The sequence below is a fragment of the Meriones unguiculatus genome, chromosome 3 (genome assembly GCF_030254825.1).
Source record: "Meriones unguiculatus strain TT.TT164.6M chromosome 3, Bangor_MerUng_6.1, whole genome shotgun sequence".
NCBI classification, from domain to species: Eukaryota; Metazoa; Chordata; class Mammalia; order Rodentia; family Muridae; genus Meriones; species Meriones unguiculatus.
The window spans coordinates 141363217-141434618 of NC_083351.1; the positions used below are offsets into that span (position 1 = coordinate 141363217).

General features: G+C 45.1%; 1 protein-coding gene and 1 long non-coding RNA gene across 6 annotated transcripts; one reads left to right on the plus strand and one right to left on the minus strand.

The window, feature by feature from the left end:
• Positions 1-1659: 1659 nt before the first annotated feature.
• Bend4 (BEN domain containing 4) lies at positions 1660-34002 on the minus strand. 2 transcript variants are annotated; one of them, XM_021635496.2, is made up of 5 exons: positions 33364-34002; positions 24279-24845; positions 15339-15427; positions 9257-9497; positions 1660-7632 (listed from the first exon to the last, which is right to left on the minus strand). In XM_021635496.2, exons 1-5 carry the CDS (start codon positions 33875-33877, stop codon positions 7415-7417), a joined length of 1629 nt encoding a protein of 542 aa, XP_021491171.1. In that variant the 5' UTR covers positions 33878-34002; the 3' UTR covers positions 1660-7414. The 2 variants fall into 2 exon arrangements, with proteins under 2 accessions (XP_021491171.1, XP_021491172.1); XM_021635497.2 differs by having other exon boundaries at positions 7491-7632; positions 9328-9497.
• On the plus strand, positions 33946-45961 carry LOC132653163 (uncharacterized). Of its 4 annotated transcripts, XR_009590902.1 has the most exons (6): positions 33946-34113; positions 34940-35079; positions 35661-35814; positions 40435-40582; positions 41046-41159; positions 41379-45961. It is a non-coding gene; the product is annotated as an uncharacterized LOC132653163 (long non-coding RNA). The 4 variants fall into 4 exon arrangements; XR_009590900.1 differs by lacking the exon at positions 40435-40582; XR_009590899.1 differs by lacking the exons at positions 40435-40582; positions 41046-41159; positions 41379-45961 and having other exon boundaries at positions 35661-40423.
• Positions 45962-71402: the final 25441 nt, after the last annotated feature.

Consider the following 71402-nt stretch of genomic DNA (forward strand, 5'->3'; position numbering starts at 1 on the left):
CTTACAGTTTACTATTTCATAGTTTGCAGTACGTGAACTTGAAATTTATTTAATTATTTTAATTAATTTATTTATTTTCAAGTACACTATTCTTCTGATACTATCAGGGGAATTTATTTCCTTCTTAGATTGCTTATTGCTAGCACACAGAAACAACTTCTAATTCTCCCCGCAATCACCTCCAGTGGATTGTGAGCCCTGTACCCTAGATCTGTGTTTTGAATCAGGCTTGTGTAGAATGAGCCCTGTTATACTTAATCCCTTCAGTACTAGAGACTGACTTTCATTCAACTTTAATGGATATTCTAATTCTAACCAAAATTGCTTGGGCTGTAGCACTTTTCAAAAAATTTAATTTTTACTTTATGTCCACTAGTGTTTTGACTGCATGTTTGTCTGTATGAGGGTCAGATCCCCTGGGACAGGAGTTGCAGGCGGCTGTGAGCTGCCATGTGAGTGCTGGGAATTGAACTCTGGTCCTCTAGCAGAGCAGCCAGTGCTCCTAACTATTAAGCTATTTCTACGGCTCCTGAAGCACTGCTTTTCAGGCAAAATTATTGGCTAAAAGCTTGAATCTTGAGGGCCAAAATAAAACACTTTTGTATTTCTTGGAAAATGAAACTTTTAGCTTTGATTTAATTTGCCTCATGAAATGCCTGTTCAATTTTGTGCTTCTGGAAGGGTCATGGCAGACACATTTTCTGCAGTATCTGAAAGCGGAAAGCCACAACCATGTCCTCACTTAACCACAGCCAGTTTGCTTCTGCGCTCAGCACGCTGAGCCAGTATCTGTGCATCTTGAGTTGTGAGTCACAGCTTTAAGGACTTCCTAACAGCCCGTGTTCCTTCAAGGCACACATCACTCCTAGACCTGACAGGCCCTCAGACTTACTATGTCAGAATGATTTCTGGTCACTTCCCAGGGATAACAGACTGGAATACTTTTTTAATCATTATTGTTTGTTGATGGGTGTGTATTCTCACTTATGTGGATTGGCATGTGCTGTGGCATGCATGGAGTCAGTGGATACCTTACGGGAATTAGCTCTCCTTTACTCACGGAGCAAACTTGGTTGTTTTTAGGACTGGTGGCCTCTACCCACCAAGCCATCTTACTAGCTTTTATTTGGGTGTTTACCACAGAACAGTTCCTTGCATTTGCAGACAACCAGGAAAGCTTTAGCTTTAGGATGAAAGGACTCCTGACAAGAAACCAGACAAACCTTTAAAAACAACAAAACCCCCAAAACAATTGGCAGAAAAGTCAAAAAGCAAGTTAGAGGCCAGGAAGATGGCTTGGTGGCTAAAACACTTGCCTCGCAAACAAAAGAACCTGAGTTTAGACACCCAGAACTCAACACAAATGCTGTGTAGGTGGTGGCTTGCCTGTCACTCCAGGTCTGGAAGGCAGGGACAGGAGCTCCGCTCTATAAGCTGGCCAGCATGACCAGCCTCATCGATGTACTCTGGGATCGACTGGGAGAGCCTGCCTCAAAAATAACATGGCACAAACACAGAGGAAGGTTCTTGCTATCAATCCCGGGCCTCCACAATGTATACAGTGTGGACACATGCTCACACACACGTGAACACGCATACGCACACATACACCACACACACACACACACACACACACACACACGAAAAGAAAAATAAAGCAAGTTAAACATCTAACAGATAAGTTGACATTTATTGTGCAATTTTACCCCCAACAGAACATGTGGCATTCTAGAGGTATATGAGGTAAGAAAATCAATATTCCAATTAGAACACCCGAAATAATCAGCTCTAGTAACAAATGTCTCTTATAATTAAAAATATTGAATGCTTAAAAAACTCTTATAACATTTTAGGTTCCTAAAAGAAATGGCCTAACACTTAAAAAACAACTTACTCTTCTATATAAATTGTTCACAAAAAATTTTTGCTAGTCTATATTATACTATGCATTTTAGCTTTATTAACATATCCCTAGTGTGTATGACTTCTACACAGTACAATGAAATAGAAATTATTCAGGGAAGCCACAGACTCCAACAATAAAAATATTAGGATCAATGGATTTGTCACAGTTTCTCCACAAGTGTTCATCATAGAAAATGGAGTAAAGGCAACTGGCCCCAGTGGCAGCTGCTACACGCCAGTCTGCAGAGGAAGGCGAGGCCTAGCCCGGGCAGGGTCAGGCCGGACAGTGACTGAGTTCCCTGTCTGCCTCTGGCAGGCCTTGCTCCCGAGGCACGAACTAGGGCCCTCGTGGCCTTGACATGCTCTCGAAAGATGATAAAGCTTAAACTACAGGGGCAAAAAACAACAGGTCACTATACTCTTTACACAGTCTCCTCTACAGGTCTCACAGTGACATTGTCAATGAAAACCTCCTGTTCCACCAAACTGGAAGTGTCACCAGGAGGCTGCAAAACACAGAGATAGGAACACTGGCCAATACCCAGTGCTGTCACCAGATGATCTAGTCACAAAATACCGTTTTCTTTTACCTACCTGCATCTTTGTACAGGGAACCTAGAACACCAGTTGGGGAGAACTAGACTTCCTTTAAATAGTTTCTGGTCTCCTTTACAGTGTCACACAGGCCAAGCCTCCTGCCAGCTTTTTGAGAACTCCTGGAGGCCTGGGCTTCACAGGCTTGTTATTTAAGCACCTGCGTATTTCCAGAGCAGATTAATGACATAAATGCCAACTTGCCCTTGATAACACCACAAAAACAAAAATGGAAACAAAAAGGTCCACTCCTAAGTGTTGGCAGACTTTGAGAACCATGCTTGACGGGGCGAACAGAAGTGGCCATCCTGCTTACTGAGCTGAAGTGAGCTCAGGGGAGCACCCTGGAGGCAGCAGCCCTTAGGGCAGCTGTGAGAAAAAGGCTGTGTTAAAGTGCTTATCAAAGCAACGGGCACACAGGAATCAAGGGCCACACTAAGGTAGCCAAAGTTAACTATTGCTGTGGGAGTGATGTCCACCTGGACCAAACCATTCTGCAACATGCTGAGGCACATCTGGCCACTTGTACTGGTGCCACCGTTCGGAGTGACCCAGGTTTTTGAATGGGTCTTGCTAGCAGATGTACTTTCATTGTTGGGGAACTGTGATTCAATGAGAGCCCAGGCCTTACAGGCAGCTATGGAAGCTTAGAAGAGAAGTTTTTGGTAACTCACTGCCTTCAACAGTTGGACCGACAAAGCCAGTGATTAGGTGTGAGAATTCCAGTTCTCCCAGTATTTCCCAAAATCAACATACTACGGGGAGTGCAAGTGGCCTCTAGTGTGTGAATGTAACAGCTGAAGTTTTAAACTGTACTGTTAAAAGGTAAGTGGTGATGGGGGTATTATTTTTGCCCTCCACATTGCTGATGTCAACTCTCTCCTTTACTCTAAACACACACACACACACACACACACACACACACTAATGCCCCTGGCTGATAATGCAAGTAGCTTTCGATCAGCTGTGTGACATTTTCCTCCAGTGTTTCAAGTGGTTATTTTTATCCAGCACTTACATGACTGAAAGAAGCCATCACTGTGTTTACAAAAATACCTCATAATGACACACACTGCTGTTTCGACACATTTGCATTAGAGTTGTGACTCAAGCATCCCTTTTGACGTGTTTGCCAAGCAGCTTTGGCAAGTGTCGCCGCCACATTAAACACACACCAGCAAGACTCACACCGTATGTGCAAAACCGTTTTCTATTACGTTTCTACAGATCCATATGTGAAAGCTGTCACAAATTAACACAGACCTGCACTGTGAGATGATTCAGCATTGACTGAGGAAATCATACATTTAAAATCTTTTCTAAAACTCACCAAAATAATAATAATAATAATAAAGTTACCTTTAAACCAAAAGAGATAACTGGTCTATATGTAAACTAAGGAGGTAGTCAGTGGGCGTTAGAATTAGTCTAGAGCACATATTGAATGTCTGATCCCTTGTACCGAAAAACACAGACCTCAAACAAGGACGATGTGTGTTTGAGTTCTGGACAGAGTTCACATCTTCCCATGGTGCTCCATCCACTTTCTCAAGAATTGCAGAAAGAGGCACAAGTCACAAAATGGCGGCGATATGTAGCAATCACACACCTGCAGATTCCCGAAGTCAAGTTATTGTTTAGATTTTTGTGTAAACATCTGCTATTTCAAGAATCATTATAGGACTGAATGGAAAAAACAACCAACAATCCTATTGCCACCAGTGGCTGTGACCTGATGCCACATAGAGTACCTGCATCAAGTAAGACTGTAATGATGTGTCTCCTTACCATCCTGATGAAGGGTAAAGGACTATCGACACGAACCACCGACTGACTACAGCCATGAGTTGTGAAACGGATCCCTCAATACCTGAACAAGAGATGACAGCACTCTTGCACCCCTCTGTTCTCTGCTCCCTTCCTCGGGAAGCCTTATGAAACACATGGTGACAGGTCCCTAAATGCTGTGATGGATGAGGAACAGGGTTAAAGCCTGGTAGAAACAGCTACAAACTGACATGCTTCAGGGTTCTTGATACCACGAGAGGCTGAATACCCACAGATGGGCTGGTGAGAAATGTGACCAAATCAAATGTAGAACTCTGCTCCTTTCCACAGGTTTCTGGTCCCAGTGCCCTTACAGGTTATTCCAAGGTCATCTTCCTCTTGGCAAGATTTGTGCTTGGGGAGTCAGATCACTGTGAGAAACAGCCATTTGAGTTTGGAAAATAAAGGACATGCCATGGCAATGTCACTGTTGATTATGGAGCCTCTGATAGCTGGGACACCGGACCCACCTAATCACTGACAAAATGCCACATTTAGTGTTCTCACCAATGGGACGGCACAGCTGCACTCTTGAGTTGTTTTAACTCAAGTCTACTTTGAACCAACACAAAATGACTCAGGGTAATTCTAAAAGTTGGCAGAGGACTAAGTTTTGCATTGTGAGAGCAATGTGTCTGACTGTCAGAATGCTATGAAAAAAAAAAATCAAACCAACACGGTGGCTACATAGATAGCCAACATCCTGAGACTTCCAAACATGAAATCAAAGTCATGTGGAAAAATCAGGGCAGCCATTTTAATGGTGAATTGAGTCCTTGCCAGAGGCGGCACCATTTGTAGGCCAATTTAATACTCAGCTGACCACACAGCAAACCTCCATGACCTAAGTAGCACTCCAGCTTTAAGTAGATACCCGCTAAGGGAAAGAGCCAGCAGAGGACTTAGACAAATTGTTGACTGCTGCTACCAGGCAGACAACCAAGCTAAGGAAAATGGCAATCACATAAACAGAGGCAGGAAAAATGGACACTGGGCAGGGCTGAGGACTACTGGCTGTGGATAATGAGGAAGGCAGCTCCCTGGGCCTTAGTTTCCTCATGTGCTCAACGGCCAGTATCACTTCCACTGTTTCAGAAATGGTCACTCATGGGAAACTGCTGACAGAGCGGACCCTCATCTGGAGAGGCAAGGAGCAGGTGGCTTAGGAGCAGAGGCAGTGGCTAGCCTGACACAGGCTCCCTTTCAAAGGGTAGAAATAGCAGCCTGGAGGTTCCTGCCCCCACGCCATAGCTGTGGGAAGCCAAAGGACTGGAGAGTTCGTGCCCCAAATGCATGTTATCCATTGCAAAGACCTGCACCACAGAAGATCCAAGATGGTGCACAGAAGGTGTGTGCTGCACCCCCAAGCCTACAGCAAAGCGGTGCAGCCTGCAGGTCCACATTCCTTAAAAGCAGCTGCTAAACATCAGCCGTGACAACATACCCACAGATGATGGAAATGCAGATGAAAAGATGGCCTGCTCTACCCAAGGAATTTAGAGAATTCCTAGGATAGACTTCCAGACCTTTGATCATGTTAAAATGCTTTCTCTTGGATAGCCAAAGACACTGGCATCGGCCATGTAAAGGACACCTCATTTACTCATTTCCTTTCCTTCTAAACTGGTCATCTGATTTGTCCAAAGTCTGATGGTAAATACTGAAGGATGTGTGATATATTCTAACAAAACTGCCCTCCGCAAAAGTCCTTTTCTATGTGGATACTCAGTCTGAATTTCTATCCCATGTCCAAAGCTCTTCACTATGTTCGAAGATGACACTCATAACCCTAAATAAACACTGCCTACTCAGCTCTTGGTTCCACAAGAACAGTCATCTTGAGTGTTTAATAACGCCAGTCTCTCATGTCCAAAGTTGAACCCTCAACAGCAATGACTATTGCAGCTCTGTAGCCTTTGCTAGGAAATAAATGGTTCCCAGGGCACCACTAACCTCACATATGGATTCCACAAATTAACCAGGGAAGCAGGACAGTAACTCAGAGCTTAGACTGAGAGTGGCTGTGGGGAAAGGAGGCACAGCTGGATGAGGTGTTTTTCCCCATGACAATGGGAGACAGAAGTGTTATACTTTCTAGACCTCCACTCAGCCCAGAAAGGTCAAGTTTCAGGGAAATCACCAACAAGCAATTGCATAGTTGTCAGAATGGCCTAGAGGCTGTGTGTCTACAATGCTAGGCCCCTGATCAACAACAGATGCTGTCAGTCATCAACCGTGCTTGATCTTACTCAACAGCTAGCTAGGGGGAATCCTCACTGAAACCACCACCAATGTGTTGGCAGAGTATGAGTTAAGGATATGGAAGCTGCACATCTAGGAACTTATGAAATGAGGAATTTGAAAATGGCTTTGAATCTTTGGACGTTTCCTAAAGATATAGCGAGAATCTCCTGCTTGTAAACCACAAAGATGAGTCTGCCTTTCTGATCGACACAGTGAATTCTGACTGTAAGATAACAGAGAAGCAGCTGGCTTCCACTTAGCCACTCTACACACATGGCCTCTGTTCCTGGCTTTGCATCAATAAGCTTATAATATACAGAAGCTTCCAGTGTCGTCTATACTGTGTCACTGCTGAGAACCCTGAATGCAAGCCTTTGGAAAATCGAAAGACAACTTACTTGAATCGAATAAGAAAATGCTTGTTGCTTTGTACCTCGAAACAGCTGTGTGTCTTTCCTTCTCCTACGTGCAGGACACTAACTGAACCTTCCCTGGAGACCAGCTCTGCTCAGGAGGCCAGGCTTACCCGAAGATCTGGGACAGGAGACACCCTCAGTGTCTAGTTAGTAATGACCTCATGCCAACTGTGCCTTTTCCCCTGTGATACCATACACCCAAAGTCTACTGCAGGTGCCAAAGACTTCCCCCCAAAAACCCTAAAGTGGATTTCTATTTGGGGACTGTGGCAGTGGGTCAAGAGTTTTAAATTTGAGAATGTGTAAAGTATTGACAGAATAACATGCTTCGAACTCTAAGGTGACAAGGAAATGGACATTCACAATTGGAGCTCTTAAACAAAACAGAAAACAAAAACACCACTGCCAGGGTGGGAACAGCCTGTCTGCTAGTCCCCAGCTCCATCCTGTGAACTCTTGTTGAAGACCTCGTCTTGGGAAGCCTGGTGATCCATGCCTTCGTAGAACGAGCCACCGTTGTGCAGGAAGGTCCCCACTGCCCGGCCCTGACGGGCATGACCCACAGCATCACTGAACACCTTGTTGATCTGCTCCTCCGAGGGCATCCACCAATCAGGGTTCGAGGTACAGTGCATCCTAATGAATTCTGTGGGAATACAAACAACAGCAAAAAAAGAGAGAAATCAGCCAGTATTTTGACAGGTGATGACAGGAGGCAGCGTAATCTACAGCAGAAGCACTATCAGAAGAGTGACATGGAGGTCCAGTGCAATGCCATGACAGTGTCACTCACTACCTCCAATCTAGCCCACACCAGTGTTCTCATGTGCAAGAGCAAAAGCCACCTGAAACCTCTAGGTAATATTTGCTGCTGAAAAACAAAGCTAAGTGTCTTCCTCTATTGCCCTTTGCCCGGCTTTTCATATGGGTCATCTGAACTCACACCCAGTTGTGTGCAGCAGATGTTCTACCTACTGAAAACCTTTTCTCTAGCAGGGACAGAGCTGGTTTAGTTTTTATTACTTCATAAACAACAAGCCCAAGGCTCTTCCTCTTGGTGAGCACCTCCACCACCTTTGATGATGTTGGAGATTAAGGGCCATTATGATCAATTAGCTAAATAAGATATGTTCTAGAAATTTCCATCAGCCTGGTCACCCTGAGTTAAGGGGAATTTTGGACTGGTCCACAAGATTGCTTTACAGCACTGACACTAGCTAATGCCGGCTTGTAGCAGAGGCTTCAGCAGGCATGGGTCACTTGCATAAGAATCATCTAGGATGGTTGACAGCGGTACACGCACCAAGCCTTCAATCCCAGCTGAACACGTATCTGTGGGGGGAGCCAAGGAAGCCTCACTGAGAGCCAACAGGACATGTGCACTTGGGGCAGCAGGGGTTGCAGAGTTCAAATGTCTAGAGGGAAGGCCACATCCTGGGGGGAGTACACAGACAAGCCCTCCAATTGTCAAAGCTGTGCTTTCTCACTAGGAAAAAGTTGGATTCCCATCTGGACTAAATCAACATGTTTCCCAAGCCAATAAAATGGGTACTGAACAGTAAGGGGCCTTCCTCTGTGCTTTCTGCTTTACATCCCAGGACAGTGCTCTGGTGGCCCCATCACGCCTCTGCTTGTTCACGTTTGTTGGAACCTGCCCATTGTCTGCCAGATCCCCAATCCTGCCTACCCTGCAACTGGAGATCAAAGCAATTACCAAAATACCGATGCAACTGTGTTATCTAAGCAGATAAGATGCTCAGATAGAAGCTTTGAACACAGCAGCTTTTTATTTCATTTATTTATTTTAACCTAAAAAGGTTTTCTGGGTAAAGTCTACTTCTGGTATGCTTTGCAAGTATTCCTAAAAGAAGCAAGCCAGATGGAGGGCCGTGGAAGCAAGATACCTTTTTACCAATTACAAAAGCACATCTTCTCCCCCTGTGTGTTCCTCCCTATGCTCCAGTTTTGCTGAACGTGGCCTTCTCTGGCAGCAAAGAAAATCTGAACTGAAAGCGTGAAACATGAGGTGCTATGCGATGCCTTTGTACCATTACGTGAGAACAAGGCTAAAGCAAAAAACTGTTTACAGAGCTTCTCAACACCAAGTAAGTAGATGGCCACATGAAGCTTGGAAGGTCTTGGTGCAAAGATTAAAAAGAAAAAAAAAAAAATCAAAATACAGTAACGGCTGAACACTTGTGTGGGGAGCCACAGCCAATGCAGTGAAATGGGATCACGGATGGTGGACACTGAGGGGAAGGATGCGGTACCTCGGAGGCACGTGACTTTAACTGGATCCAGAGGGCGTCTTTCAGGACCTGTCTCTCCTGACTGCACTGACCTTTTCCTTTTCCCAAGGCCGCATGAGTACTTAAGCTCATCGGTTGTGAAAACAAATCTGATGAGGTATCGAAGGAGCCGTCTCCCATCTTTCTTGGAAGAATTTACAGCCTCATCCCACTGTTTGCTCGTTATGTAGACAGGATAGTTGTTCAACAGCTGCTTGCTTCCCTGGAAAAGGAAAATATTTTCTCATTACCTACTGAGTCAGCCAGCCAGAAGCCAAAGCGATCTCCATTTCAAAGGCAAACATGCTTTTTTAACCAAGTGGCTATGCTGACAATGAACCGGGCATTGAAGAGCACAAGTAATTGCTCAGACTCAGAACGGGCACTTTTCAAATTACATTTGCATTTTCCATAACAAGAGCCAATGAGGTATAATGAACACCTTTGAAAGAGGAGCTATTTATAACTCGGATTTTAACAGGTAGGTTAAAATGTGTCAAGATCCAATGACAGGGAACACTATTTAAATATAACCTGTAACTTTCCCTTTCAATCTATTAAATATGCAAAAATGACTTTGAAGAGTGTGATCAAACAGGTCCCTTCATCCTCCGGCTGGCAGTTAAGTTCTTAGAGAAATGGCACCGGCAGTCTATTTTAATAGGCACTACTTGTGTTTAAGGCACCTAACACATGACTGTCATTGTGTTACAGTGAAAACATAAAAAGAGTGGGTTTAAAAGGAGAAAACAAAAAAAAAAATGCAAAACAGCTTTTCACAAATTGTAGCTTCTGCAAACGCGAATGTGTCAACTCAAAGATTTTCTTACTTTTCTCCTTCATAATTTATATCTGCTGTAAAATTCCCAAGCTAAATAGCTGCAGTGGGACTAATTACGGGACTTCTGTAACATTTATAAGCCATGTTTAGTCAACTGCACCCACGCAACCATTACTTTAGTTCTGGATGTCCATAAAATTCTACAGTCCAGGACAAATTAATTAACCCATGATCTCAGTTTTAATGTACTTCTTCCCCAGTAATTAAGGTGTACAAAATAAAAAAAAAAAAAAGAAAAGGAAACTCTGTTCATTTTTACAACTCTGAAATTTTACTATAGGTCATAAATCTGGCACTGTTTGGGTCTGACAAGGTTTTATTTCAAAAAGCCTTTGCTTATTTAACCAAGAGGAAGTATTGGTCTGAAAGCCAGCAGGAGAGGGACTGGATTTGACTGGCAAACAGTCACTGAGGAGCACACACAGAAACTCATCACTCCAGCACGAACACCTTCCTAAAGGTGACAATGTGACTTGGTTTTCTTTAAGGAAGGCAGTAGAGGTCCTGGCTTGTGCACTGAATTTAGACGGGCTAGCTTTAAAATGAGCTGGGTTCCATGTCTTATTAACTTGAGAAAGCTACGTGCACTTGGGTTAAGTTAACACGTAGGGAGCCGCAGCGCACTGGCCTTGGGGAGGCAACAGGTGGTAGAAACCCTTATGCACACATGATGAGACATCAACAGGAGCCCAGGGTCCACAAGTTCCTTCAGCCCCACTGCCCTTGAGAGGAGGTGCTGAGAGGGCAGCATGAATACAGCCTCCGTCAGAGCACGGAGGAAGGAATGAGGAAGCCAGGCCAGGAATACGGTTAGCCAGGCTGTAGAACACGTGATTCCTAAGTGACATGGCGGTGCATTGCATGGCTGATGCAGAAGGGAAAATAATCCACTGCTTTTCATGGACAAAGAAGGGGGTTAGTGGATTGATTGCCAGTGAACAACCTCTTAACCCAGGTAGTGGGTGGAGCCTGCGGTAGGTGGACTCCAAACTGACTCAGAACTACTCCTTCTAAAGCACTTTTTCCAGAAGCCCGTTAATAACAGCTGTACTATTTACTGAACAATTAATGGGTAGTCTGCGGCATTTGCCCCAGGTAACTACAATTATAAAGCCTGGGGCAAAGGAACAGGGAGGACTGGGGCTGGAGAGATGGTTCAAATGTTAAGGGCACTGATTGCTCTTCCAGAAGGCCTGGGTTAAATTCACAGATCACAACCATTGTAATTCTAGACCCAGGGCCTGAGGGAACCAGGTAAACACATGGTCCACATACATACAGAGAAGCAAACAAAACACCCATTAACAAAAACAAAACAAAATGAAAACTGCAATTATAAATTTGGGCCATGGGTTCAGCCTGGGGAGGGGGCTATCTCCACTTCAGCTCTTTCCTGTCAAAACAGGAGCAAGATACCATATTCATCAAACATGATCTGAAACCCCAGCACTCCAGAGTCTGAGGCAGGGGATCTGCTCTGAGTTCAAAGCTAGTTTCAGCTATACTGTGAGATCCAGGACAGTTCTGGGTAGAGTGAGATCCTGCCTCAAAGAGTTGACAAAACAAAGCAGTAATTACAGATTACAGTTTCAGTCAAGGTGTTTGTCCCTCTCCCACCAAAGTGGTCTCGGGTGGGTCGGGGGGCAGGATTTGTATGTTCCATGCTCCCAGCGCTGATGACAGGGCCCAGCACACAGCAAGCAGTAAAATGCACTGGTTGAGTGACTGATGCAGTACAAGACACAAAGGAGATGCTCAGCAGTGTTTTGTAGTTAAGAATTTAAAACCAGGGGCAGAGAGATGGCTCAGTGATTAAGACCACTGCCTGCTCTTCCAGAGGATCTGGGTTCAATTCTCTGAACCTACATGCTGAACCATTTGTCACTCCAGTCCCAGGAAATCCGACACTCTCTTCTGGCCTCTGTGGGCATTGCATGCACATAGTGCATGGACATATATATGCAGGCAAAACAGCCACACATGAGACATAAAAATGAAGGTTAAAAAAAAAAAAATCCCTCCTCTGACAGCCCTATGAATACACTCATTATCACCCTTAGAAGAAAACTGCAGTCATTTCCTGAACTGCTTATTTTCTCAATACTAGATGATGATAATACTTTTCCCTGGGGTTGGGGTGCTTACTTACAAGGAAAGGTCATGGCTCTACTTTATTGAGGTTGTACCCTTTTTCAATGAGTCACAAGTGGGGAGGGATGGGGTAAAGGCTGTGTTTTTCACTCATCTCTAAATACTGAGTTGGGCCCCTCATCTTGAAATGGATGAGGGTCTTAGTGACCAGAGAACTGACGATCCAAGACAGGTACTTTTTTCAAATCTTTGAGAAAATGAAAGGAAAGTCCTGTGCAATTCCAAAATACAGCAGCTCAACATAAAACATGGGCCTCATAAAATGAAGAATTACCATTTGGAGGAGGTAATTTTCATCAAGTAACAGAAGAAAGAGAACCAGTAAGTTATAGCTCCAAACACAACTCAAAATGCCCTATGGATTGATGGATGAGAGTTATAATCCTGTTTTAGCATAGTTAAAAGAAATAAAATGTGATAAATAGTAAAAATGAGAAAATTTTCAGGTGCCTGAAATGACAATAAAAATAGTAAGTAATAATAATGATGACAGGCAATAAAGTTTAAACAGCCCCATCCAAGGAAAAACAGGCAGTCTCCTGTCCTCTTCTATTTATGTGTGTGTGTGTGTGTTGGGAGGGGTGAGTGTACTATTACGCCTATACATGTGGAGGGCAGGGGTCCACATTGGGGTATTCTTTAAATGACTCTCCACTTTAATATATATATATTTTGGAGACAGGGTCTCACTTTGTAGCCCTTGTTGTCCTGGAACTCACTATGTAGACCAGGCTATCCTTTAACTCAAAGAGATTATCCTGCCTCTGCCTCCTGAGTGCTGGGCTTAAAGGGGTACACCACCATACCTGGTCTTTCCACCTTGTCTGTCCTCCATCCCTCTCCCTGAGACGGGGCTTCTCTGTGTTGCCTTGTCTGTCCTGAACTCACTTTGTAGACAAGGCTGGCCTCGAACTCACAGAAGCACCTGCGTCTGCAATTACAGGCATGTGTCACCATGCCTGGCTCCACCATAAGTTCTGAGACAGAGTCTTTCACTGAACCTGTAGCTCTCAAACTGGACAGACTGACTGGTTAGCAAGCCTGTTCCTCCTCCCCAATGCTGGGATTACAGCTGCATGGCACCACCAACCACTCCTGGCTTCCCATGTGGGTGTTCTGTCATCCAAGCAAGTCCTCCTGGCTCCCAGGGTAAGCACCTGACTGTATCAGCTGAGCCATCTTCCCAGTCCCTCTTTCTATTTTTTGGGGGACTCATCATGACTTCGGTTAGCCACCAACAGCCCTAACCTATTGCTGAGTCACACTGAAAACAGGTCTTACTGTCTTCAAAGACTTGTTGCCCAACAGAAGTCACAGGTATAGATTAATGAGTTGGCCAGTTCTCTTTTCGACTTACGAGGTGCTGTATTAGTAGAGGCAGAGAGGGGTAATCGGAGTCACTTCCTGGAGGAAGTGTGCGTTTCACTTGCGCATAAACTACAAAATGTCAAGTTCACAAATGTGGCCTTCAATTATGGATTTTAATTTAGGCTTGATCTTTAATTTAGAAAGACAACTTTGTATTGTGCAACATGCTATGGTAAAAAGTGACCAGAAAGGAGAAAATTAACACGGAATGTTGGGAATAAGAAGAAACCCAGGGGGAGGGCAGGAGCGTCTGCCTGGGTTTGGTGAAGCCTTTGCAGAAAGAAAATTGGGTGTTTTCCAGTTAAGTTCAGAATAGGAATAGGGAGCCAGAAGACACCCCATCTTACCTCACCTGGAGTTGTGACTCTTTGGAGAAGAATACAACCTTGGTAAAATAAGAGCCATAATCTTTCCTTGCAAGTAAGCACCCCAACCAGGGAAAAAGGTATGATGATGATGATGACGATGATGTACTGAGACAGCGGAAGGACAGGACAGGGTGGGTGTCTCACATGCACAATGAGGAAGGTGTAGGCATCCCACTGGCATTCCAAACAACAAACGGTGAGGTGGGACTGAGCTGTAGGGACCTGTGGCAGAGAGGGAAAGGGAGGGAGGAGTAGGAAGAAAAGCAAGAGGGGAGGAGGGAAAGGAGGAAGAGGAGGAAGGAAGGAAGAGAAAGAGGAGGAGGAAGAGGGAGGAATGGAAAGAAGAGGAGCAGCATAAACTGCCTGAGACAGCAGAGGGAAAAAGTATGAGCATTAAGGACAGAGAGCCAGAAGACATCACTGACACAAAGACTACAGTGGGAGCTTGAGGGATCAGGCTAGAAAAGGGCCCCTGGACCAGATCCCAGGAAAGGCATGGGGTAGGGATGGGGCTCCTGCAGATCTCTTGGGAGTGATGAGAGTAGTGAGATTATAGGCTGGAAAGGTAATGAAAACAGAGAGTGAAGACTGTACAAACAGCCCAGTCTTATTAGACACGTTTGATCATTTAAAAGTGAATCATCTCTTGGAAAGCAGAAACTGACAGCTTCCTCCAAAGGCCCTCGGGTGTTACTGGAGCTGAGCAGAGTTCAGGAGATGTGTGGTAGTGTGACAGGGCGTGCCGGCAGAGGGTGCTTTGGGAGCATGCTGGGATGGAATAAGGAAGGAGGCACAATAATTGAGGGAATTGAGGAAGGGAGACTCTAAAACATGTTCAAGACTGAGCTTTGGAATTTTGTAAAAATGTAGTATGCTAAAAACACCCTCAGCATCAAGAGACAACTGTCCTATATGATGGGAAGCTGGTTGCTTCTACTGTGGCTCAGAGAAAGAGAACAGCTGTGCAGCGTCTCGGATAGACTGCTGAAACCCCAGAGAATGTTGGTGCCAGACACCCCAGAGTGAGGCACAGTGCTCTCTACCAGAGGGATGTTATCTTCATTTCCGCCTTCCCTGCACCAAAGGAAAGATCTGTCTAGGCAAATGAAGTTGCAGTTTCCCCTTCCTTTCGAGCGCAGATGAATCTTTGGAAATTAAATTCGCACACGATCCTTCTCCCTAGAACTGGTGCCCACAGTAACCATCATTTCCCACAGTTAGCAGAGGACTTGGCCAGCCAATCTGTTCCACAGAGACTGGAAGCTGCTAGTAGGCTGCGCCCAAGGCGAATTCCACCTATAAGCCCAAGCCCCTCTTCCCACAGGCACACTCCTACCTCGGTGGGCTGGTCGGTGGGCTGTGGCAGGAGCTGGTTGTGGTGCAGCAGCACTGTCTTTAGGTAATCTAGGACGGTCTGGCAGGGCACTGTGGGGAGGAACAGAATCGGCACGTTAGCTAGCTTTCAACACGAGGGCGAAAACCGGTAAGTGATTTGCCACTTGATACCTGCTGGGAAAGGGAAAATCAGTTTCTCCCATGGAGTGACCGGGTACACCGACCACAAACCAGGGCAGACCCCATGTCCAGGAACAGCTGCCTACAGGAAACAAACTCCATTTTTTGTTTTGTTTTTTTTAATAAGCTTTCTGTCTCATTTTGTTTATGTCTTATTGTTTTACTTGTTTATTCTGATTTTTATTTTTATTTTTTCCTGAGCGAGAAAGAGACTGAAAGCACAAAACTGAGGTGGGAGCTGTTGGGGGAAGGGAAAAAGATTAAAATAAAGTGTATGAAAAATTTTTAAAAAATAAAAAATTCACCAGGTGATGGTAGTGGACACCTTTATCACAGTACCTGGGAAGCAAAAGCAGGCGAATTCTCTGAGTTTGAGGCTAATCTGGTCCACAGATGTAGTTATAAGATGGCCAAGCCTAGCTTGAAAAAACAAAAAGGTATTTGGGGGAAAATGTCAGGTGCCCCTAATTTCACCAACCAACTAAAAGTTTAACCCACTTTGTTGATGCCGTGCTGGGACTATGCCTCTGGTTGGAGTATTAATTGGTGGAAGAGCAGAAGGTCATGGTGTCACACACCAGCTCTGGGGAGACTGAGGCTCAAGTACGGTGAGGTCCAGGCCGGCCTGGGCTACATGCTAAGTCTTTTTTTTTTTTTTTGGTAGCAAAGTTGAGAAAGGAATAGACGCGTCCTGTGATATGTGCATGTACCCTGGGTTTAGCATGGGGGTTGCAGTGAAATGTAGACATTTTCACTGACATATTAGGATTTGAATGAACCTCCCTCGACCCATATTTTGCTTTGAGATTATGAAATTTTAAATTTAAGCACAAAAATGTTTACAAGGCATCTTATAAAACAGGAAATTCAGTATAACTTCAATGATGTTAAAAGGGATGGGAACTGGATGCAGTGGTACACGCCTGTAATCCAGCACTCAGGAAGGCAGAGGCAGGTGGAGCTCTGTGAGTTAGAGGCCAGCCTGGTTTACAAACAGAATCCAGGACAGCCAAGGCTACTCAGAAAGACCCTGTGTTGGGGGAAAAAGAAAAGAAAAGGAAGAAAGAAAAGAAACGGGAAAGAGGTCAGTGTTATTAACAATGATTTATCTCAGCTGTAGGATTATGGTATTATCAATTTTACTGTTGTTCTCATGAAAAGTCAAACACAGTGAGTATCCTTTATCTCAAGCTGTCCTCAAATCTGAAATTATCAAGAGTCAACATCAAGTCACAAGTAGAAAATTCCACATCTGACCTCATGTGACGATTGCAATTAAAACACAAGCACATTAAAGGTTTTTGTAAAAGTAAACCTAATTGAATTATAGTATATACATAATGTATATATGAAACATGAATATATGGCATGTTTAGACTTAGGCCTCACCCCCAAGATATCTCATTATGCATATGTAAATATTCTTCCATCCGAAGGGGTGGGGAAATGATAAAACAGTTCTGGTTCCAAGCATTCTGGGTAAGAGATATACTTATGTGTGTTTTAAATCTTTCTATAAAGGGCACAACTTAACAGCCTCTATGACATGCCATGTTGGTTACATAGCCATGGTGGGCTAGAAGCTCACTTTCCCTGTCTTCCATTCCACAGACATTCAGGCCACATGTGGAGCAAGCCCTAACCAGGCCAGCTGCTGGGAGAAGCAGAAGCAAGGCCTCCTGGGAGTTCCCAGGGTTTAATAGTAGCCGTCTGGTGAACTTCTCAGAGGCCTCATGACCTGACTACCACCCCAGGGCTGTACTGTGAGCGGCTCCCATCTGAGCCTCTTCCAAAGACACTGCTACAGTTTCCCCATGTTAAGGCCAGGTGGCTCTCCAGCTAATAATTTTCAGTGTACAGATATTATTTATTGGCCGTGTAGGGGTCTGGAGCATGCCATCCCCTTGCCTCTTCTTCCGGAATGACCGGATTACAGGCTCAGGCTGCCACACCAGTTCATCTCCTTTCCTCAAGCACTTTATTTTATCTGCCTCGCTAGTCAAAAGACTTCAAGCTCCTCAAATAGTACTCAGTAGTTGTATAGGAATGTTGTTTTTTAAAATTTCGGGCAATCGCAGTTATCTGTTGTGTCTAATAATCTTCAAGCAGCCCAATCAGATTGTCTCTGTAACATCAAATAAATTCCTGAACAGAAACATCCCAAATCAGATGATCAGCATTAATTATTGGTCTCCTACAGTTGCATGGCTGGAGCCTTGTTTCAACAGGAACTGGGGCATCAAGATGACAGGCTTCACCTGTGCCCTCAAGCACCATATATGGCCCTTTGCCTTATCAGGACATCAGGAGATAATGACATGCTTAGGGTAAACACTGGCTGGAAAGCAACTTTAACAGAAGTATGCCCGGTGTGTACAAGGACATTGGGAAGGATATCTCTTGAAGAGTACCTTGTCTGAACTGGCCACCGAAGAATGCACAAAAGTTTCTCAAGACAGGACACATATTTTTTTTGGGGTGGTGGTGGAAAGAATAGGGGTGAAGACAAGTGTCTGGTCACCCAAAAGTCACAACTGTCCAATGATGTTGGACACTTGGTACACTGAGTCTCCTAAAATGTTTGGGAAGAAAGCCAAACACAGCTGCACATGCCCTGTAATCTCAGCTCTTGTGAAAAGCAGGCAGGAGGATCAGGAGTTTAAGGCTGTCTTCAGCTACACAGATAGTCATGCGATCTTATCTCCCAAAACAGGACCCCTGAGAAGCGAAGCCTGGAACTGCAAGAAGGGAACACAAATCTGAGGCTGTGGCCCCTTTCTGCAGGTAGACACTGCTTATCATGTGAGAAACCCTTCAAGTCTCTACATTGCTAGGCTCTTTCTGTTCTTTCTTGGTCAAGATGGGGTCTCCCAGGATGGTGGGGACTCTCTTCCTTCCTCAGCCTTCTTTGTACTTGGATTACAAACATGCTCTACCAGCTAGAAACAATTTTCTTTCTTCTTTTAAGGGTAGTACTGATGTTTACCTGTTAGCCTTAGATGACGGGGGGGGGGGGGGGGGGGGTGTTTAGCTCCCATATCTGCCGCTTAGTGAGTCACAGCTCCCTCTTGGATTCTGCATTTGCAAGTTTGCATGCCTGCTGAGGTATGCTTGGAACTCCCCAAACCGGAACTTTTGCAAGCCATTTGCAGACTCAGAGCAGTTTGGAATTTGAGTCGCCTGACAAACGTTCCTGCTGTGACCGCCTTTCAGTTCCTATGCTGAAAACAAGTGTCCTCGCCACTGTTTAGTTAGGATTGTTCCTTACATTTATTTCTGTTTGATATTTCACTACTAAAATGGCCCTCCACTCTAATGTGAAGTGCCAACACTCAAAGCACAAAAAACAAACAAACAAACAAACAAACAAACAAAAAACAAGGTTACATACTTCTCACCTGAGGTACTTTTCAGGAGGCTCTCAGAGTGCCTATGCTTTGTCTTTCTGTGAGAAGTAATGCCACAGTGTTCACTAATTCACTGGCTAATTCAGGATCATACAGTGACACAATACAACTACCCCAACAATGAGAACCGACTTCAGAGTGCAGGGTTACAAACTGGACACCAAGTCAGAAGGCCTGCACTACATAACTCTCCACCTTCCGCTGCTCTCCCATCTACGAGGTCCCAGCTTTCTTGTCCGTAAACTGAGAGAGATGGCGAGTGGGCAAGAGCACAAGTGTTCTTAACCTCTGGGCCATCTTCTCTCCAGCCCCTAAAACTGCTCACATGGACAAAAAAAAAAAAAAAAAAAAAGAAGATTGAAAACTTATATCATACACAAAAATCAACCACTAATTCATTGACTATAAATAATAAAAACTATAGAGAAGTCCTAAATACAAGACCAGAAACTATAAAAATCCTACCAGAGAAAGCTGGCCCAGTCAATAAAATGTTTTCCTTACAAACATGAAGACCTGGCTCCAGCTCGAGCACCTGTGTAAGAGGCTGGGTGTGGTGGTGAAAGGAGGTCCCCTGGGGCTTGCGGACTAGCCAGCCTCACCTAAATGTGAGCTACAGGCCAGCAAGAGACGCGCCCTGATTCCACCACCTGCACACAACACAGGCAAGAGCCAGGCTGTGTTCACAGTGCACGCTGGTGCACACGCTCAGCAGTCCTTCACGAGGGAAACAAAACTCAAACCTACTGCCATGCCACCTCATAACCCTTGGAAGGGATACCGTAAGGTCAAACGATGATGATGGGAATGAAGACTTGTGTTCTCAGCGTGCAAAGATTATAAAGGTTTCCTAAAAAAATTAAGCATAGTGCTACCATACAACCTAGAATCTCCCTTCTTGGAGTACATTCAAAGGAAATAAAATTAGCACCTTGTGAAGACATCAATCCACACTCTGTGTTTACTGCGGAAATGACATGACTCTCCCCGCAACAGAGAAATAGGAAGAGGAAAGTATTCGCCAGAGTATTATTCACTTCTAAGAATGAGTGAACTGGGCAGATAGGACAGAACTATCTGGTCTAGGTTCTTTTTTAATTTTTACTTTGTGTTTGCCTTCATGTATGTGTATCACACGTGTTCCTGGTGCTCAGGGAGGCAGTAGGCAGAATAGGGCCTGGAACAGCCATTACATTTGGTTGTGGACTGCCCTGTGGGTGCTGGGAACCAAATCTCGGTCCTCAGCAAGAGCAGCAGTTGCTTTTCACTGCAGAGCCTTCTCTCCAGGCCCTGTCTGATCTAGTCTATGTGTATTTTCTTTAAAAAACTAAATATTCAGAGAACAAAAAAATATCAGGCCAGGCATGGTGGCATATACCTCTAATCCCAGTATTCCTCAGAGAATCAGGCAGATCTCTATGAGTTCAAGGCCAGCCTCGGCAAGTTCCAGACCAGCTAGGGCTACACAATAAAACCCTATTCTCAGTAAGTACATGAATTAAAAAAAAAAAAAAAATGTTTGGTATATTTGGTGCTCACAAACTTAAAGGTATTCCAACTGGCACACTTTGCGGTCTTAGAACAGGTTTTTAAGCTCAGTGGGTACTGGGCTTGCCTAGCATGCATGAAGGGTTTATTCTCCAGCACCACATACAAGTGGGTGGAGGAGCAAACAACGCTGTAACCACTCCCCAGCACTCCAGGAGTTCAGTGCTATCACTGGCTACACAGTGAACTGGTAGGCAGTCGGAAAACCAGGAGACCCTGTCTTGAAAAAATAAAACCCAAACAACCAACTCCCCAGATGTTTTCCTATTTTAGTATCGATGTACTTTGTATTAAAAAATAAAAACAAATGCACCAGACCACTGTGACTGATGGTGTTACTTCTGCTCAGAGGGGCATAAAGATGGGTATGGTTTACACTTTTGGGCAGATTAATATGGGATTTTGATATTTGTCCTCTGTGAGCACTCTAAGTACTGTGATTGTGAGCTCACCACAAGATACCTTGCCTGACACCCTCTCTATCGAGAAACTCCAACCAGCCCTGTTTCTAATTACCTCCCAGCACTTCATATTCCAGATCTGAAAAGCTTTATCTATTTATTGTTTCTTCTTCTTTTTAACCCATTTTCATCTATTATAAACAAAATCGGACAAACTTCTAGATGTCTAGCATGATGATCTGATACAAAAGGAAAACTGCCAATGTCACTTCCCTGGGGTGAATTGCTGACACCTGAAAGGACCTCTGAGAGAAAAAGCACCCCAACTTCTGGCTGGCAGACACTTCAGCAGCAAAACACAACATGGTGGAAGGCCCTTCTCAGCCTGTTCCGGGTTAGATCCAACACCTTTTCTTCCCCTTGTGACCACTGCAGTGAGCCACTTTTCCTTGTGGGCTGATGGGCTCCCCCCGCCCCTTTAATTCACTTCCCTTCCAGGTACAAAAGCTTTACTTCAGGGAGGGAAATGGAGCAGGAGCCTCCATGTTCCCAGCAGTACCTTCAGGAGAACCTGAAGACACTTGAGTTTTGACAGCTAGGCTGTCTGCAGTGCTCAGTTAAGCTCACCCTTCCTTGTTCTCTCTGCTGACTTCTGGATGCTGCCTTCTCCTTTGTGCCTATCTGTCCTGGTGTCTAGCTTCCACAAACTGTCAAATAGGGTAGGTTCTACAAGACAACTCTAGGTCTTCCTGTGGGAATGTTCCGTCTCTAGGATGGTGGGGTCCCCTGGACAATTAAGAGCAGGGACAAATACAGAGTTAATGTCTGACAGTGCACATGTAACCAGCTCATTGTACTTTTCTTTAAGTGCAGGTCTAGGGGCATAGTCTTCCTAAAAAATGCAGTTATTAAGAGTCAAGAATGGATTGTTGAATGATTCCTCAATTTGCTGTTCATCCAAAGGAGGCTAGGGGGAAGGCAGGGGCCACTGCTTCCCTTTCCCTCTGGTCAAGTTTCTACTCTCAGCCTCAAACCTGAAGACAGCCTAGAATGCCTGATCCCGCTGCTTCTGCCTCAGTGCTGGGATTGATGTGTGCCACCATGCCTAGCTCTCCATCCTATTTAACATAATCACAGTTCTAGATGAAATGGCCATTGGTTCTAGGTTTATGGAAATTTCCTCAACCAGGCTTAGGAATCCACAGGAACTCTGACAACTGTTAGACTCCTTTCAACCAATGTCATTCAATATCTGATCAAGAGTGTTCAAGAAATTATATCATTTTTCACCTTTCTGGGGAGTCCAGACAGTGCCTAGTGGCAGGCCACCAATGAGTTATCCCTGACATCAACACCTGGCCTGGCTGAGCCCTAAACTTATGATAGTCAAGAACACTGCAATAGTTAGGACTAGGAATTAGTAATATTCTGGGCATCTGTGTTGCCTCTTCCTACACTCAGGAATGTCTAACCAGGATGCGGCCAGCAGAAGCTGCTGGCTGCGGCTGACTACCTGGTGTTGGTCTCTGCAGCTGCCTGTCTCTTTGATTCTATTTTCTCCCCTCAGAGAAAAAAGAGAAATGGGAATAAGATAATTGCTGGAGGCAAACTTATAGTGACTGGGCCGTATCTGCCGGGCTGGCAGTGCGTCAGCTGAGACCACTTCTCCCTGACTTGGGGAGTCAAGTGACAGCGTGGTTCCGCGTAGCTTCCAGGTTCTCCCAGGATGTCTCCTGAACGCATGACAGCCTGGCTTGGAAGAACATCATGACTCCCCTGACCCAAGATTTTCTTCTCCTGTCTCTCCTGCCGAGACAAACACTGAGTCAGATTCCGCCATGTTATGAGCCATTTGGAGAAGTCCTTTAATGAGAGATGGCAAGCAGAGTAACTTTTAATTTGCCAACTCTATGTAAGTGTATGTGTGTGTTCTTCTTCTGAGACATATTTCATGTAGCTCATGCTGGCATCAAGTTCCTGTAGCCAAGGGTAACCTTGAACTCCTGATCCTCTTGTCTCTACCTTCCAATTCTGGTACTACAGATATGGACTACCAAACCTGGCTCTGGTTGGGCAATCATAACATGTTTCCGGTTTTCTGTCCAATGTGTCCCTACAAATAGATGGGGGCTTTCTGCACTACTTCCTTAATTCTAAATGAGCTACCAATTATATGGCTGGTGCATGCAAACACACAAACACACACACACACACACACACACACACACACACACACACAGGATTAAACAGAAGATATAAGCTTCTATTTGTTGTATTTTATCAGTCTTAAAATTCTATTATTTTGAATATATGAATATAGCTATGGTATATAGTGAACCATAAACGTGTAGATTAGTGGAGATGTGGCCCTGACTTTATCATCTTTGAAGGGGTCACATGATTAAACAAAACCAGAGACCTGCTGGCCAATAATCTTGGTGTCGATGCAAATCCCTCCCCCACAAGGATGAATTCAAACATATAAGTAAAATCAGTACTTTTGGGTTTTTTTCAAACATTTAAAAAATGATTCATTTATTTTTATTTCATGTGCATTGTTTATTTGTATGAGGGTGCTAGATCCCCCGGAACTGGAGTTACAAACAATTGTAAGCTGCCATGGGGGTGCTGGGAATTGAACCCAGGTCCTCCAGAAGAGGAGCCAATGCTCTTAACCACTGAGCCATCTTTCCAACCCATATGTACTTTTATTAATGGCAGAGAAAAAAGCATTAATAACAAAAACTCAGAGGTCTGTTCATAACAAAACTACAACTCTAATACTCTGAAAATAGAGGATGTTTAAGAAGAATGCCTCACACCAGGGGCACAAATAGTTTAGGGGCAGTTTAATTAATGGTTACCTTTGACTATTAGTTTGCAGTTTCTAAGTTAACTTTGGGGGGAGGGGGTTGCATGCTGAAGAGATTGCCTGCTGAAACTTAGTCAGGGAGGCCAGGGAAACCCATGGACAGAACAGACCATGTTCTTCACTCAGTGCCGAATCCTGCTAGTGCGAAGATGGTTTTGTTTGCATTTGTACCAGGGGACACAAAGGCCATATTTAAGTACAGGCCACCATTAAAGACTCCCAGTCTCCTAACAGTTGATGCACGTCAATATCAAGGCATCCCATACAGGAATTACTTATATACCAACAGACACATCTTTCACGAGGACCGTGGGCTTCAGGGCTTAACCGAAGAACTTGAAGCTAATATAGACAGGACAGGTTAGCACTTGTCCTGGAATTCCTGCCCAGACTGGGCAAGCCAAGGACATCTTACACATCCTGGCCCTACCTATTCCCATCACTAACGCTGCACACACGTACACACACAGAGACAGAGTTGAGACAATCACAGATTCAAGTTGCCACTGCCTGCACACAGTGTAAACATGTACCTGGGATGCTCTCTAATTTCCTTCTGAGCTCTTCATTTTCTTGTTGCAGTGAGATAACCTCCTGCTCCAGCTCCTGGCAACGAGGACAGTAGCCTTCCTCTTCCTCCTCCTCTTCCTCCTCTGGCAGTGTGGACGACGATGGGTGACCATGGGACTCGGATGTTGCTGGAGAGGTCCAGCCACCTAATGTGTGCACTGGGGAGGTTGACAGAGGGTCCACATCAGCCAGGTGGCCATACTCACTGACTGACGAGGTGTTCGGTGTCGGGAAGCTCCCCGAGAGCAGGTAATTTTGGAGAGAGTCAGTGAACACTCTCAAAAAGGCAGAAGTTTGTTGTTTTCTTTGCATATATTGCATTTCTATGTCTATGTTGTCGGAGGTCTGACTCTGGACCCCTTTTGCAATGTGACACTGGTCCTGTCTTTCATTATAACTAGAGCCTTCCTGCTTGACGCAAGAAATCATGGATTGAGAATGGTTGGAGTCCAGAAGTTTTCCTCCACAATTTAAGAGACTAAGAACACGGCTGCACTGCTGGGCAAAGGCATCCAAGATCATCCGGCTCTCTGGAATGAAATGAGAGAGACATCAGTGACCAACAGCCAGGCTTGGAAGAAGCAAGGTCCTCCATTTCTGGCCTAACCTTCCAACACAAAAGGCCAGAGAACCCACCACGGAAACGACACACAGCTCCCCGCTGTTCTGTGACCAGTGGGTGCCCCAACCCCCACCTCTGAGAAGAGGCTGGGAACCATATGAAGACGCCCCTCTCTGGCCTGAACAGGTCTGAACTCATACCTTTGGCTTCATTAATATCCTTAACTCTAATGAATCGGACCAGCTGCTGCAGACTCAATTCCTCATTGATAAGAGGCCTTACTGCAATCATTACTGCTATTTCTGGAGTGCCCTCTTGCCCTTGCTATTCATCAGCAGATACAATCCCTGCCTGCCACAACCACTCAGATCACATATGCAGACTGGTGCAGAGAGGTAAGTCCTCGAGAAGAGCTCACTAGAAATCTAACATAACACAGAGGGCTCTACAGCCAGAGGATAAGCGCGAAACAGAACTGTCACCAACACCTGTGCTTGCCAGTCTTCCTAATCTGGAATTCTTATCAAGGACAGTGGTTAGAGACACGCAGCAGAGCTCTCTGAAAATGGGTTATTTCTTTTCTCAGGGCCATTTGCAGTGGACTGCCAACTGTCCAAGAAGGGCAAAAAGTGTGTGTGCCACAAAGCTCACATACTTGAACTCTTAACCACACTGTCAAGCAGTGGAAAGCAAAAAGAAAAGAGGAACCAATCAACCTGCTATAGAGACAAAGGAAAAATCTCTCCCGAATCCCGATAGCATTATTTACTGTTGTCCCACGGCATCTCAGGTGTGACTGAAACAGGCTGCCTCTCTTCGCATGTAGAAATCGATCTCAGTAGTACAGTGTGACACATTTCAGGGCCTGTTCAGCAGAAGGATGCTGTCTCCGATTTCTTCTTCCCTTGCTCAGACTAATAGTAACAGGCAAGGTGCCAGAGAACTCAGGTACCAGAAACTTATTTGACAAAAATGTAGCTAGCTCCTGGCTTTCTATGAAAACACAGGCTAGATATATTTCTGTTTTGCTTGGTCTGGGAAAGAAAAAGAGGATTCTTATAAGTAAAAAAAAATAGTAAGATGCTTGAGGTCTTCTTTGGGGTAGGGAAGACAGCTGGAGTAAAAACCCTCCAGAAAACTCAGCATGTATGATGAATGAAGCTACGGTTCTAGCGGAGTCTGTGTTTTCCATGAGCTGTGGTACAGATGTAGCACCCCAGCTAATCTGGAGGCCAAACAGGAGAGTCATTTAAACCCACGAGCTGGAGATCAGCCTGGGCAGCACAGTGAGGCCCCTTTTTATGAGAAATGGGGGTGGGGGGCAGAGCAGGGCAGAGACAGACACTGAGACTTCTGTCCAATGCTCAATAACTATCATGTTTTTTTTTTCTTAGTACATTTTCATGAAGTAAGCAGGTATTAAATGTCCTGTTTCAACTACTTGACAGGAAGACATAAAGAAATCCCGGTAGTGACCCCAATCCTCAGAGGCCAATTTCCCAAGCCTGTACAATGCTACCATTTTGGGGAATTCTAAGCCAAAACTCTTCTGTCCAGGAAGAGTAGTAGTCTACAGATTACACTGGGCTGGGAGAGTCAGGTTATTACAGTGCTTCAAATATACCCACCGAGGGCTGGGGAGACAGATCGATTTGTAAAGTGGTTTTCACTCAAACACAAGGACCCAAGCTTCATCTTCAGGGGCTGTATAAAGAGATGGATGTGGGGACATGTTTCTAATCCTGGCACTGAGAGCCTGAAACAGAGGGTTATCCTGGGGCTCTCTGGCTGCCAGGCAGCCCAGCCCAACGTCCAATCAGTGAGGCCTTATCTAAAAACAGGGTAAAGGCTGGGGGGATAGTTTCTGAGCTCACGGCACAGGCATGAGGATCTGAGTGCCATTTCCAGCACCTATATAGAAAGACAGCAGTAGAGGGTTGGGAGTGGGCAGCAAATGCCTGTAATCCCAGCTTCAGGGAAGCAGAGGTGGAAAGCTATCTGGAGCTTGCTGGCTAGGCAGCATAGCCAATTGGTAAGCTCCAGAGAGACCCCGTCTCAAGAAAACGGGGCGTTCTCTATGTAAGAACTGCCTGACTCAAAAGGCCCCATCCTTAACTGAAACGCTACTGGCAGTTGATAGCTAATGGAGAATGAATTTTTTTTCGGGAGTGGGGGGTTGGCCACTAGTATGTTGTCCATGCTCAAGGGAATTGCCACAACTCCATGCACACATGGACAGTGCTAACTGGGCTTGGTGGGTTATCACAAAGAAAGACATTAAGCTGGGAGACGTACAAGTGGTTCAGGATACGGGGAACAGCTGGGAGGGGGATAGATGTGGTCACATTTTGTTGTGTATGTGTATGAATTCTCAAAAAATAAAGAATAGGATGGAGCAACTGAGGAAGACACCTAATGCAATGCCTCCATCCCCCGCCCAACTGAACAGTTGTTGGTAACTCTTATAAACACAGAGCCTTTTGTTTTTATAGTGTTTTCAGATTAACTCAACCAGGGCTGGGGGTAGGCTCTTTTGGTTTCTCCTCGGTACATTTCCTTACTTTCTCCTCTGGGGGAGGGGAGGACCTGTGTGTGGAGGGGTGTGTGCCACATCCCCTGTAAAGGTCAGAGGGTAAGTGTCAGCACCTTCTACCTCATTTGAACTTTGTCATTGCTCCATACAGCAGCCTTGCCCAACTGCACCCAGAGATGCTCCATTTCCATCTCCTGTGTTGCTCTACAGGATGGCTGGGATTGCAGGCTTGTGCTGCAGCATTTGGCTTTACCTAGGTTCCAGGGATCTGCACTGAGGCCCTCACACTTGCAAGGCAAGGATTTAACTCATGAACCTTCTCTCCAGTCCACCTCCTCATCTGAAGAGCAATTCTACCCTACCCTTCCTAAGACTCTTCTATGACAAGGTCAAAACCTAGGAATCCTTCCACAAACCTCTCTGAAGGCCTATGCTGGGGCCCCCCTCATCTGAGGTATCTAGCTAAAATCATACAGCATGGTGTGAGAGCTCAGGAGTGTGGCCCATCTTAGTGAAGATAAAACAGAGTTGGCAGAGAACAGCATGGCTCATGTGGTGGTTTGAATAGGTTTGACTCACGTTTCAATGCTTGGCCTATAGGGAGTGGCACTATTAGGAGCTGTGGCCTTGTTGGCAGAAGTGTGTCACTTTGGGGGTGGGCTTTGAGGTGTCCTATGCTCATGCTCCTGCCTGTGTGGAAACAGAGCCTCCTCCTGGTTGCCTGTGGAAGCTAGTCTCCTTCTGGCTGCCTTCAGATCAAGATACAGAACTCTCAGCTCCTTCTCCAGCACCATGTCTGCCTGCAGGCTGCCATGCTTCCTGCCACGATAATGGACTGAATCCGAAACTGTAAGCCAGCCCCAATTAAATGGAGTTGCTTTGATCATCTTTTATCATCTCTTCACAGCAATAAAACCCAAAGTTAAGACAGCAGGCTCGGCTCAAAACCCTGAACTCAAACCTGCTCACTGATGAAGATGAAGAGTTCCACTCTGTACCTCTGTCCTAAGTCCTACAGAACCTTGGGTACCATTTTCTTTACTGACCTAAACCAAAGAAGGAAGCAAACAGTTGAACCATACAAGTGGTGTTCCACTCTTGTTGTTTTACTTCCCTGTTTTTGTTCTTTTATTAGTAAAATCAAAGGATGGTATTGATCGGTGATGCTCAAGTCTAGCACAAGAGCAGTTTCATTCATTTTAATCCTATAATCCCACACAAGACCTTAAGTTGTATTTACTGTTTGCATTTTAATCATCACAGTCCCAATTGATTTACAGCCCATACACCTTTAACATAACCTTGACAAAAGGGACGAATACAAAAGAATAGGCTAAAATAGAACTGTCTAGAAAGAGCTGCTCAAATATATCTGTTCAGTGTCCTACAAAACACTGAGTAGTTTTAATCATATTGATGAATCACATTTCAGCAGAGATTTTAAGGGAAAAAAATTTGACTTAGGGACAAGCGTGATTTGTTTTCTTAATTGAAGGATAAACTCATAACATGCTGAGAAAAAATCATTATGCAATATACTACATTATGAAGATAATCTATTAAAGTGCACTCAGAAAACCAGAGAATAGCTATGATCACAAAAATAGTTTTAGTCTGCAGATTTGAAAGGCATCATTCTGAATTTGTTCTCAAAACTGATCTACAGAAAAACAGCAATTGTAAACCTTTAAGGTTGAATTTTCCCTCTTTTCAAAACCTTGAAATATCTGGGCAGTATATTTTAACATCACCAAACAAAAGAGTGTGATAAAAATATTACCACTGCACTCAGGGGAAGGGGACTCTTCCATTTCCTATGTACCACAGTCAGCAACACTTCAGCTTCTGGGCTGACTGACTGCAGTCAGAGACTGCAGGAACTGGGTGAGCCCCTTACCACCAAGAAACGTAGAAAAGTTCTGTTCCATATGAATACAACTGGATGACTGCTGACCCTGAAGTCTTAACTGACCAAAGCATGAACATGGGTTTTCATTTTCTTACCTGTGTGTGTGTGTGTGTGTGTGTGTTTTAATCTCTTATCATAGAAAGCCTCACACTCAGGGAAGTACAAACTCAACAGTCTACAAACACACTTTTAAAACCTGTCTGTCCATAACTTCCCCGCAATGTTAAGAAATCACAACCCCAAAGCCCTCTGGATGACCACTATCTTAATACGCTTTATTGTGTGGCCTACTGGGAGATGGCCCTGTGCTGTGAATTGTGCCCACTCGGGTTCTAAAGTCTAAACTCATGATTATTATTTTTTTAATTAAGATTTTCATTTCTAGAAATTCTTCTGCACTTGTGGTTTTAATCCATCCTAAATCTGATAAGTGACTGACAGGAGGGAATGATAAGTAGGCAATCAAACACCGCCTCTTCTCCACTTTAACGGCCTTCTTTGTAGGGAAAGCTGTGCACAGAATGTGCCCATCACAGCTGATCCCTCAGAGAATTCTGTCTCTGGGAGGAAGATCACAGTAGTGAAGATTAGCAGTAACCTTTTGATTTTAGCTCAGCCAAGGGTAAAATATGTTAATATTAAAAACGCAGAAGCAGAAAAATTTCAGTGACCTATTACGTATCCACACATTACATCTTCCAAAGGACTTCCAACTAGTTCAAAATAGACAGTTCCCTTAAAACACTTCTTTTTATGAGGACTTCATGGTATGGTATAGGAGAGAGAAGTGAGAAAATCAGAGTGTCTTGGAAAACAGCACCATCGTCTTAAATCAATGAAGTATGTCTTTAAAAAAAATGCTAGCAATTTTTTTTTCATAATGGCAAACATCAACACAGCAAAACAGGATGCAATTTTTCTAAATAAATAAATCAATGGTGTGTCAAAATTAACAGATGAGTTAATATACTCGGTGCTATCAAAAGCAGGTGGTGCTTCCTAATATCCATCCTGCTCAGTCAATCCCTGAATATTTTCTGGACCATCAGTATATAAAATAGGATGCTGCTATTTGTGATGGCAAACAAAAGCAATCATGCCTGCCAAGCACATACTATAACAGGCAGCATTTCAGCTCTGCTAGACAGAAAGTAATTAGAATGCTTTTAATGTCCAAAAGAATGATGCTGATAGGCTGCCACAGATGTGTAGATTTATGAATATTTATATGGTGGTTTATGGCTGACACTTTTATCAGTTGAAGAAGATAAAATATCTGCCTGACTCAAAAGCTTGACAGTCAGGTTAATAAAATCTCATTAAAGAGAATGACCTATGCAATTATATAGGATTTATTGTAATTCATTTTTGATTGTACTCTGCTTAAAGATGCAATTTCCCATTTCCTGATGCCAAATTTAGGCTGCATATCAAGATCTACGTGGGTTTTAACTCTAAGCCTCCCACAGAGGAAAAATACATGCTTTTTAAAACCAGAGTGTATTACCCCTTTTAAGGAAAATTATACTCTTCATGAGATTTTTAAGAATGTTTTTTTAAAAACCTGTTTTTAATCATGTATTTCTTTTCTCAATGGCCGGTGGCATTTAATGGCAAATCAGATTCACTTCAACCCTTCCATCTTGTCACCACCTTTACGCTGGGCAGTCAGTCACATCTCTTCTGTCCCGAGCTCCCGTACCACATTGCTGTTTGACTACATTCAGCTGACAAGGTGGCCTGAACACTCACCACAATCACCCTGCTGAGAGAACGCAACAGGCACAGCCCCACCTGCCCCGCCCCACGCGTTTAAAAGGCCCTGGTGAACACACAAGCTCATTGGCTCAAAGTGGCACCATTAGTTCCTTAAAGAACCAATCAGCTCTCCATGTGACTGTCCCTCTGATGGCCACTCACATCACTGTGCCTGTTGAGATATGGTCTGTCCATAAGTGATTAATATTCCCTTAATTTGGTGGGCCCCCAGCCAGAACATTTTCTGTGCCACATAGAAGAAACCTACTATCCAATTCCCATCTTTTCAGCACCTCTAGGTGGGCCCAGCCCCACACTCCCATCTGATCCACCTTGCCCCAGAGACCTCACTAACAAACAAAAACCAACACCCGCTCCCCACAACAAGAAAAACCCCAACCAGAACAGCCTTGAGAAAACTGATAATATGGGAAATTGAAGGCTATATAAAAGTCTCTTTAGATTCAGTGACAATGGCCTCTAACTTGTGACAGAGACAAAACAAAAAAGGGCAGTAGAAAAAAATACTGAGGGGAGAAAAAAAAAAAAACTAAACTAAAACACACACAAAAGCAAAAACCAAACAAACAAAAACTTCAAATGAAGGAAAGATGACAGAGAAATTTCTGGAACAAGAGCAGCTTTGGAAAGAATGGTAAGAAACTGAGGCTGAAAAGCAGTAGATGGAAATGGTAAGGAGGGAAGGACTATAGTGTTCTGGAGGAAGTAAAAGCCTCAAACACAACGGCCTGAAAGAAATGCACGTTCAAGGACTGAACCAGGCAGACAAGGGGCTCCTTCCCAAAGGTGTGGCTGGAACCAACATTATACAAGAGTGCAAAATATGGGAAATGGGAAAAAGGACCCCACACTGCTGAAAAAAAAAAAACAAACAAAAAACATAAAAAAGAAAATGCTGAGCTGGGCAATGGGCACAAGAGCCCCAGATAATGAGTTCCAAGCCAGTCTGAGATATAGCAAGAAACTGTTTCAAACATAAAACCCAAACAAACATGAGCAGGGGAGAACCTAACAGTGAATATAAAACCACAATGGGATATTAGGGCAAAGGAAATGAGAAAAGAAAAAAACAAAAACAAACAAACAAACAAAAAAACACCTCAGAAACAGCAAAAAAGCCCATGTAAGAACCCCAACTTGGAATCTCTAACATCTCCAAATCATTGGGGATATGACAGAAACAAGTCACTATAACCTGTAATTACATTTTCTTTCTCCAAACCAATCCCTCACATGTCAAAATATTGACAAACAGCAGAGCTTTTAGCATAGGCATCTATAACTCCTTCAGAGCCAATGCCCATCTATTGCCACTAGGAAAAAAAAAAAAAAACAACAAAACACAAAACACAAAGTATAGATTCACTGACAGTCGGAATCTGGGAAGCTCCTTAAGTGCCCTGAAACCCTGAGCAGGGACTTTATGAGCATGAGCCCATAAACGTGGCTGTGTGTCCTCCTGGGGGATGCAGGCCTCGCTCAGGGCTGTCTCACACTCCCCGGAGGAGATAACAATCTCAACCTCTCCCCTGGAGACTGGAGACTGGAGACACAGCGACTTACAGACGCGGGTCTCAGGGACAGACAGGGTAGGTGGGGACTGTAACTGCTCTGTGAAGGCCCGCAAATCCCGGGCTGGAGGAGTGACCCCTCACCAAAACCACCCCACCCTCCGCTCCCCCGAGCACCAGGTCCACTCTGACTGCTCTGGAGGACCTACGTGTCTTTGCCATCCAAACTGGAGCGCACAGAGTAAAAGAGACCCAGAGACGTCAGGAGGGGCCCAAGCGGCCCGGGACTGCCCGAGGGGGCGGAGACCTCCAAGGGGCGAAGGACAGGCCTCCCCCGGGGCCGAGAACCATCTCAGCTGGGCGAGCACGCAGCGGGTGGGAATGGGAAGCTTGGCGTGAGGAAAAAGTGAAGCGGCGGGGAAGGAAATGGGCGTCTCCGCGGAGTCGCCTGGGCCCGCTGTCCCGGGGCCTGTCCCCTCCCCAGGACCCCGCCCAGGGCCTGCGATCCCCGCGTCCCCCCGCACGCCCAGCTCCCCGCCCGGAGCCCGAGCCCCGGAGCCACCTGTTAGGCGCGCGCGCCCCGTCGAAAGCCCGGGCCGCAGCGGCGCCGGGCTGCTGCTTCCAGAAGTTACCACCGCCCGAGCGCAGCCCGCTCCCGAGGCCCACGGGGCCCCGGACGGACGCCGCCTCCACCCCGACCCCGTGCCCGCGGCCACCCCGGCAGCTCCGCAAAGTTGCGGCCCGGGGTCCGTACCTGCACTGAGCTCCAGGCCCGCGCCGTCGCTACCCGCGCTGCTGCTGCCCGCGCCGCTCGCCGGGCCCGGGCCGTACCTGACGACGGCGGCGAAGGACGACGACGACGACGCGGCGGCGGCCGTGAGCGGCGGCGGCGGCGGCGCCGGAGTCCTCGGGTGGCTCGGGGGCGCGGCAGGCGTGCACGACGGCGACGACGACGAGGCGGCGGCGGCGGCTGGGGCCCGGCCTGAGCCGGCCGGGTAGGAAGGCTGCGTCGGGAACGCCGGCGGCGGCGGCGGCTCGCTGCTGCTGATGGGCACGGCGGCGAGCGGCGCGAAGGGCGGCGGCGGCGGCGGCGGCGGCAGCGGGGACGGCCGCGCGGGCGGCAGCTCCAGCAGCGTGGGTCTGTCGTAGCGCTTGGCCAGCGCCGGCCGCCGGCTGGGGAACGTCTTGAGGACGCTGTAGGGGCCGCGCTGCTTGTAGATGCGGGGCGCGCTGGGCCCCTCCTCCGCCGCTTGCATCTCGGGCTCCATGCCGAGCCTCAGGCCCGGCCCGCCCCGCGCGCGGCTCCGGGGGAGGCTCGGCCGCCCGGCCGCCCGCTCTGCCCCGGCGCGCGCCGGCGGGAAGGCGTGTGTCTGCGCCGTGGCCGCCGCCGCCGCCGCCGCTGCCGCCTGTCGCTGAGCCTGGCATCTCCGAGCCCCCGCGCGGGGGGCTGCCGCCCAGCGCTGATTGACAGCCCGCCTCGCCAATGCCTGGAGGGAGAAAGGAGGTAAGGAGCAAGTGTTTAGGGTAATATCTGCTAATGATGATGGGGGCGGGGCGGGGCCTGGCGCCCGGGCGGCCCGCGCGCTCGGCGCCTCGGACGGGGTCGTGGGGGCCGGGGAGGGGAGCAGGCCGCGGCCTGTGGGGACCCAGGTAGGGGGGGGAACAGAACCTGGAGGGCGTCCCGGTGGGGACAGGTGGAAGAGGTGGGGTCCCGGGTCTCTCGGCTGGTGGACTTGTGACGCCCGCGGCTGCCGGCCGGGTCCGAGCTTTGGAAACCAGTTCCCGGCGCCCTGCTACGTGACCTCCCAACTCTCGGGAGTGCACGGAGGGGGTGGTACCTAGAAGTTAGGGCGGGGTCGCCGGAGTGCAAGGGTGGGACAGGACAGTAAGTTCTTCTAGAAGGAAACTGCAACACCCCCCCCTCCCGAGGAGAAACGTCTTGAAGGACTTGGCGCAGGCTGATGGGAGATTTGTCCTGCCTTAGGGTCTTGCTGTCCCACGTCTGGCGGCTGAACATGAAAGCGCCCTAGGCCTTGTGCATGCAATACTATTTCACTTAGTCTCCGTAGTGGGCTAGGGCGGAGCAGAGGGACGCCATCGTTTCTCTCCATTCTACAGATTTGAAAACTGAGGTTCTGCAGGGTTAAAGGAAATTATCCAAATTCACACAGAGGAACTTGTGAGTGAGTTGCAGGGGTGCGTGCAGGTCTTAAGAATTTAAAATAGCTGGTAGACGGTGCAATTAAACGGAACAAAATGTCCTCACGCTTTTTCCTCTGGAATGGTGACCGCTTTGAACATTATTACTCTGTATGCTTATACTTTGCAAGACCAAGGTGGCCTGGAATCTCACTTCCTGCGTTGCTCATACTAACTGGCATACCACCAGGCCAGGATTCTGTGGAGCCCTGGATCTCAGTACTTGTTTGAATGACGAAGACCTCAGCAGTTAGTCGGGAAGCTCCGTCAGGTACTTCAAATACAAGGTTTTGGCCTCTGCCAGTCACTCCTTCCTATCTCAAAGGAATCATCCTTCATTTAGGCCTACACCAGTCCCAGCATCCCCTCCTCCCAAGCTTGGATTCCAGCCTCATTCATCATTATCCAGGTCCTTGATGGATGATCCTCATCTCTCTCCAGTCTGGAGTTACTTTCTTATTCAGAGCTATCCTTCAGTCTTGGGAAAGTGACCCATTTTCTTCTGGGGTCCAGGTCTTTGACCTCTAATTTTCCAGATTTCCCTTCCTTTGGAAGAGTTCCTCTTCCTTGCTGTTTCCAGAGTCTGGTCCCCCCTACCCCCTTCCTCTCCTCTGCAGGCTCCTCAGATGGCGCTGTGCCCCTCCTCCATTTATTAGAGATGAAATAAATAATGCCATAAATAAAAGTATTTGGGAGTCCAGGAACTGTCAGGGCTGATTAGGGCATAGAGGACATTTTCTTTCTCATTATGCAAAAGCATTTCATGGGGAAATAAAAGAGGTTTCATTGTAACTCATGCATGTCATATTTCAAGGAATTCAAGATATTAATCATATTTAACATTATTTGCAGCGTTTCTTCTCCCTGGCTTCTGAAAACTGCTAAATGAGGACACGTGGATCACCAGGAAGAAAAGGAGATGAGCATGAGAGGGACAGTTAAGAAATAATGAAATGCTGGTGAAAGACAGAGAGAATGAGATGCCAAGGAGATGTTTCTTAGGCACGTAAGTGAGAAGTGGGGGAGCGGCTTCTGAGACAGGAGACAGCTGAAACTGAATGATATACAGAGGAAATAAATGATAACAAGCCTCCCCTCACTTTCCTGCCTAGGGAGCAGTTCTGAATTTTGCATTGAAATCTTTCCCTCCCACTTTACTCCCTGATAATTTGCCAGTAACTCCCGGCTTGTGAAAAGAAATTACGGTGGTCGTGGTGGTGGTGATGGGGCTTACTAGAAGTAAAGAAGTGATTTCCTGGACCTGGGGTTGGTGCTTTTTCTTCTACATAGATTTATTTATTTAGATTTATTAATTTTATTTGTAGGTGTGTTTTGCCTTCATGTGAGTATGTGCACTGCATGGATGCCTGGTGTCGGAGGATCTGGAATTGGTAGCACAGATGGTTTTGAGCTGCCTCGTGGGTGCTGGGAACTGAGCCTGAGTCCTCTGCAAGAGCAAGTGCTCTTAACCACTCCACCATCTCTCTAGCCCTTCATGTATATACTCTAAATTTATGTTGTCCTTGCCACTCAAAAACCCTGAGAGACTGGGAACGATACTTCCTTTACGTTTTACTGACTAAAGGGACCATCTATTATTTATATCCCAAAGTGGCTATTTCTATAAAAGCAAGTACGAAAAAAGAAAAAAAGAGTGGTCACGATAGCCGGGGTCTTCTGTAGTAATACATGTTGCAAACTTAGTCCTCAGCGTTGGAAGGTGTGGCCCAAGGGTAGACATTTAGTGTGTGGGAGCTGTGTCATCAAGCTTCGATTGAGGCCTGCTACAGAGGAGCTTGCATTTGTGATTGTGAGTTCTGAGTGCTCATGTGGGAGATGCCACTGCCATTTTATGGTACATGTAACAAGAAGAAGGCCCTAAGCAGGTGTTGCTGCCCATCAACCCTGGATGTCTCAGCCTCCGGAATGGGTGAAAAACACACACACACACACACACACACACAAAAACAAAATGCAAAAGAAACCCCAACCTCCTCCCCCCGTAAGCCACCTAATTCCCATTGTTTATAAATTGCCTAGCTTATGGTATTTTGATATAGCAGCACAAAACATGCCTTGTGCAGGTAATGAGAAGGGGATTGTGGAAACAACTACCTCTTTACAATGTGGAAATGGCTAGGTAGTATAGTATGGAGGAATTTGGGAGAATAAACATGAAAAAGCCTAGGCTGCTATCAATGGAATATTAATGGTGACTCTAGTGAAGACTCAGAACTACAGGAAATGTGTGGAACTTGCTTTTTATGGTTAGTTAAGCAGTTTTGATCAGTGGTAGAAAAGCAGAGTTTGGTGGTTCACACATGTAATCCCAACACTATTCTCCTAATCTGGCACTCACTTGGGAGGCAGAATCAAGAGGCCTGACTTGTAATATATACCCAAACCCTATTTAAAAAAAGAAAAAAAAAAAAAACAAAAAAAAAATAAACCGGTTGTGGTAATGCACGCCTATAATACTAGCACCTCAGGGAGGCAGAGGCTGACAGATCCCTGTTGAGTTCAAGGCCAGCCCAGTCTACAAAGTGAGTCCAAGACAGCCAAGGCTACACAGAGGAATCCCTGTCTGGAAAAACACCCCCCCACACACACACACAAAACAAACAAGAAACAAAACAAAAAGAGGAAGGAGAGAAGGACCAAAGGCTGATAGTAAAGCGTCTCTGATGGCAACGAGGCTGAAAGCTTTAGAACCTATACAAGTGTGGCTGAGGAGTATTTATTTGGAAGTCAAGAGTTCTGCATCAAGAACAGTGAGGCAAGATGGCTGGCAGAATGAATACCTAAGCAGTTGCAAAACCTTCAGAGGACTGCACAGCTTCTTCTGGCTGAGAGACTAGAGAAATGATTTGAAGATGCTATTTATAATTAAAGGGGATGCAGAACAGAAAGATGGGGAGATTTGTAGCCTGGCATGGTGAAAGTGGAAAAGCATGCCCGGGAAAAAACACTACAGCCAGCAATCCTTTGCTTGAGATTACGTGGGTTCCATTGCTCAGGATCTAGTCATCAGGATAAGGAGACAGTGGCCTTAACCTTGTTTCTGAGATGTTTGAGACAAGCCAGGACTTTGCAGGCAAGGTTTCCATAAAGATGTGTGCTACCCAGAGCCACTTTGGAAGCCACATTGGTGCAGCACTCCTGTGCTGGTCCAGGTGTGCCTCAGTCTGGACTAAGTTAGCTTTGGAAGTATCTGTGTGTGCTGACTCAGTGCACAAGCTATGGAACCAATATCAAAGACATGTTGGGCACCCCAACCAGGCAGTGCCTAGTAAAGGCATGTCCCCCAAACTGTAGAGCCACTAGTGTCCGGCCCCATCCTGGGAAAGATCAATAAGGTGATCCTAGCAAAGGCTGAAGAGTGGGTACCTGATAGTTTTTGGGGCCGGAACCCTTTAGGACAGTGGTTCCCAACCTTCCTAATACTGTAACCCTTTAACACAGTTCCCTGTGTTGTGGTGACCCCAAACAATTCTTCACAACTGTAATTTTGCTACTGTGAGGAATCATAATGTAAAATGATATGCGGAACCACCCCTCCCTCCCCCCCCATGAAAGGATCAGCCAACACCCACCCAAAGGTATCCCAACCCACAGGAGGAGAACCAGTGCTTTAGGGTAACCAGGAGGCGTCTAGATAGTTATTCTAGAGTCTTAAGATTTAAGTGTCATCCTGTTGGGTTTGGACTTAACCAAATGCCCGTCTCATCCTCATGTTTGCGGTTTTGAGATAGGGTCTCACTGTATCCTAGAGTGGATCTAGAAGTAACTGTGTAGCAGAGTCCAGAGGAGAATTTGAAGTGATATTCCTGCCTCAGCCTCCCAAGCACTGGGATTACTGATTACTGCGTGCTGGGGTTACAGACATTAGCCACAGTTTCTGGCCCATATTTGTATTTTGGAAGTCCATAATGTGCTTGAGTTCACTAACTCCCTACTGGAGAGGAATTAGCCTCAGGATGAATCAGAGTACCTGATTTAGATGCCACTTGGGCTTTGGACTTATAACTTGGCCCTGGAATAAATTTGGACTTTGGGGCGATTTTGAGAAGGATAGTTGTAATTTGTGAAATGACGTGTTTTGGAGGGCAGGAGCAGAATACTAATTATTTGAATGTGTTTCCCAATATCACGTAGTGCGAACAATCCCCAGGGTGAAGTGTCGGGAGGTCGGGCCCAGGGGGAGGGGGTTAGGTCCTGGGGCCTGCTCCCTGTGAATGGTTGGAGGTGGAGTACTCAGGCTTGATGCTTCAAGGACATCTATTGCTCTCATCTACACGACACTGTCTGCGTGTTATAACATAGGAGGGGAGTTCTAACCAAGACTTCCCACTCTCCAGAACTATAAGGTTAACAAACTTCTAGTGTTTATAAACAACCCCCTCTCTGGAATTCTGTAATAGCATCACAGAAATGAATTAAGGCAGTGGCTTAGCTCTGCCTTCTATAAATGGTCTTCCAGAAGAAAAATGTTAGAAATGTAAAGCAGGGGGCTGGAGAGATGGCTCAGAGGTTAAGAGCACTGCTTGCTTTTCCAGAGGTCCTGAGTCAATTCCCAGCAACCACATGGTGGCTTACAACCATCTGTAATGAGATCTGGTGCCCTGTTCAGGTGTACATGCAGGCGGAACATTGTATACATAATAAAATAAATAAATCTTAAAAAAAAAAAAGAAATGTACAACAGTCACCTTTCATAGCCTCACACAGGCAGCTCCCTAGCCTGCGTCACAGAGAGTGGTTTTCTTAGCTGAAAGCAAGCACCTGTGGTCCAAATGCTTAGGACACAGAGATATGAGAATCCCAACTTTGAGGCCAGTCTGGACAGCTTAGCAAGACCCTGTCTCAAGATAGACTAAAAGGTTGCCAGGAGCATAGCTCATTGGTGACATACTTACCCAGCATGCTCAGGTCCTCCTGAGGTCAGTCTTCAGTATTCAAAAAGAAAAAGGGGGAAAGAAAAAAAAAAAAGAGTTCTTAATAACTATTCCTCAGAACATGACATGGGCACTCACTCCCAAGCGTGGAGCAGTATAAAACTGTGACTACCACTTCTCCCACACCTCAGAACTGTGTGTGAATGTATGGAGCACAACTTCCTGAGGAGGCAGCATCTATTGTATTAAAGATCCCATGGACTGCTTGACCTTGGCTGACTAGAACACTGATTGTGAGTTGATGGACACTCGGGGCCAAAATTGCTTTGGGCCTCTCAGGCCCTTTAATAGCCATTTACTTTTACCCCTTCCCCCTTGTATCTGGCCTAATATCCTTGGGACCAGGTTAAGCTCTCACAGTGTGTCACCAACCTTAGCGGACCTCTGGCTTCTGCCAACTCTAAAGCTAAGAAAATTCTGACATTTCAGCCTGTAGAGAAGACTTCCCTGCCTTGCAGTAGCTTCTCTGAAGTTGTCTGCCAGTGTTCTTGAACATACATGTGTTTATCGCTTTCTTTGTTCTGTGGCTGTGAAGAAAGCCTCCTCTACAGTAGAACGTGCTGTTCAGAGAAGCCTGAACCTGAACCTGTGTCCTGGGCCATGGTCTCTCATTGTTGGCTAGGGATAAGCTGTTTTCTTTCCCCCTTGAATGTAAAGTTGTTGATTTGCAGCTCTTCAGTACAAATGAAATAGAGCCAAGCACTTACAAAATCAGAAGTAGCACCAAGTAAACGTCTTGTTCTGCTCTGTGGTCTGAATCATTGGACAGTGACTTTGCCGCCATCTGCTCTTGGGGACCTTACAGAGGCTGATTGGACGGTAATTACCCTCAAGCCTTAAATCTTTTTAGATATTTACTCTTATCTCAAAAATAAGAGATAGCGAACTTTTGAAAGCCAAGGGGCTATATATGGACAGGGTGAGTTTTTGATTGGCAGTGTGTCAATTCCTTGAGCCATCCAGAATATAGCTTTTAAATAATAACTCAGCCATGGGAAAATGCTTTTTATTGCACCAATTTCAATGATATTTAATGAGCTTCTGATTGACTGTTTGATCTCCCAATGTTTTGTGCTACTTTTAATTCATTTCGTATAATAGAAAAAAAGTAATTGGAATAAAATTTTGTGACAAGATAATGACCTTCCACTTTGAAATTAAATGTCTGATTAGCTTCAACATTTTAATGCTGAGATTATACCGCAGCAGGCACAGGAGTGTGCCTACTGTCATTCCATAGGAAGTGACTGAGGAATATGCCTTTGCTTTGTTTATTGCATAGTGAAAGGGCGTGGCGGCTCTAGAACCAGAGACACAGCCTAGGAGGGAAAGATGCAGTCTAACTGAATCGTGACGGAGATCTCAGTTCATCCAAATTCATCATCCATTCACCCAGGTATTCGTAAAAAATGTTTATTGTGCACCTACTGTGTGATAGGTATCTTTATGGCGCTGAGGGATATAATGGTGAAACAGTTTCCAGGGTCCACCAAGTGAATGAGGAACAGACGATAAATTAGTCACCAATTTAAAAATATTTGCTGAGAGACATAACTATTGAGAACAGTGGGCTAAGAGTGTTCTCATTTTTAGTCTCTTTCTTTCTCCCATACAGCCCAAGGAGCCTCAAACTTGCAATATGGTGAAGGATGACCTTGAACGTCTGACTCTCCTGCCTGTAACTCTCAACTGCTGGAATTGTGTTTTAGGGTTTTTGCAGTGGGTGATCAAATGCAGGGCCTTGTGCTTCCCAGGCAAGTACTCAATCACCTGGTATATACCCCAACACCTATGTGCTGTTTAGTTTTATGTCAACTTGATGTGTTAGAGTCATTTTTAAGTAGGGAACTCCAGCTGAGAAAATGCTCCTATCAGATTGGCCTTCTATACTGAAGATTGATGTTGGAGAGCCTAGCTCAATGTGGGCAGTGCCATCCTTGAGTTGGTGGTCCTGGGTTCTATAAGAAGCAGGCCAAGCAAGCCACAAGGAGCAAGCCAGTAAGCAACACCCCTCCATGGTGTCTGCAGCAGTTCCTGCCTTAAGTCCCTGCTCTGACTTCCTTTGACAATGGACTGTGATGTGCAAGTATGAGCCAAAGAAACCGTTTCCTCCCCAAGTTCTGTTTGGTCATGGTCTCCCATCACAGCAATGGAAACCCTGACTAAGACGAGAGTTACTTTGATAAAAAGACTGATAGTTTACATGTGAGAAGGCCATCCCATAAGAACAATCCAACCCAAAGGACAACAAGTACAACAGCTGTTAGGTGGGGTGATTTGAGGGAGCAGAGAGAAAGGTAAGAGGTTAGGAGTGTCAGGCAAACAGCAGAACAAAGATGGCTCTGAGAGCAGGCGCAGGCTGAGCAGGGCCAGGTTTGTCAAAAGAAATATCAGACTCATTGTAACTGTAGTGGGACTTGGAGGGAGTTAAGCTGTGGAGTGACATGACCAGATTTGTGTTCTTAAATCTGGTCGTGTTACTCCACAGTGGCAGTGTGGTGCACACCTTTAAACCCCGCACTTGGGAATCAGAGGCAGAGGTATTTTTGAGTTTGATGCCAGCCTAGTCAGAGAGGTTCCAGGATGGCCAGGGGTACATACACAGGGAAACCCTGTCTTGATGAACCAAATAAAATAACAGAAAAGCTAATTTTCAGAAAAGGTACAACCATAACTCTTATATAGACATAAAAACAAATATGTAGAGATTTTATTTGGCTTACTTGATAGTCTCAAGGAAAATCACATATTAATATGGAATAAAGGAAAGTTAATGAATGTATAGATTCATTTCCCAGGGGAAATGAGCAAAGGAGGAAGGGAACCTTTTCCAACAGTCTCAACTTGGATGTCTTGTAGTTATCTAAGCTTGAAAAGTAAAAAACAAAAATAGCAGTGAAAGTCAACGAGAGAGTACCAACAGGTGACTACAAAAACATGTGTCATTATACTTAACAGGGCATCCTGATGAAACGTTTTTTTCTGCACTTCTTTGAAAAAAAAAAAAACAAAAGCAAAAGAAGCATTATTTTTAGATTCACAGGAGGCTGAAAAGATGGTATGGAGAAGTTCCAGGGACCTTTCATGTAGTTTTTATAAGGAGTACATCTTATGTTCCTCTAGATATGTGCTTCGCATGAAATACGTGCCCTTCTGAGGTTTCACACTTAATTTCTTGTCCTTTAGATCTAGCTGTGTTTGTTGCATGTTAACAGCATTCTGGCTGTTAACAGTTTGGGTCAATTACATGTGCAGCCATTCTGAACAATACTGTGTAGGTGTTTTGTGTGGAGGTAAGCCTGTATGGTTTTGTTTGTTTGTTTGTTTCTGTTTTTTTTTTTTTTTTTTTTTTTGAGACAGGGTTTCTAGGACAAGCTTGGCTGTCCTAGAACTTACTCTGTAGACCAGGCTGGCCTCAAACTCAAATATCCCCTGCCTCTGCCTCCCAAATTCTGGGATTAAAGGAGTGTACCACCATTGTCCTGTAAATTTTATTCTTTGGGACCAAGTGGCTAAGAATGGGTTGTTGGTGTGCTTTACTTGTCTTAATGATTGTTCTTACTTGTTCACAGGATCTGATTGGCAGCAGAGACACAGTTGTTGTTTTTTCTTCAAACCAGCAGCTGTGTAATCCCTTTAAAATATAATTGTGCTTTTGCTGGGCCTAACAGTGCACACCTTTAATCCCAGCACTTGGGAGGCAGAGGCAGGTGGGTCTCTGTGAGTTCAAGGCCAGCCTGGTTTACATAATGAGTTCCACAACAGTCAGAGCTACATAGTAAGATCCTGTAGTGAGACTGTCTCTCAAAACAAAAACACAACTATATATATGTGTGTGTGTGTGTGTGTCTGTGTTTGTGTATGTGTGTGTCTGTGTGTGTGTATGTATGTATATTTATCACACACATACCCACACAAATACACACACACACACCAGCTTCCATTCTCCTCTCCATTGTCTTCCCTCTCTTCAGGACAAAATGCAGAGTTACAGTTACTGACCTAAGGTCTTCATGACCTGTGGCTATCCTTTGCCTCTCAGAGCACATTCCTTCTCCCCTTTCTGTTCCTGTCCCCACTCCAGCCTCACTGGTCTTTTTGAACAGGTCAAAGGTATTTTATCTGAAGCTCTTTTTCCCAGAGCGTCTACACAGGCAGCTCTTTTCCCTATCTCCTGCTTTGCTGTGGTATCCCTGTCTAGGTGAGGCCTTCACTAGGCTTTCTGCTTGGAGCTGTAACCCTGTCCCTCTTTTGCACACACACACACACACACACACACACACACCTGTCTAGCACTGTTCTTGTAATGAGAATGTAATTCCCTTACAGGAAGGAAGCTTTGCTGTGTCTACAGCATGTGGGATAGTGCCTAGCACATGGTAGAGGCATGGCGGACTTGCGTGCGAGGGGATGTTGTTAAGAGCTGTGGAAGCAGTTGGAGAAAGGGCTAAGGTTACGTGGGACAGAATGGCAGCAGTCATGCTAGGTGGATTAGCATGAGAATACAGGCAGAGTCCATTCAGGAAGCACATGTTCTATTGTGTACAGCTCTGGACAGTGGAAAGATGCTCTTTGTTTTGAACTTTAATTTTCTCATTTACTTCTCCTAGTAGCTGGCCTTAGGATTACTCCAGGGAGGGAGGCTCAGTCTTTTCTTCATTCTCTCTTCCAAATGAAGTCTGTGGCAGTTTTCTTTCCTTTCTGTAAAGGAGGGTCTGCAGAGCCTGTTTACAAAAGTGATATCCTTTTAAAGAGTACATAAAGGCAGTCATTTTTAAAAAAATTGGATTACTGTTTCTTTTCACTAATAGTATTCTACATTCATGAGAACTCGTGTAAATAGTAAGAGACCCCAGTTGAGCCTACGCCTGAGGTAAGTACAGAGGAGCCTACACGTGAGGTACCGTGTAGAGCTGACATGCATGCCCCTGAGATTAGCACTCCCCCATGTCTTCCTTCCCCCTGTCCTAGTCTTCACGTCCATTAGTTTTATAGGAGTCTGTCTGTTCCTTGCTAGTCCACATGGCCCCAGAGGCTGTCAGCTGTGTGCAAAATATCTATTTCTTACCAGATTCAGAAGTGTCCGCATTGATCACCATTGCCTAATTGGGTCTTGATGATGGATTGTTTCATCCATGACCACTTCCAATATTATAATATGAGTATCATTTCCCTTGAAGCAAAGAGGACTGGAAAACAAGGAGCTGAAGAGATTTCCCCACACTCAACAGCAAATTTGAAAAGCTTAACTGAAAATTCTTCGATTTAACCTAAGTGGCCGGTACCTCTTCTGAAGCTTTGTAAATTTAACCATTTAGTTTTTTATTCTTCACTTGCCTTCAATTCCTAAAGAAAAATTTCCCCCATGTCACCATGGCCAGAAATAGTAAATGTTTGAGATATTTAAGAAAACAAAATGGGATAGTGAAGCCCAGGAGGGCAAGAAAAAAGAAAGTTTAGAAGATAGATATCAGAGAGACAAAATGCGTGTGATCTAGTTCTCAAGTTATTATGGCAAGATCAGTTTCCATTCTGCCTCTGCTGCCTTCCTGAGGACTATGTTATAACTGAATGACCAGGTCACACTGTGTCTTAGGGGTAAGCCGAGGTTTAATCTCACAGTGCCTCAGGAGCATGGCCTTCTATAGAGAGGGTACAGAAGTGAGCCAGCAAAACAGTCCTAGATACTGGCAACTTCAGCTTTTGTAATGACACACAGAATGCGTATGCTAATCCATGCTGTTAGTCCCTCAGTCCAAAAAGCAACTGGATTTGTGTGGTTGCCCAGGGTATTTCATAGCTTGCTGACACAACTGCTGTGAACAATCATATTTCTGTTGACTTTGGAAACCAGTATAAGTATGTATTTATTTGTAAAAAAAAATAATTTTTTTTTCTAACCCGTTTTATTTTTTCACTATTTAGGTTGCTAGATGCTTTGGGTCTGACACAACTCCTGGGCTGGGAAATATGTTTTTGTTTTGTTTGTTTTAAACTTCTTCTTCTGTCTTTGTAGAGTAGCCGGTGTTAGCTTCATGGGTTGCATGAAAATTAATAATGACTCTTCAGGCAGTGAGACTGCTCAGTGGGTGAAGACACTGGATACTCAACCTGATGATCTGAGTTCAACCTGCAGGTCCCGCACAGCAGAAGGAGAACTTATGCCTGCAGGTTGTCCTCATATGCTAAAATAAATAATTCCTTTAAAATAATGACTTCCTGTTTCTTGTCACTCAAGCTTCTGGGTGATTCACCTTACCACTGCGGCGTCAGAGGTGAATGATGGCAAGGTCTTGGTTGCTTTGTTTTATCAGGCACTTTCAATAGTTTCCTAAGGCCGCTGGGGCAAAGTACAGCACTGTCTTGAGCAAGCTTTATTTTCTTAGGGCTTGGGAGGTTAGAAGTCCAAAGCCCAAGCCAAGTGTGTACATTGTGTACCTGTAGTTGAGCCACCCAAAACTGCTGAGGCAGAAGGACCATTGGAGAGGAAGAGCTCAAAGGCCAGCCTGGAGAACACAGTGAGACCCTGTCTATATTATTTACTCTTATCCTTCTTCTGAACATAATACTTGAACAAAATGCTGTAAAAAGGAGGAAATTCTTATTTTGGTTCCCAGTCTTAGATGGTGTAGTCCATGATTGCTTGGTACCGTGTGCTTGGCTGTATGAGCATGTGGAGCATGTGTGAGAAGAGAGCTGTGACTTCAGCTAAACATGGAGAAGAGACTCCATACAAGAAGACAGAAGAGCAAAATAAGACCCCTGAGAACATCCACATTGACTGATGCCATGCTGCTGATTCCACCTCCCATCCTCCAACCCCTTTCAATAATGTCATTAAACCAAGACCAAAGAGTGTATTATCTATTCATTAGGTCAGCAGTCTTGTTTTCCAGTCTTCTCTGGAACCATTGCAGACACAGCCAGAGTTGTGCTTTACTTATTTCTCTGTCTAATCAAGTTGTCAAGATACCCAGTATCCAACCACACAATATCCATGTGAGAGCTCTAACGAAGGACCTGTTTATTTCTCTTTCCTACCTTCTGGCTGGTTGCTGGCAATGTCTGGGGTTCCTTTTCTAGTCTCCCCCTTTCCCTTTACTTGGCATTCCCCATTGTACGTATGTCACTTGACTTATAATCGTTTCTTACTGTGGTCCTAGCAAGTTAATACCTGTACCACACGCTGTTCAGGCTGCACGGTCTTTGCTACTTACCAGAATGAATCATGGCAAAAGGTCAAATCTTGATGTTTAAGCTTTCAGAGTTCTTGTATCTTCATGTGGATGGACAACTAGAAAGAAGGCACACACTCTGTGGGCGCAGCTTCGGGTTCTCAGGAGGCCACAGAACACAACCCAATGTGTGTGTCACTACAGACAGACACCATTACACATCCAGCAATATAAACTATGCTTTACTGAGCATCCCAGGAAATGCTGAGGACAGACAGTGCCCCACTTTTCTGTAGTCCCATCATCAAAAATTATGAGCAGCAAACAGTCAGAAAAACCAGTAAAGACATGCTTGAACAGAAAATGAGTCAGCCAGTCTGTCTATCTGGGGGAGAATTTTGGAAATACTGATAGTTGGATCTCTTCTCTAGATTGAAATCAGATCTCTGGGATGAGACCTTGGCATTGTTAGCTTAAAAAATCTCTCTGGGAAGCTAGGCATAGTGACTCATGCCTGTAATCCCAACAGTTGGTAAGCTAAAGCAGGTTGCTTTGAGTTTGAGGCCAGCCTGGGCTACAGAACGAGACCTGTCTTAAAAACAAACAAACAAACAAACAAACACAAAACAAAACTCTTTATTCTGTCTATCTGTCCTGGTAATCACTGTCTAGGTTAGCCTCAAACTTATGGCCAGCCTCCTGCCTCAGCCTTCTGAGCCTTACAATTGGTGAGCTAAGGCAGATTGTTGTGAGTTTGAGACCAGTCTGGGCTACAGAATGAAACCTGTATTATAAGCAAGCTAACAAACAAAATATGAAACAAAACAAAATTTTTTAGTCTGTCTATCTGTCCTGGTATTCACTGTGTAGCCTCGGGTAGCCTCAAGCTCATGGCCAGCCTCCTGCCTCAGCCTTCTGAGGGCTGTGATGATAGGTGTGCGCAACCATGCCTGCATGTACAGTTATTTTCAGAACCACTGTGTGAAGTGACAGCGTTGTGCATGTCATCACTTAGGCTGATCATAGGAAGACAAGCATGCATTTGGGATACCTGAACACGTTGTCATTTGTGACTAAATACACCTCTCTGGGGACAAAGCCACTGCAGTTGGAGAGCAATCACATTTTCTTCACATCTGGGCTAGGGACAGAGCCCGAAAGAAAGAAATGAATCCAGCACAGAGAACTGAGGCCCTGAGGTAACAGGTTTATGGATGTAAAAGAAGCATAGAGCTTTCTAAGCAGTAGGGATACGTTCAGCACAGGGGGGCACCTTCTGTGAGAGGTCAAGGCTGCAACTTCAACTTTTAGTCGTTTAGATTATTACTCTTGGTTACAAGGGACAGCAATCCCAGTCAAACTGGATTTAGGGCAGAGGGGGTTTATTGGCTTCTTCCATTCCCAAGGTTGTTGCGGAAGGAAGAAGGCCTTATCCTTGGGATTAGAAACAGTCTCACTGCTTGCGGACTTTTTTTTCTCTCCATCTAATTCTCACCTCTCGATTTGCAGCAGCTATGACTCATAACAGGAAGATGGCTGCTCCATGCTGTCCTGGAACCTTTCATGATTGAAATAATTTCCTAGGTAAGCTGGAGTTTCCAGGTCAGCCCTGAAACTGCGTATGGGGAGATAGGACTTGCTCACCAAGGAATGCTGGGTAGACAGCGGCACCTGCTTTCTCTTGCATCTTCGAGAGAAAGGAAATGAAATGTTTCTCCTTTCAAATTTGGTGAGAACCATTTCCAGGAGTGATAAAATTGTTCCCTAAGTCACGTAGATAGCCTTCTGTGAAATTGTGAGGGAAGGGACCAAGGCCTGAATATCAAAAGTGAGGGCCAGATGATTTCAGGACTCTCTCTCTCTCTCTTTCTCTCCCTTTCTCTCCCTTTCTCTCCCGCACACACCCCCCCCCCCCCGGCAGTGCACACAGACTGTATGCTTTCCACACTCTGGCTCTGTCACCCAGGCCATGCCTTCAGTGGAACATGTATGACAGGAGCTTTTCATAGGTTCCCTCTCCTTCAATGAAAGGGCCTAGTTTTCACCCCCACTTGGGTGTCCAGGCTCTTCAGGGAAGGAAGTCTGTGGATTCAGAAGATGAAGGCAGACTCATGGGTATTTCCTCAGGTCTTGGAGAGCCCGACCCTTGAACTTACAAGGACCCAGTTCTTTCAGAGCTGAAGCCAGCATAGGTGTTCAGGGCTTGGTAGCTCTACTTTCCAACATGGCTTTGTTTTTCTGTGGGGCACCCCCGCCCTGTAGGGGCTTGTAAACTGCTTGGGGTATAAGGTCCGGTGGGACAGTGTGGGATTCTGAGGCTGGGGACTGTGGTAAGCACTCATTGTGAGAATCAGATCTTACAAAGAGGTTAGGAGTCAGGCCTTCTGGAGCCTTACTGGCTGTTTCACTTATCAGGTTTGCGCTCTTTTGTCACTCCCCGTCTGTGCGGAGGGGACAATACCAGTGTCCACTTGCCAGCATTGTTCTGAGGTACTTGATCAGCGCCCAGCACAGAAAGCATTTGGTAAAGATTAGCTCTTCCCTCCCTTCCTCCTACTCCCTTCCCCCAGCCCCCTTCCCAGCCCCTCCCTGACCGTTTCAGACAGAGCCCTTGGTGTGTTACCACAGGGTTTCTGCCCTTCCACAAGCCACACAAGGTGCACAAACTTTGGGCCCAGGTGTCTGGATCCGGATTCTCGTTCCAGCCCCGTGTGTGAGGTCCTGCGTGGATTGTGTAACCCCAGATGGGTTAGGAATGCCCCTGTGACCACTTTTCTCATGGGGCCAGAACAATCACTCCAGACTCACTCCTAAATGGGACGAACGCATGCCTGCTGCTCCCACCCTCTGCCCGAAAGGTAGCACAGGGAGGGTGGGTGAGGCCAGTCTCTCTCCGCCTCCGTGGCAGTGTTTTAGTAAGTGAATGATACCCACCCTACACTGAGGCTTCCGAGTCTATTTTGTCCCTGTCTCGCTCCCAAGTTTTTTCGGTTCTGAATTTCAGAAAATAGTCCAGTTGCCAAAATTGGTTGAATGAGCTGCTTTTAAAGATAGTCAAGTGATAAAAGGGACTGCTTTGCCGGGCAGTCTTAACAAGTCCCCTACGCAGAAGCTGCCTGTAGGATAATGTCTTGTCAAGAGCTGAAGACATTGGAAAAATTCCTCTGCTGTCCTCTCCCAGGAAAACAAGCATTGCGTAAGTCTCCCTCCCTAAACTGGAGGAGCAAGATAACTGAAGGCAGGTAATCTCATATCAAGGTAACCAAAAGTTGAGACTAACGTCTGTCGTCTGTGGGTCCTCAGGTCCACAACTCTGTCCTTTTATGGATGCTGGTTGGTTTAGTCCTATCTGGATGGCCTGGGGCTTTAACCTTAGCGATTTAATTTAAAATTGGCTCAGTAGCTCATGTTTATGGATAAATGAGCAAAACAGTAAAGATCAAAAGCAAAAAATAAAATTACTATGGAATCCAATATTTCAGAAGACCGAGCCCAGGAAACGTTAGTGAAGTGTGGTGTTCAGAACCAAGAAGGCCCCCGCTTATGATAATGCGCCTAACAAGGAAAGGAGATTGACACAGCAATTCTGTTTCCCTGTCCCCCGAGGTTAGAGATTATGCAGTGCGTGTTGCTGTTTTTAGCTTCTTTGGTAATTCCTATGGTGAGAGACGACACTCTGCATATTTGTCATGTTGCTCTTCTGTCAGGTGCCGGGATCCTTGAGGTAGCAAGAAAATGCTGCTTTCCTCTGAGGCACGAACCCCACCCCATAGTTGCCCAGTGTCTCTTTCCCAGGGCTCATTTCTTTATTGATGTTCAGTTGCCAGGGAATTCCGTGAGTCTGTCTAGCAACAATCGGCAGTGATGATGTCTGAGGGAGGCCTGGATTGATAAAAAGTTTAACGTCCTTTGATGCCTCATTGTATACCCAAGCCTTTCCAGCAGGAAGGGGAGGTGAATTCCCTACAGGGAGATCAGCTTGAAGGTGCGTGAAAAGCAAACTGGTTGGGCTTCTTTATGACGGAAGAGTGTGGAAGGGTCCACTGCTTTGATGGTTGATTTTGGAGCTGGGTACTTGGTAACAGGTGTCCTCAGTGAGCCTGGATGTACCAGCTAGGGTTTCCCAGAGGAAGAGAACACCGATTCATAGGCAGGCAGATTTGACACAGTTTTATTGGCAGTTTATGATAGAACAACAGAGGGCTTTAGCGCATTTTGTTGAGATTAGAGATACATTCTGATCCCCAAAGCCTGAGATGTGCTCAAACCAGTCCACCTAGGCCTTGAGTGAGGTACTGGCTGCTAGACATAGTCCAAAACCCAAGGCAGCTTGCACACCTGACCAGTGGCCCGGAGGCTCCTCTCGGGAGTGTCCACGGGTAGACAGTCTAAGTCATGAAGCAGCTTTACAGAAACTGTCTGAAGAGTGAGCAGCTTAGAAACCTCTCCTCAGTGCTACACTTCCCTGTCTCAGTGCGAGAGGATGCGTCTGGTTCTGCCAGGGTGGGCTGGTACCCATGGGCGACTTCCACCTTCTCTGAGGAGGAGAGGGGAGAGTGGGGAGGTGGGGAGGAGGGGTGCTGGAGGTGGGGACTGGGAGGAGAGGAGGGAGGCTACAATTAGGATGTAAAGTGAAAAAGTAAATAAACTTAAAAAGCACTTTCTGCTTCTGGGCTACCTCACTCAGGATCATCTTTTCTAGTTCCCACCATTTGCCTGGAAATTTCATGATTTCCTTGTTTTTAATTGCTGAGTAGTATTTCATTGTGTAAATGTACCACAATGGATACCAAATGTATCCATTCCTCAACTGAGGGACATCCATGTTCTTTCCAGTTTCTGGCTATTACAAATAACATGGTTGAGCAAATGTCCTTGTTGTATACTTGAGCATATTTCTGATATATGCCTAGGAGTGGTATAGCTGGATCTTGAGGTATCACTATTCCTAATTTTCTGAGAAAGTGCCAGATTGAGATACAAAGTGGTTGTACAAGTTTACATTCCCACCAGCAGTGGAGGAGAGTTCCCCTTTCTCCACATCCTCTCCAGCATGGGCTGTCACTTGAGTTTTTGATCTTAGCCATTCTGGTGGGTGTAAGGTGAAATCTCAGGGTTATTTTGATTGGCATTTCCCTGATAGCTAAGGATGTTGAACATTTCTTTAAGTGTTTCTCTGCCATTCTCTATTCCTCTATTGAGAATTCTCTGTTTAGCTCTGTACTCCATTTTTTAATTGGATTACTTGATTTGTTTATTAACTTCTTGAGTTCTTTATATATTCTGGATATTAGCCCTCTGTCAGATATAGGATTGGTGAAGACCCATTCCTAATCTGAAGGCAGTCGTTTTGTCCTGAAAACAGTGTCCTTTGTTTTACAGAAGCATTTCAGTTTCATAAGGTCTCATTTATTGACTGTTGCTCTTAGAGCCTGTGCTGTTGGTATTCTGTTCAGGAAGTTGTCTCCTGTACCAATGAGTTCAAGGCTCTTTCCCACTTTTTCTTCTAACCGGTTTAGTGTGTCTGGTTTTATATTGAAGTCTTTGATCCACTGGGACTTTAGTTTTGTGCAGGGTGATAGGTATGGATATATTTGCATTTTCCTGCGTTGATATCCAGTTAGACCAGCACCATTTATTGAAGGTGCTATCTTTTTTCCATTGTATGGTTTTGGCATCTTTATAAAAAATCAGGTGTCCATAAGTGTGTGGGTTTATTTCTGGGTCTTTTATTTGATTCCATGGCGCCACCAGCCTGTTTTTATGCCAGTAACATACAGTTTTTATTACTGTTGCTCTATAGTACAGCTTAAGATCAGGGCTGGAGATACCTCCAGAAGATCTTTTATTATAGAGGATTGTTTTAGCAATTCTGGGTTTCTTGTTATTCCATATGAAGTTGAGAATTTTTCTTTCAAGGTCTGTAAAGAATTGTGTTGGTAATTTGATGGGAATTGCATTGACTCTGTAGATTGCTTTTGGTAAGATGGCCATTTTTACTATGTTAATCCTGCCAAGCCATGAGCATGGGTGATCTTTCCATCATGGTATATAACTTACTTATAAATGGATATTAAACATATAATATAGGATAAACATACTAAAATCTGTACACTTAAAGAAGCTAAGCAAGAAGGAGGACCCTGGGTAAGATGCTCATTTAGAAAGGCAAATGGGATGGACATCAGAAAAGGAAGAAAACAGGGAACAGGACAGGAGGGATTCTGAAAGACTCTACCCTGCAGGGTTTCAAAGCAGAGGCTGAGACTCATAGCGAAACTTTGGGCAGAGTGCAGGGAATCTTATGAAAGAGGGGAAAGATCTGGAGGGGACAGGAGCTCCACAAGGAGAGAAAAAGAATATCTGGGAACAGGGGTCCTTTCTGAGACTGATACTCCAACCAAGGACCATGCATGAAGGTAACCTAGAACCCCTGCACAGATGTAGCCCGTGGCAACTCAACGTCCAAGTAGGTTCTCTGGTAATGCAAACAGGGACTGTCTCTGACATGAACTCAGTGGCCTGCTCTTTGATCGCCTCCCCCTGAGGGGGGTTCAGCCTAACCAGGCCACAGAGGAGGACAATGCAGCCAGTCCTGATGAGACCTGATAGTCTAGGATCAGAGGGAAGGGGAGGAGGACCTCCCCTATCAGTGGGCTTGGGGAGGGGCCTGGGAGGAGATGAGAGATGGTGGGATTGGGAGGGGATTAGGGAGAGGGCTACAACACAGATACAAAGTGAATAAACTGTAATTAATAAAACAATAAATAAAAATTAAAAAAAACACTTTCAAAAACAAGAAAAAGAAAAACTTAAGCCGTCCAAGTTCATTGTGGAAAAGGCAGGAAAAAACAAAACAAAACAAAACAAAACCCAAAAACCAAAAAAAAAACAAAAACAAAGAAACAAAAAAACAATTAACACCAAAATATTACCCATAATACCACTATCCACAGGTGGTTACTAGCAACTTGGACTTACATTCATCCTGCTGCTCTTTTTTTTTTTTTTTAGTTCATGTGTTTACATGCTTAGCAAATTTAGAATTCTATCATGCGTATTGTTTAAAGCCCCTCATTTTTTTCTCCTTTTTTCCTAAAAATGATAGCAGGTGGCTTAGGGGTGTGGACAGGGAGCCCGCAGCTTGGAGCCTTTTATTTATGTTGCCTTGCTTGTCAGAATACCACCAGGAAGCCAGCAGCCGCAGTCCCAGCCCAGGTTCCCTTTGACCTCATTCTCAGAGGTCCAGAAGACAAAGAAGAAACACTCTCTGAGAGTGTTTCCCTAAGGTTTTTAGTTTGTAGCTTTGTGGAATTTTACCTGGCTGGCCTTGCCTATGCCCAGACAGTCAGGGTGTCCTTCAGTTTGTGGAAGTATCATCATCCCTCCCTCCCTCCCTCCCTCCCTTCATACTTCTTCCTTTCTTTCCTTCTTCTATTTTTTTTTTTTTTTTTTTTTTTTTGAGACAGGGTTTCTCTGTGTAGCCTTGGCTGACCTGGACTCACTTTGTAGACCAGGCTGGCCTACAACTCACAGAGATCTGCCTGCCTCTGCTTCCCCAAGTGCTGGGATTACAGGTGTGTGCCCCACGTTTCATCTGCTTTATTTCATGTCAATTCAGTTTTAGGAATCATCAGGCCTCATCCTGTCTTCTCCCCTTATGTTTACACTGTACCCCAAAACTTCTGACTGAACCACAGCTAATTGCTGGATATGGTCCAGAACCTGAAGATCCATGTACAACTTGACAATGTGAAAGAGACACCTCAACTTGTGCTGCCTCGGCCATCTCTGTAGTTTGTTTAAGGGACAGAAAATGCTGTTTGTGTATTTTGGGAAAATGACCTCTTAGCTCAGCTGTGAAAACCTCAGTGGGAATGCTGAATGAAGGTGATTTGGTGGGTTTGTAGGAATGTTTGGGGAATTTGTGTGTGTGTGTGTGTTGTTTGTTTTGTTTTTTTTTGTTTGTTTGTTTGTGTTTTTTTTTAGACAGGGACTTACTATGTAGCCCTGGCTATCCTGAAATTCACTATGTAGACCAAGCTGGTCTTGAACTCACAAAGATCCAGCCTCTGCCCCCCAAAGCGCTGGGATTAAAAGCTTTCGACACCACAGCCTGTTCTCGTTTTGGAAGTCTTAATCTTCATTTTATGGCTTTCAGGGCCTGTAGCACCACCACCGGAGTTTAATAAAATGCACTTTGGGTCAAGTCCCTTTTCTGCTCAAATATGGCGGTTTCTTTTCTTACTCAGGCCACAGGCTACACCCTCTGTGTCCTCTCACCCTCTGTCCTCATCACATTCCATCTACAGCAGTGTGGCTGTTTCTGGAAAAATCAAGGAAGGCTAGTCCCTCCTTGGCTGTCTCCTCTGCCTGGGGCGCTCCCTTTGATCCACACAGCCCTCCTCGCCAGCTCTGCTCAGCCTGTGGTTAGAGTCTCAGTGTAAGCATGCCCTGAGGGAGCCGATCACAATGTAGTCTTCTCAGCCTTAGTAGGCCCAGCTGCCACGACCTCCTCCCTGGTTTTATCGCTTTCTTACAATCCTTGTGAGTTTTCACCCTGTCCTCTCCAGCATGCGAGCTCCACACAGGCACACAGGTTTGCTCTCTGCGGTAGCCCAAGCACCTGGAACAGTGCCTGACTCGATAAATAGTTGTCAAATGAGTGAACCGGAAGTGATTTCCTCAAGGGTCAAATGAGTCCTTCCTATAGAAATACAGATGTCCGCTCATGGCCTTTTGTAAAGTGGCTGTAGCAGAAAATCCGCTTGAGTCTTCATTCTCATTGCGGACTTAAATATGCATTTCTGTGGAGAAAAATTTCCCCAGGAGATTAAACAAGGACTGGGAAAGCTTTCAAGCCTTGTGGTGTTGCTGGACACTGCCAGGCCTGTGGCCTGCTGTCGTGCCATTCGCTTTGCAGTTCTTGCTCTTTCTTGACACTCCCTGCCCAGGGTGGTGATTCTCACGTGATCTCTGTCTCCGAGGAGGGCTTTTCTTTCTCAACTGCCCAGTTTCTGTCACTCCATGCTCTCTGTGTTATGAACTTCCCATTGTCTTTCTTCTTCTTGAGTTAATGTGTGCTATCAGCTAAGAGTTGCTAAGTAATCACTGCCTCAACAGATACAAGTGAAGTCCCAACATTCCACACGCAGAGTTCATGTCTGTGTCCTGACTGGGCCCAGCATCTCTAACAAATAGTTCCCCGAGTCCACCAAGGCGAGTCCCACAATTTCTGTGCCAAATGTAGACACTGTTCCCTGGCTGCCTCCTTCTTGGTCTTCTCCTTTGCCTCTTCTTGGCTGAGATCTGTGACCAGCACCACCCACTGGAAATTGTCACAGTTTCTATGTCAGTATGGCTGCCTTTTGATTCTCCCAAGGCTGTGGCTTTCCTAGTGCCAGGAAGAAGTGACATGTAGATGGGCCAACACCTCTGGCAACCGGCAAGCATTGCCTGGTTATTTTCCTTTATTGTTGGAAGGACCTTGTTGTTTGAGGTTGCAGTCCTTTCAGTCAGGATAGCCATTCTGAGCTCTGCGTTAAGGTGCAGGACTCCCTGTCCCCGGCAGGGCCTCTGCTCTCTGCCTGACTTCATCTGGAGAGTATCTCTAGACGATGTTCCTAACCACCGTTGAGATGCGATCTTTGACACAGCTCCCTGCTCGCTCTAGCTTCCCTGTGCCTATAGGATAATTAAGTACTGTGTTTCCATTCAAAGGATAGGAACGCGCTGTGTAATGCAAATCAAGCATCCTTGAAGTGCCTAGTGGGTGGGTTGAGACCCCGCCCACTCCCCCAGGGGTATATAGCCTTTTTTTTCCTCTGGAATTAAAGTTGAACTGCCTCCCTGAAGTAGTTCCTAGGGTGTGTGATCCCTGTACAGCGCTAGCCCCGGACATTCCAGGCTGGCTCCTCATCTCCCCGCCCCTCCTGACTTTGTGGGCTGGTGGAAGACAGCCTCCAGGCAGGAGGAGAACCACACTTTATTTCTTGGGTTTTCGCTATTTCGTTTGGTTGAAACTTTGGAATGACTGTTAGCTTACGTTCTGTTACTCCCATTGATATTTCAGAAGCCCCAAGCGCAGTTTTGCTCGGAGCTCAAGCCCAAGATCCACGGGCTTCCTGATCCATGTAGGTGCTACTGTGAGGATTTGAATGGTCGGGTGAGGGAGCCAGGAATGGAAACAGGACCCAAAGAGAACATGTTCCAAAGGGTCACTGTTTTGTTTGTTTGTTTGTTTGTTTGTTTTTAATCTTGTGTAGGGGAAACTGTCATCTCAACAAACTAGGTCTTTTACAAATAGCCGTGGTGGGGAGTTGGGGAGATGGCTCAGTGGCCAAGAGCACTTGCTCTGTAAGCGTGAGGACCTGAGTTTGACTCCCCAGCACCCACATAAAAAGCTGGGCATGAAGGCATATGCCTGTACCCCCAGCACTGAAAAAATGAGTCCCAGGAGTTTGCTGGCCAGCCAGGCCACTGGCAAGCTCGTGATTCCACAAGAGACTGTGTAAGGCACAGAGCAGAAGAGGAAGACACCTGATTGCTCTGGTGCCACATGCGCACACACGTGTGCACACATGAGCGCGCTCGCGCGCGCGCACACACACACACACACACACACACACACACACACACACACTACTTAAGGTGGTGTCAGCCCACGATCCACATGTTTTACTCACTTGCTTCTTTATTGTGCAGACTGAGCATCTGCTTCATGCCCGAGGATGGCCATACAGTGTCGAGCCGCGAAGTGTGGTTCCTACCCTCCCGGAGCTTGCTACACTCCAGCAGGGGAGACAGCTGTTAGACAGATGCACAGTGATTCTAGAGGAATTAAGAGGAGTAAAGGCCAAGCAAGGCCTGGCTTCCTGCGGCTGTGTGGGGTGGGGACTGTGGAAGGCCCCTGGGCTGTGAGAAAGGAGGGAGGGACAGCATCTCTGAGGGGCTGACAGGCTGGCTGAGGAGTGGCCAGCCAGAGGAGTGCTCCAGGCAGAGGAACCACTTTTGATCATGGGTTCTACAACACAGCAACTGTAGATCAGAACAGGGAGCTCCAGCACGTAAACTTCAGTTTCAAACATGAGTTGCAGCAATGTCCGGACACCAATCTCATTTCCAGAGACTTGGGCCTATTTCTTCCAATCTGTTTCCTGCTCTGACAAAACTTCTGTTAATGACAAGACCCTTCCAGCTGGGTGTCTTGGGTTTCTGATCTATCTATGTACCTACGTATCTCTCTTATCTGTCTGTCGTCTGTCTGTCTGCCTGCCTGCCTGCCTGCCTGCCTCCTTGCCTGCCTGTCTGTGTGTGTGTGTATCTGTCTGTTTGCCTGCCTCTATCTAGCACCTATCTATCTGTCATCTATCTATCTATCTATCTATCTATCTATCTATCTATCTATCTATCTATCTATCTTGTTTTCTTTTGTGACAGTCTTGCTGTGCTGTGTAGGTCAATCTCTCTCTCTATCAATCCATCTCGTGTTTTTGTTTTGTTGTATGACAGGGTCTTGCTATGCTGTGCAGGCAAGACTAGTTTTGAACCTAAGAGTCTACACCTTTACTCCCCAAGGTGGTGCTGAGATTATAGACCTGAGCTCTGTGGTACCTGGCTCCTTTCCTTTATTTAAATCATTTGCCAACTGAAGCCCTTTTCTCAAGTACTTCATGTTTTTAAGGTTTTTTTTTTTTTTTTTTTTTTTTACATTAAAAACTGAAGTATATATTGTATGCTCAGCACAGTTCCATCTCCCTTTTACTTGCCGCTCCCCGCTGCCATTAGCCTCCTTTGTTCCCTAGGCAGCTTCGCTTCTACTTTCATGCCATGTATCCATACATGATCTTATATCTGTATAAATTCTAGGAACCAGAAATGACAGAAAACATCTAGGTGTGTTTTCACAGTGGACCAGCTTTGTGCCATGACAGACCAGGCCAGCCACAGAAAGCCACTAAGTGTGTATGGAAGGGAAATCCTGAAGCACAAGTGGAAGGGAAAATACCTAAGAATGATGTAACTAGAATTCCCAGACAGAGAGCTGTATGTGAAGCCTGGGCAGCTTCATAATAGGCTTTGAACAGACATTTTTGAGCAGACATTTTTTGTTGTTGTTGGTTTGGGTTTTGTTGTTACTGTTTTGTTTTGTCTTGGTGCTGGGATCTGAACCCAGGGCCCTGAGCGGGCTAAGCATGCACTCTTCTGCTGCATAGGTGTCTTCCTCGCTACTCCTTCATCCCACATGTACTTAATGAGCATTTCCTGCTATGGAGGGACTATATCATGAGTTGGTGGAAAGAGACAATATATTTTCTACCCTATCAAATTGGGAGGCACAGACAATTAAAAAGTGTCTGTGGAAAGACATTTGTTAATATTAGTCGGTGCTAAGAAGGAAAGCTGGCAGTGGATTGTTTTAGCCTTAATTGCTGTGATAAAACACTATGATCAGGGCTGGAGGGGCGGCTCAGTGGTTAAGAGCCCTGCCTGCTCTTCCAAAGAACCCGGGTTCAATTCCCAGCACCCATGTGGCAGCTCACAACTGTCTGTACCACCAATTCCAAGGGATCTGACACCTTCACGCTAATGTACATAAAATAAAATTAAGTAAGTTATTAAAAAAAAACCCACTATGATCAGAAGCAACTTGGGGAGGGAAGGACAGAGTTCACGTATGCTTCCACACCCTCCGTCACTGAGGGGAGTCAGGGCAGGAGCTGAAGCCTTAGAAGGATGCTGCTTACTGGCTTGCTCAGCCTGCTTTCTTATAAAATCCAGGCCCCCTGCCCAGGGATGGCCCCTCCCACATCAATCACCAATTTAGAAAATCCTCCAGACGCCTGCCTACAGGCTGATCTTGTGGAGGCATTGCTTCAATTGTGGCTCCCTCTTTTCAGGTGACTCTAGCTCTTGTCAAGTTGAGAAACAAACAAAAACAAGCAGGACACGGATAGAGAACAAGGGAAGCAATCGGACTGTACGGGGCAGCCAGGAAGACTCTGAAGAGAACTTTTCAGTAGAGACTTGAAAAGAGCGTGAGGAGCAATGTGGTTTTATGAGGGAAGGGTTTAGCTATCCAGGAAAGGAACTGAGGAGCAGACAGACCAGTGTCCTTTGAGGGATGTAAAGAACCATGGCAGTCATGGGGTGGTTCATTGGGACTATTAAATGGCCTGGTGGCAGATGGGAAAGAAAAGCGGCCATTACAGCCACAAAGATTGATTGGTGGTGACCACAGTAATCTAGGCCAGGTCTGATGCTGAGATTTTAATTTTCTTCCTTCCTTCCTTCCTTCCTTCCTTCCTTCCTTCCTTCCTTCCTTCCTTCCTTCCTTCCTTCCTTCCTTCTCTCTCTCTCTCTCTCTCTCTCTTTCTTTCTTTCTTTCTTTTTTTTCTTTATGTGTGTTTTGCCTTTGTGTATGTTACATGGCCTCAGAGGTGAGAACAGCGAGTCAGATCCTCCAGAACCGGAGTTACAGGCAGCTTTTAGCTGCCATGTTGGTGCGGGGAACTGAGCCCTGCAGGAGCACCAAGCCCTGAACCACCTCTCCAGCCCCTGGAAACCGAGTTTTAATCTTGTGTGGAAGCTGGTTGGAAGGTCTTTAAGGAAACGTGGCAGCCTCTGATGTACGCTTTGTTCAAGGCTGGTTGTTGGGCTCAGGTGGTTGTTGCTAGCAGGGTTGCCATTTTCCCACCTGCAGCTCAGTCTGGGCAGTTTCACTTTCGTCTGTCTCACATTAGCTTCTGGATAGATTAAAAAAAAATGATCCCCATTGATTTAAAAAGTAATTAAAATTAATTTTATGTGATGTTTATAAATATGGTTGGAAAGTGCTAGGAAATGAATATTCCACGTATTATGCTCTATTAGGAGAACGTGAAAATCGCCAACTGGCTAGCATCCCTGACGTCAGCTGTACCATTGCCATTGGAGACCAGAGTGATTTCTTTACACACCTGTCACCTCAGCACTTAGGAGGTTGAGGCAGGAGGCTCTAGAGTTTGAGGCTGGCCTGAGTTACACAGGGCGTGGAATGCATAGCAGGATGCTGTGTCAAAAGCAAATCCGTATTTCTCTCTGTGTTTGGGTGTGTGTGTATGACTGTGTGTATGTATATGTATGTGTGAGCATGTGTATGTATGTATGTCTCTGGGTGTGTGTATGTGTGTGTGAATGTGTGTGTGTGTCTCTGTGTCCGTGTATGTGTGCACATATGTGTCTTTAGGAGCTGGTGCTGTGATCAGGAGTAGTGCAGAGTGGAGGCTTGAAAACATACCACAGCTTGCAAGCAGAACTTGTCCTTTTTGCCTCTTCTTGGCATTATATTAGCAAATGGTGTGTGTGTGGGGGGGAGGTGTCTAATGACTGATGTTTAAACACCAGTATAAGGAATTCTCAAGAATCTTAAAGGCTCTTATCTATCCCAGAAAGGCACTGCCTTATCGTTGCCTGACATTTACTAAACAGCGACAATATATGAGCTTCATGGATTCAAATGCGATTTATTTAAAAAGACACAACTCCTTTAACAGGTAGGGCCTCCGTGAAAAGGCTGGGGAGATGCTTAGGTGGCAGAACACTCGTTGCACAAACATGAGACCAGGGGGACCAGAGTTGGGATCTCCAGAGCCCACGTAAAGGCTGGGTGGGCGTGGGGCTAGCGGTCTTTTCTTCATTGAGGCGCTTGCTTTTCCCGGTTAGACCCCCACCTTTATTTGCTGAGGGATATTGTTTTGGGAACTGTCCCCAGGGCAGTTTAAGTAACACAACTCTTTCCATTCTTTTGTGCTGCTTGTGCTTATCAAAAGAGTTCTGGTGTTAGGTTACACTTTCACTTGAAGATTTTTTTTTTAAGCTGTGGTCCCTTGGGGATGACACTCGAAAGAGTTTATGCAAGGTGAATAGTTGGAAATATAGACAAAAATATTTGTATAGAAATATTAGATATGGAATTAACAATCAAAGCTATTAAATGCTGTAGAAATTTATTTATTGTATGTATAACTATAAAAAAGCAAAGATTCCCATTTTATTGATATATTTATATATCAATAAAACTGTTTAGAAGAATATGTATATATGTGTATATATATCTATATATGATTACTAAAAAAAAAAATCAAGTTATTTGTAATGATTCTCCCTGACATTATAGGTGATTTTTTTTAATTTGTATTTATTAAGTGTCTGGAAGTTCTCTGAAACGTCTACAATTCTCATACATTCTCTTTGCACTCCTTTTAAACAAAGGAGTCAACAATTCATTTAAAAAAATTAAACATGTTCTTTTTGGGTTTTGACAGATTTGAAACAAACTTTCTTTGGATGGCCACCCAGTTAAATGCTTAACCTATGGTGCTGCAGTGATAATAATTTATGTATCTCTTCTTTGTATCTAAAGGCTGGTAGCCAGGGAAAGAAAGCAGACTCAGAAGGTTGCTTATGCCAAAAAAGTAAACTCAGATGAAAAAAAAAAATTACAGTTGGGTTGGTATACTGGCCAGGATAATCCAGAGTAGATTCTTTTCTCTTTTGATTTTAAAAGAAATTAAAACATCCTGAAAGGATCAGAGCACCGTTAGTATTTAGCATGCTTCAGAGAGGAGCAGAGGTTTAGATACCAGGTGCTGAGGAGTAGTAGAATTCTTGTCTTGTGCTTTCCCTCTCAGTCTGCTCTAGGATTACACCAGCACACATGGTGGGACCTTAAAAATTAGGATGCCTTCTGGACCTCTTGTAGCCTTGAGCAACTCTAATGCATGGCTAGTTTTATGTGATGCTTAACCTCAATTGTCTACAGTACCTACAATCACCTCGGAGGAGAATGTCTTTGGGGCATTGTTTACTCAAGCTAATTGAAGTTGGGAGATACGGCCCACTGTGGGTGGCACCATTCTCCAGCCAGGGTTCCTGAACAGTGAAAAAGTGGAGAAGTGGGAGCCCAGCACAAGCAAGCCAGTGTGGCAGGGTGCACACAGCCAATTTTCTCTGCTCTTGACTGTGGATGTGATAGGACTGAAGTTCTTGCCTTGACTTCCCCATGGCATAAGATGTAATGGAATTTAAGCTGAAATAAACCCCTTTATCCTCCAACTTGCCTTTTGTCAATGGTTTTATTGAAGCAATGGAAATGAAACTAGGACACCTTGTATGAATAACCCAGATTTGGTTTTTCAGGAGTCCTTTCCAAGCCCGTTTCTAAAATATGCCTAACATTCCCAAGGCCCTTTCTTTTTTTTTTTCTTTCTTTCCTTTCTTCCTTCCTTTCTTTCCCTTGTTCCTTTCCTTTCCTTTCCTTTCCTTTCCTTTCCTTTCCTTTCCTTTCCTTTCCTTTCCTTTCCTTTCCTTTCCTTTCCTTTCCTTTCCTTTCCTTTCCTTTCCTTTGTTCCTTTCCTTTCCTTTCCTTTCCTTTCCTTTCCTTTCCTTTCCTTTCCTTTCCTTTCCTTTCCTTTCCTTTCCTTTGTTCCTTTCCTTTCCTTTGTTCCTTTCCTTTCCTTTCCTTTCCTTTCCTTTCCTTTCCTTTCCTTTCCTTTCCTTTCCTTTCCTTTTTTCTTTCCTTTCATTTTTCCTTCCCTTCCTTCCTTCCTTCCTTCCTTCCTTCTCTCTTTCTTTCTTTCTCTCTCTCTCTCTCTCTCTCTCTCTTTCTTTCTTTCTTTCTTTCTTCCTTTCTTTCTTTCTCTCTTTCTTTGTGTGGTGTGTCCAGGTACATACTTAAGTGTAGATGCATGTGAATATACTGGTGCCTATACATGTGTGTGCATTCATGTGGAGCTCAGAGGACAACCTTGGGTACTGTATCTTAGATTAAGATAGGGTCTCTTATTGGTCTGGAGCTCACTAATGTGGTTTGTCTGGCTGGTCATCAAATGTAGAGATCAGCTTGTCTTTGCCTCCTCAGGACTGGGATTATAAACACATATCAACTTGAGTAGAGTTTTTGGTTTGTTTGTTTGTTTTGTTTTTTGTTTGTTATTTTTTAAAAAGTCTTTTTAGTGAGGCTTCAAGGAATCAAACTCAGGTCAAACCTGTGGGTTAAGCATGTTACCAATGAAGCTGTCTTTCTAGCCTCCCAAGGCCTTTTATTCCTTTCCTTTTTCCAGTTTTGTTCCCAAAGACTTTTATTGGTAGATGTATTAGACTTAGGTGTGACTTTCTGTTTAGGGCCAGGGGCTAACAAGGCATGGTGACCATTAGTTTCTGGCTAGGGAGTCTAGGTCAGTGGTGATCATTCTTAAAGGCAAAGGTCATAGGAGAAAGAAGGTTTCATTTTAGGTGCTTTAAATTTTATGTTAGATATTAAGTGCTCTGCCCTCTAGCCATATCCTTAGCTCCCTAGGCTGGCACTGTATGTTCTTAACAAGATTGTTGATAACTCTGTCTATCTATCCATCCATCTATCTACTGGTATAGATGTAGATATATAGCAATAACTACATAGAGATGTATGTTAGACTCCTGGATTCGGGACATCAGCATGCAGATGGTGGTGATGGCATGAGTGGATAAACGAAAATCAGTAGCATAGGCTAGAATCCCAGACTGCCATCAGAGGCTGCTGCAGAGCCACCTGGAAACAGGAAAGAGAGAGGCTCAAGAGAATGAAACTGACACCAAGAGAGTAAGCACTTTCAGAAAGAGAAGTAGATCCTGTTTCTACAAGTTAGGAGACATTTAGCAAAATCTGAATGAAAGGGTAAGTAACGAGCAAAGTAGTAGTTGTTGACAACCTTGCTAAGAACAAGGTGCCAGTGTAGGGACCTGGGGGCATAGCCACATGGCAGAACTTGACGTAAGCACATGCAAAGGCTCTGGGTTTAAGTCCAGCCCCAGAGCTCCTAAAGAGAGTTTAAGAAGAGGTTGGGAAAGGCAGCAGGACTTCTCCAGTGGGAATCCGTGAAAGGAAAGAACAAACCCCAGTAGGCATCGCTAGTGTGTCAGTTCCATCTGTAAGAGGTGAGCCTGCGGCACATGCACACGTTGGGGGATTGCAAGCCTGGATTGTGCTTCCCAGGCTCATGTGTTGAAGTCACGGTGCTCAGGGTTTCAGGCTGAGACCTCCTTTGAAAACAGTTGTCAGCGTAATTTGATTAAGACGAGGTCACAGTGGGATGTGGAACATTCCAAGGTCAGCAAGATGGCTGGAAGGGTTTGGGTAGGCTTTGAGTATGGCCTCCGAAGTTTCTTAAGTGATAGCTTCAGTCCCAAGTGTGGCAAGTGGAAGGTTTAGGGACTTCAGGAGGTGAGGCACCTACCTTAAACAATTCGTGGAGCCTGTGGGAGAGTTGTAGGCCTTCTTGATGTAAGCCTGAGCCCTGAGAGGTTTTCTTGGGTTGGGTTTTGTGGTGTGGTCTTTTCTCCCACATCGGTTGCTCCTAACATTGACTTTAGTACCTAAGTGAGGCACCCAGGAAGGTGCCTTCACCAGGGTTCAGTTCAGGCCCTTTGAGCTGTCAGAATTTTGCGCTAAGAAAGCTAATTTTCTTTGTAAAGTTACCATGTCTTAGATGTTTTATTAGAGTAGGAAATAGACTACTGCTTTTTGTTTTTTTTTTTTTTTTAAAGGGAAATTTTAGAGGCTGGAGAGAAAGCTCAGAGGTTAAGAGCACTGGCTGCTCTTCCAAATGTCCTGAGTTCAATTCGCAGCAACCACATGGTGGCTCATAACCATCTATAATGAGATCTGGTGCCCTCTTCTGGCCTGCAGGCACACAGCAGGCAGAATACTGCATAAATAATAAATAAGTAAATCTAAAAGGAAAATTTTAGGTATGGTTGTACAAACAGAAAGAACGCGTATGAACGCAGAGGAAGAACTTGGAATGATGTGACCTTAAAGCCAATCACCAAAGATTGCCAGGAAGCCACCAGCACCTGGACCAGATACTACCCTGGCGCCTTTAGGGAGAAGACTTTTTTCAGAACCCTGTTTTTAACTTGAACCCTTAGGACCATGAGACAACACATCTCAAGCTACTCTAAGGCAGTCGTTTGTTGTATCAGCCCTGGGGGATAGGGATAGGGAAGAAGGAGAGACAGAGAGTGGGGTGGAGCGTTTAGTTCAGGACCTGGTTCAGAGATAGTGGAGTGTTCCTAGTGACCGTTGTTGGAAATGGACTGAAGACTACATGGTAAAATCAGGAGGGCTATGGTCTTGTTTGGATATGAAATACCCACTGTATACTCTTATGTTAAAGCCAGAGGACTCTGGTCAGTGATACTAATTTGGAACGTTCTGGAAACTTTAAGAGACAAAGTCTAGCAGTAGGAAGAAGATCACCAGACCCTGGGAGATGTGTCCCTGCTCATTCTTCTCTGCTCCTGGGACCCCCTCTTTTTTCTGCCTTTGCTTCTTGGTTGTGTGGTGTAAGCTATTCTGCTCTGCCTTGCCTTTGCTACTGTGGCCTGAATAATCAGGCAAAATGAATAATCCCTCCCCTTAACGTTTATGTCAGGCATTTGTCATCATTAATGAAAGTCTGACAGAGGCCACACCCAGGTTTTTGGTGGTGGGTTTTCCATCTATCAGGTCATTTCTGTATTCTACCCTTGAGACAAATTTTACTGTGAGCTTAAAAAAATTGATCTCTTCTCTGTTGCATAAGACCAATAAAATCTAATATCACAAGGCTTAATTCATAATGCTTTCAGAGATAGCAGTTACCGTAAGCCAGCAGTATAAATCTGGGAGTATTGACGCAAAGTGTTCACAAAGATGTTTGCAAATACCTCAACTTGAGCAGAAAAGTAGGAGTGAACAAGTAACAAATTGCACTCAACAGTAGTTTAACAAATTGATTTCCACTAAAATGAAAATGAAGAAAGATTCACATCTTGGCTGAATATTAATTCTTATGCTCTTCATAGTGGGCCAAATTAATCTTTAGGGTGGAATTCATAAGTCAACCAAATGAAAACTACATGCACCAACAAGAAGAGCTCAAAATTTATTCAATGAGATGAACCTGCTGCTTGACTCTTGTTCTTCATTTATTTGTTTTTGGGGACACCAATGTGTTCCCAGATGATTGTTGTCTGATGTACTTTGTAAATGATCTTTGATGAGTATTGTGCTAAAGGGCTACAAAGAATGTTCTAGACAGGAGAAAGGCTATTTTGCGTTAACGCCCACAAAACTTGAGTATGAGAATCCAGAAGAATTAGTGGTGATGTGTGGAGGGAGGGTGGGGAGAAAGAGATAGCACTCAGGCATCCTGCTAAGCTGTGTGATCTTGGGGAACCTTTCTGGGGCTATTTCCTCGTCTTGAGTACCGTTAAGATCTACCTGATGCCGTGTGTGAAGGCATTGGGACAGTGTGCGTGGCAGTAAAAGCTCAGAGGATATGAGGGCACCTTCCTTCTGAGGACTTCTAGGGGAGGCAATTTTGGGAGGGTAGGAAGCATAGGGACCACGGAAGTGGCTGATCTCTGTAAACATTCCAGTGTGTGCTTGACACTTCATATATTATTGAACTTCCCCGAGCTTTTCTTCGTCATTTGATATTCTTATTACCTGAGGTTGTGTATTGATGGCAAGAAATGCTATAAAAGACAGCATGTGACACAGTGACCCTGAGGCTACTGCTGGCCTACGTGTGTCTCTCTCTGTCACACACATGTATGCACATACATATATATTATATATATGTATATCTAGTCTCCATCTTTTCCTCAAGTGATTTTACTTTTTCCTGTTAGATGCTTGTCAAAACATATTGATAATCAGAACAAAACAATTAATTGTCACATGCAGGAAAAATATCCAAGTCTGTGGTGTCTATACTGTGAATGTGGTTTGTTTGTACAACACACAACCTACAGAGACCTACGTGGTATATGGCACATAAAGAGACATAATGGTCTCTTGCTCATTCTGCCTCTCATCTCTCTTCCAGATAGAACATTCCTCCAATAAAGCCTTACCTGAACAGCTCACATTCCCTGCAGAACTCTTGATGACCCCTAGTGAGACATCTTTGTCGGAAACAAAAGTTGTCAAGACAATTCTCCATGTCAACTTTACTGGCTCCAGTGTCACAATGACATTCTCTGTGTTCTCTTTACTCTATGCTCGCCTCATCTCCTCAGGGTGACTTATGAATGTGAGACTTGAGGAAATCAAAATTAGTCCCCTGCAGAAAATAGCAGACTTACCTAGCTGTAGGGGAAAGACAACTGATGCTGGACCAGGTGCTAGGACCTTTCCTTCTGCCTTGGCCTTCAGTCTTGGCTTTAGCCAACAGCAATTTCCAGTCACCTAACACATGTTACCACAACTGATAATTCCAGTGTCTAGGAGGTGACCATCCAACACCAACTCTGTGACCGTCATCTTCTTACTGTCATGGCTATCAAACCACAGCTCACGTTACCCAAGTTACTCTCCACTCTGCGCACTTCATTTGAAATCTCTTCTTTCCAACTCTCTGTCCCTTCCCTGCTGTAGCCGCTATTTAATACCCTTGTCTGCTGTTCATCCTTCTTTCGCTATAATCCACGAGCCTCTCCTGCCCTCTCCCTCCCTCGTCATCTAGGTCAGAGCTCGTGGTGAGCATAGGTCAGAGCTCGTGATAAGCAATGCTTTTAGATAGCTTTGACTCTTTCTTGTGTCTCATGTCCCTGGCAAAATACTGCTCTGGGATTTGCCTACACACCTACCTGAGCAACTGGGCATCACTGTGCTTCCCTTCCCTAAACCTCAGGCACACCAAAGATATTATTCTTCCAATCTCCTGCAGCTGCCCTGTGACAGCTCACCTGCTCCCTCAAGCCTCCCACCCTTCCAGCATTTCTTCCACCTGACTGTGATTGAGGAATGGACTGTTGTTGAGAAAACAAACTTTTTTCTCTCTATCCCCAGGTTCCCAGCCTTCTTCCCTATTCTCTCTTGCAACATCCTCCCCTCCTCTGTTACCTGAGCTTCTCTCCTTCTCTACCTGTTGCCCCTCAATGCCTTTTTAGTAATTGCTCCAATGTCTGTCGTCACTGTCAAGCCTCTGAAAGACCCTGATCTTGTCTTCACAGCGGACATGACTGGTACGGTTTCATGCTTGGTTCTCTGTTCACATTATCTCTGGTTCCCACAGAGCACAGTACGTCCCACAAAGGCAGGGACCACACCACTATAAGTCCTCAGCATGATGCTTGGTAATACAGCTGAGCTTTTGGTTGACTGGGCCACTTGTTAGACTTTAGTTAAGTCAGTTATTATTCACTCGAATTCCATAAAATATTGCTCTCAGATTTACAAAATGATCATGAGAAACACTGAGTCATTATGTTTTTTTAAACCATATGTTTAAACTTAGTTGTTTCCATTTAGGTAGGTGTCTATTAATTCCCTACTATGAAAGATGAAATTAGCACCCTTATTTCCCTGTAGGCTCCCCTCCCCCGCCTCTTGTTTTTACCATGTTATAATATATTGGCAAAGTCTGTAACATTTAAATCTGTTCTATAGCTCTAGTTATCTCAGTCATTAAATCTTATTTTATTTTATTTTTAATTTTATTTTATGTGACTGTGTTTTGTGTTCATGTATGTCTGTATACCATTTGTATACCTGTCGCCCATGGAGCCCAGAAGAGGGCCCTGGATTCCCTGGAACTGGAGTCTCAGATAGTTATGAGCTACTGAATGGGTGCTGGGAATCAAACCTGGGACTTCTAGAAGAGCCGCAAGTGCTTTAATTGTTGAGCCATCTCTCCAGGACCTTTGTCATTTAATCTTAGTTTTCTATTTTGTGAATTCATTTTTCACCACCAATATCTGTTTAGGTTCTTCTTTTAAGAGACCAAACCCAATGCTGGTAACTTTAAACACAAAATGAATTGATCTAAAGACTATTCCATAACTCTGAAGCAGGAAGGGCTGGGAATCCTATTCCAGGTCAGGAGCTAGAAGTGTGGTAGCTTGGATGAGAAATGTCCTCCATAGGCTTGGCCTTTGGAACAATGAGAGGTGATGTTGGGGCAATTTAGAGGTGTGGCTTTCCTGGAGGAAGTATGCCACTAGGGGTGAGCTTTTAGAGTAAGGAGACCCTTACTCTAGTAAGGAAACCAGACTACTAGGTTGCTCTAGTGCTTTGTGCTTCTAGTTAAAGATGAGAGTTGTCATTCTTTTTCCTGTTGCCATCCTTGCCACCCACTGCCATGCCTCCATAGGGATGGGCTTTTATCCTGGAACCATAAGCCAAGTAAACCCTTCTTTCTTTAAGTTTCCTTGATCATGGTGTTTTATTGTAGCGCCAGCAAAGGAATTAGGAAGAGCATGAGTGGGAAGCTGAGTCCAGCTACTGCATGGACAGATCTGGCCGGGCCAGAGCCCTGGGGCCTCCACCCTCACACCTTGCCTTCTCTCGTCCCCTGGTCCTCCTCCCCTTTCTGTCTTCTGGCCTAGCACTTCTTTAGCCAGTGCTTGTGTTTGGATGGCTTCCTGTCACTTTGTTCCATTTTGTTTCACTTACTGTGAGCAGCTTCTGCCAACTGTTCTAATGTAAAAGGAACGATTCCCCAGTGCTCTTCTGCTGTTTTTGAGAGCTCATCTTTTCCCACTCAGGGCTATTTGAAGACTCTCTCTCTCTCTCTCTCCCTCCTCTTTCCCCTCATCTTCATTTTTACCTTGGGAAATGGATGTAAAAAAGGGGAGGGTGCGGAAGAGGTACCTGTTTCTGTGGGAAAGCATTAAATACACTCGTTCTATATTTTCCCACTTATTTATTTTATTCATTACAATTTATTCACTTTGGATCCCAGTTGTAGCCCTCTCTCTCATCCCCTCCCAGTCAAGCCTTCCTTCCCTCTTCTACTCCCATGCCCCTTCCGCAATCTACTGATAGGGGAGGTCCTTCTCCCCTTCCATCTGACCCTAGCCCATCTGGTCTCATCAGGACTGGCTGCATTCTCCTACTTTGTGGCCTGATAAGGCTGCTTCCTTATCAGGCAGAGGTGATCAAAGAGCCAGCCACTGAGTTCATGTCAGAGAGAGCTCCTGTTCCCCTTATTAGGAAGCCCATTTGGAGACTGAGCTGCTATGGGCTACGTCTGTGCAGGTTTTCTAGTTTATCTTCATGAATGGTCCTTGGTTGGAGCATCAATCTCAGAAATGACCCTGGGACTCAGATTTTTTGGTTCTGTTCTTCTTGTAGAGCTCTAGTCCCCTCCAGGTCTTACTATCTCCCCCTTCTTCCTTAAGATTCCCTGCACTCTGCCCAAAATTTGACTATGAGTCTCAGCATCTACTTTAATACCCTGCTAGGTGGAGTCTTTCAGAGGCTCTCTGTGGTAGGCTCCTGTCTTGTTCCCTGTTTTCTCCCTCTTCTGATATCTATCCCATTTGCCTTTCTGAATGAGGTATTTTCTATATTTTAAAAAGTTTATTTATTTATTTATTTATTTATTGTATTAATTGTGTTTTTGGAGAAAAAGACTTAGGATGCAGCTTAGGCTCATCTCAGACTTGTGGTT

Excerpts from the sequence above, each read along its gene's own strand:
- Bend4 (XM_021635496.2), bottom strand. The coding sequence starts at position 33,877 with ATGGAGCCCGAGATGCAAGCGGCGGAGGAGGGGCCCAGCGCGCCCCGC. Across the intron at positions 24,846-33,363 it reads GGGCCTGGAGCTCAGTGCAG|AGAGCCGGATGATCTTGGAT; the intron begins GTACGGACCCCG and ends ATTTCATTCCAG. Across the intron at positions 15,428-24,278 it reads GAAATTAGAGAGCATCCCAG|TGCCCTGCCAGACCGTCCTA; the intron begins GTACATGTTTAC and ends TCCTCCCCACAG.